General features: G+C 36.4%; 7 protein-coding genes across 7 annotated transcripts; 4 read left to right on the top strand and 3 right to left on the bottom strand.

Annotated features, from left to right (window-relative positions):
* The first annotated feature begins 18,202 nt into the window (after window positions 1-18,202).
* LOC140888511 (uncharacterized) lies at window positions 18,203-21,641 on the top strand. Its single transcript, XM_073296201.1, has 3 exons — window positions 18,203-18,376; window positions 18,733-19,064; window positions 21,516-21,641. The coding sequence occupies exons 1-3, from the start codon at window positions 18,211-18,213 to the stop codon at window positions 21,639-21,641; spliced, it is 624 nt and encodes a 207-aa protein (XP_073152302.1). The 5' UTR covers window positions 18,203-18,210.
* A 19,295-nt stretch (window positions 21,642-40,936) lies between these two features.
* LOC140887559 (leucine-rich repeat receptor-like tyrosine-protein kinase PXC3) lies at window positions 40,937-45,215 on the top strand. The gene is made up of 2 exons (XM_073294877.1): window positions 40,937-44,173; window positions 44,491-45,215. The coding sequence occupies exons 1-2, from the start codon at window positions 41,830-41,832 to the stop codon at window positions 44,814-44,816; spliced, it is 2,670 nt and encodes an 889-aa protein (XP_073150978.1). The 5' UTR covers window positions 40,937-41,829; the 3' UTR covers window positions 44,817-45,215.
* A 493-nt stretch (window positions 45,216-45,708) lies between these two features.
* On the bottom strand, window positions 45,709-48,398 carry LOC140889989 (zinc finger AN1 and C2H2 domain-containing stress-associated protein 13-like). Its single transcript, XM_073297734.1, has 2 exons — window positions 48,110-48,398; window positions 45,709-46,712 (listed from the first exon to the last, which is right to left on the bottom strand). Exons 1-2 carry the CDS (start codon window positions 48,206-48,208, stop codon window positions 45,942-45,944), a joined length of 870 nt encoding a protein of 289 aa, XP_073153835.1. The 5' UTR covers window positions 48,209-48,398; the 3' UTR covers window positions 45,709-45,941.
* A 1,052-nt stretch (window positions 48,399-49,450) lies between these two features.
* LOC140888510 (uncharacterized) lies at window positions 49,451-50,201 on the bottom strand. The gene is made up of 3 exons (XM_073296200.1): window positions 50,160-50,201; window positions 49,966-50,047; window positions 49,451-49,824 (listed from the first exon to the last, which is right to left on the bottom strand). Exons 1-3 carry the CDS (start codon window positions 50,199-50,201, stop codon window positions 49,451-49,453), a joined length of 498 nt encoding a protein of 165 aa, XP_073152301.1.
* Window positions 50,202-50,827: 626 nt separating this feature from the next.
* On the top strand, window positions 50,828-51,418 carry LOC140886118 (uncharacterized). The gene has a single exon (XM_073292623.1). The coding sequence runs from the start codon at window positions 51,034-51,036 to the stop codon at window positions 51,346-51,348; it is 315 nt and encodes a 104-aa protein (XP_073148724.1). The 5' UTR covers window positions 50,828-51,033; the 3' UTR covers window positions 51,349-51,418.
* Window positions 51,419-55,811: 4,393 nt separating this feature from the next.
* Window positions 55,812-57,012, top strand: LOC140892999 (senescence-specific cysteine protease SAG39-like). Its single transcript, XM_073302066.1, has 2 exons — window positions 55,812-56,214; window positions 56,420-57,012. Exons 1-2 carry the CDS (start codon window positions 55,812-55,814, stop codon window positions 57,010-57,012), a joined length of 996 nt encoding a protein of 331 aa, XP_073158167.1.
* Window positions 57,013-62,865: 5,853 nt separating this feature from the next.
* Window positions 62,866-66,584, bottom strand: LOC140892032 (calcium-dependent protein kinase 32-like). Its single transcript, XM_073300762.1, has 8 exons — window positions 65,588-66,584; window positions 64,882-65,005; window positions 64,650-64,793; window positions 64,241-64,393; window positions 64,025-64,140; window positions 63,769-63,936; window positions 63,305-63,541; window positions 62,866-63,215 (listed from the first exon to the last, which is right to left on the bottom strand). Exons 1-8 carry the CDS (start codon window positions 66,092-66,094, stop codon window positions 63,075-63,077), a joined length of 1,590 nt encoding a protein of 529 aa, XP_073156863.1. The 5' UTR covers window positions 66,095-66,584; the 3' UTR covers window positions 62,866-63,074.
* Between the last annotated feature and the right edge of the window lie 5,505 nt (window positions 66,585-72,089).

The following is a 72,089-nucleotide window of genomic DNA, read 5'->3' as shown; positions in this document are numbered from 1 at the left end:
AAATCCACGCTACCGGTCTGTAAGTTTTAAATGTTTATAGTATGATTTAATTTCTATAATTTAAGTTAGCCTTAATTTTAAACACTTAGTTATGCAAGGCGATTTACGTAAATAAATATGTGGTGGTGCAGAATGCCTCCCAGACAGGTGAATCGACGTGGGAGACCTCCACATCCACCTCCACCTCCACCGCCACCTCAGCAGCACCCCATGACAGCACTGGAGCAGGCCAGTGCCACGATGATGGCGGGTATTACTGCCTTGCTGGAGCAGCAGGCTGCCCGTCCCAGACTGTCCCACGAGGAGGACGTCGCAGAGAGGTTCCAGAAGAAGGGGCATAAGGAGTTTGTGGGGACCACCGATCCGTTAGTGGCGGAGGGATGGATTCGCTCTCTTGAGTCCATCTTCGATTATATGAGGATCACAGACACCGACAGGGTGAGCTGTGCGACGTACATGATGCGAGGCGATGCAGCCCTTTGGTGGGAGGGTGCAGTTAGAGGGGTCCATCTACCTACACTGACGTGGGCCGAGTTCAGGCGTATCTTCTACGCCAAGTACTTCACCGAGGATGTGCGCAGTCGCATGATCCGTGAGTTCATGAGTCTCCGTCAGGGGGACAGGTCGGTTGTGGAGTATGTGAGCCAGTTTGAGAGGGGCTGTCATTTTGTGCCCATGATTGCTGATAGTCCGCAGGAGAAGCTGCGACAGTTTGTGGAGGGCCTGAAGGCTGAGATCAGGCATGATGTGCGGATGGCAGACGTCTTTACATATGAGTCTGCAGTCAGCAGGGCCTTGCGTTCCGAGGAGGGACGGAGGGAGATACAGAGAGAGCAGCAGGGTAAGAGGCAGTTTGTGCAGACAGGGTATCAGCGACCATCTTCGCAGCCACCTGCGAAGAAACAGTCTACAGGGCCATCTAAGGGCCCGAATCAGCAGAGGCCTCAGGGGAAGCCACAGCAGCAGACTAGGGGCGGGGCCCCTAATCCAGGGAGATATCCAGTGTGTTCGAAGTGTCAGAAGATGCATTCCGGGCAGTGTCTTATGGGAGCAGGAGTCTGCTATCATTGCAAGGAGCCAGGGCATCAGATTGCCAACTGCCCGCAGAGGCAGAACGTCAGTGGGAGAGTTTATGTGATGCAGGCTGAGGAGGCAGACCCAGATACCTCCTTGATCACCGGTATACCTAACCCCTAGAATTCTTTTTCAATTCTTTGCTTTTGTTTAATTGCGATTATAACTGAATGTCTGTTACATGAGTTTAATTATCAGCATGCTAGAATAAGAATTTTGTTTCTTTGTGATTAGAATTAAGGATTTTAGTGTTTTAACCTTGGGAGCATAGTGGTATGAATTGTTGGGAATCTTCTGCGTGCAGGGAGAATTCTAGTTGGAGGCAACTCCACGTTTGCGTTGCTAGATTCAGGAGCCACGCATTCGTTTATCTCCCGAGATTTTATCAGACGGATAGGCATTTCACCGGAGGTTGTAGACAGTGGTTACGATGTTACCATGCCATCCGGACAGATTATCACTACCACTAGTGTCATCAGGGATCTGGCATTGGAGTTGCAGGGACACTCCATTCGAGCAGATCTAGTGGTTCTTCCATTGACTGGGTTTGACTTGATTTTGGGTATGGACTGGCTATCAGTTAATGGAGCTTCGATTGATTTCCGACGTAGGACAGTGTCAGTGAAGCCAGCAGGAGGGGAGATGTTTACTTTCGTTGCATCTCAGTCTAGCAGTATTCCTCAGATGATATCACTTGTTCGTGCGAGGAAACTGTTGCGCAATGGATGTCAGGGTTTTCTTGCTAGTGTGGTCACTACCTCAGATGTTTCTAGCAGATCTTTATCAGATATAGAGGTGGTACGTGACTATCCAGATGTTTTTCCTGACGATGTTGCAGGAGTTCCACCAGTGAGAGAGGTAGAGTTCAGTATTGAGTTGTTGCCAGATACTGTGCCTATCTCTAAGGCACCATATCGACTTGCTCCTACAGAGATGAGAGAGTTGAAGGAGCAGATTCAGGAGCTGTTGGAGAAGGGCTTTGTTCGTCCTAGCTTTTCTCCATGGGGAGCTCCAGTGTTGTTTGTGAAGAAGAAGGACGGCAGCATGAGATTGTGCATTGACTACCGAGAGCTCAACAGAGTCACAGTGAAGAATAAGTATCCGCTACCGAGGATAGAGGATTTACTCGATCAGTTACAGGGAGCTTCGGTATTCTCCAAGATCGATCTGCGATCTGGTTACCATCAGCTGAGAGTCAGAGATTCAGACGTGTCTAAGACTGCCTTTAGGACACGATATGGGCACTATGAGTTCTTGGTGATGCCCTTCGGGTTGACCAATGCTCCAGCAGTTTTTATGGATCTCATGCATCGTGTCTTCCAGCCGTATCTAGATCAGTTTGTCATTGTATTCATTGATGACATATTGATCTACTCGAGGAGCATTGAGGAGCATACACAACATTTGCATACAGCCTTGCAGACTTTGAGGGAGCATCGACTGTTTGCAAAGTTCAGTAAGTGTGAGTTTTGGTTGGAGCAGGTGGCGTTTCTAGGCCACATTATTTCTAGGGAGGGGATTGCAGTGGATCAGTCCAAGGTGCAGGCAGTGAGGGATTGGGGGATTCCAAAGAATGCTTCGGAGATTCGTAGCTTCTTGGGTTTAGCAGGATACTATAGGAAGTTCATCAAGGGTTTTTCCTCTATTGCAGTACCCTTGACTTCCTTGACCAAGAAGAACGCGAAGTATAGTTGGAGTCCAGATTGTCAGAGGAGCTTTGATCAGCTGAAGGATGCACTTACTTCAGCACCGGTGTTAGCTATGACAGTGCCACATGAGGAGTTAGTGGTGTACACCGACGCGTCCAAGCTTGGGTTGGGCGCAGTACTTATGCAGAGTGGCAGAGTTATCGCATATGCGTCGCGACAGTTGAAGATTCATGAGCAGAACTATCCGACGCATGATTTGGAGCTTGCAGCAGTGGTATTTGCGTTGAAAATCTGGAGGCACTATCTTTACGGCGAGAAGTGCAAGATTTTCACAGACCACAAGAGCCTCAAGTACTTCTTCACCCAGAAGGAGTTGAACATGAGGCAGCGCAGATGGCTTGAGCTTGTTAAGGACTATGACTGTGACATTAGCTACCATCCGGGTAAGGCTAATGTAGTAGCAGATGCTTTGAGTCGGAAGTCGTCAGTGGTATCATGTTTGACTGTACAGTTACCACTACAGACCGAGATTCAGAGGTTTGGGTTGGAGTGCTATCCGAGCGGCCATGCACCGAGCTTGTCAGTGTTGACGGTGCAGCCAGTTTTGAGAGATCGGATTAGAGAGGGACAGTCCACTGATGAGGAGCTACAGCGATGGAGACAGAGAGATGAGGCCAGAGGTAATCTCTTGTATACAGTGGAGGATGGCATCGTTCAGTACCGTGGGAGGATGTGGGTACCGAACGTTGACCAGTTGAGAGCCGAGATTCTAGCAGAGGCTCATGCATCTCCGTACTCCATTCACCCCGGAAGTACGAAGATGTACCGAGATTTGCAGTTATTGTATTGGTGGCCTGGGATGAAGAGTGACATCGGGAGAGTGGTGTCAGAGTGCTTGACTTGTCAGCAAGTCAAAGCAGAGCATCAGCGTCCAGCAGGACTTCTTAGACCTCTCCCTATTCCGGAATGGAAATGGGAGAATATTACGATGGACTTTGTGGTTGGCTTGCCGAGGAGTGCCAGAGGTTGCACAGCGATTTGGGTGATTGTGGATAGACTCACCAAGTCAGCTCATTTCTTGCCGGTGAGGACTAACTATACTTTGACACAGTATGCGGAGCTTTACATTAGAGAGATTGTTAGACTGCATGGCATACCAGTGTCTATTGTGTCAGACAGAGATCCGAGATTCACATCTGCGTTTTGGAAGAGTCTGCACACAGCTTTGGGGACTAGGCTTCTGTTCAGTACAGCATTTCATCCCCAGACAGATGGTCAGTCTGAGAGAGTGATCCAGGTTCTCGAGGATCTTTTGAGAGCTTGTGTCATCGATTTTCGAGGATCTTGGGAGACTAGACTGCCATTAGTGGAGTTTACCTATAACAACAGCTTTCAGTCGTCTATAGGTATGGCTCCATATGCAGCACTTTATGGGAGGAGATGCAGATCTCCAGTGCATTGGGATGAGGTTGGTGAGAGGATTTTGTTGGGTCCAGAGATTGTGCAGCAGACAGCTGACATCGTGACGCAGATTCGAGATAGGATGAGGACTGCGCAGAGTCGGCAGAAGAGTTATGCAGATGCCAGACGACGCGATTTGGAGTTCGCAGTAGGTGATCACGTATTCTTGAAGGTGTCACCTATGAAGGGAGTAGCGCGTTTTGGACGGAGAGGCAAGCTTAATCCGAGATATATAGGGCCATTCGAGATCTTGGAGCGAGTTGGCACGTTGGCCTATCGTTTAGCTCTACCTCCAGGGCTAGCGGCAGTGCACAACGTTTTCCATGTATCCATGCTTCGGAGATATGTCTCCAACCCGTCGCATGTGTTGGATTTCGAGCCCTTACAGTTGCCACCAGACCTTGAGTACGAGGAGAGACCAGTGCGGATCTTGGCTAGGGAGGAGCGGAGGCTTAGGACGCGGGTCATACCGATGGTCAGAGTCCAGTGGCTGAATCACTCGGAGGAGGAAGCTACTTGGGAGACCGAGGAGGATATGAGGACTCGCTACCCGGAGTTGTTCGGGTAAGTACTTTAATTTCGAGGACGAAATTCAATTTAAGGGGGGGAGAATTGTAACACCCGATATTTTTAATTACATAAATTCGCCTGCATAATTAGGATATTTAATTATTTAAATTTATGAATTATGGGTTAAATAATTATGTGAATTATTTATGCATGATTTAATTTATTTTAAGCATTAAACCCATAATGAGGGATTTTTATGATTTTTAGTATTTTTATTATTTGATCGCGTAGACGGGACCGTGGACGGACGAGATGACAACTTTCTAGCCAAATTATTTTATGAGCCTTCTTGGAGCCTTAAAATATTATTTTGAGTTTTATTATCTCAAAATTTTAAGTATTTAATTTTATTTAATTTTAGGGGTCATTTTTATCCAAAATTAGTCAAAATATTGACTTTTTAGTATTTTTAAAATTCCCCTAAATTATTATTTCGAGATTTTATTTAGGTGATCAGATTTTTAAATGTTTATTTAAGAGTTAAGTTGTATTTTAACTATTTTTAAAACCTTTTTATTAAATTATTTAACCTATATTCTAATTAACCTAAAATTATATCCCAAACCCTATTCTAGCCGATCACTTCTTCTTCCCTAGCATCAGCCGTCACCTCCATCTTCTTCTTCACTGAACCAACCTCCAAGAACACCATAGCCATTAGTTCGAAGGTTCCAAGAAAGCCAAGGCATCCCGTCGTCGCCCCGTCGTCCCGGAAACGTCCTACGCGTGTGCTAATCGTCTTCTACGGTATTAAGGCATGTTTCTTCCCACTTTTCAAACCTATATCAGCGTATGTATGCGTGTGGGTGTGTAACATCAGAATTTTTATCATTAGACAGCAACTTTTCGAATTTTCTTCACTATTGTTCTCGGTTTTTGTCATGTATGGTTCATGCTCACGTTTTTGTCATCCATGGCTTGAAGGGGGCTGCTGGCTAGGTCCTATGGGGTCCCTAGGATGTCTAGATGGGTCGGCCATGGCTGGGTTGGGGCTAGGAACCATCGGCCGATCGGGTTTTTCAGAAAGGAAAGTGAGGTGCGCAGGCTAGGGTTTTGGTGGAAGAGGGCTCGGTGTAGGCTAAGGGGGCAGCATGGGGTTCGGGCCAGGGTGTGGTTCGAACCGGCAGGACCCTGGGGAGGTCCTGCCGGCGGGGCTCCGGCCACGGTGGCCGGAGCTGGGCTGCAGCAGGCCGTGAAGGCCTGCTGCTCGTGCGGCCGAGACAAGGGGGGGGAAGGATGGTTAGGGTTTCGGGTTCTAGGGTTGCAAGGTGGTTCCGGGTCGGGTCAGATGGTCCGGGTCGGGTCTAAAATAATATGGGTTAAGTTAAGTGGGTCCGGGTCCGGGTTATTTTAAATGGGCTCGGGTATTTTTATTTTTAAGTTTTTAAGTTAATTAGGAATTTAAATGGACTAATTAAATTCCCAAAATTTAATTAGTACCATTTAATTTATTTGGGTTCCATTAAATTATTTTGGGTTATTTTATTTATTTTTGGGCTTTTAATAATTTTTAATTAAGTTTTTAAGTTGGCCAGCAGCTGAATCAAACCATGAGAAATTGCATGTGTCCTGAGTTTATATTTAATTATTTTTATGCATGAAAAGTTATTTGAATATATATATGATATTAGAAAATAAATTAAATATAAATGAAGGACACACAATTTATTTAAGTACATGCATTCATGAAATCAATTTTTATGCTATGATTGAAACTCTATGGTTGAGCAAATAAAATATTTTAGGTGGAAATTGAAGTAGTGTGGCCATTTATGTATGGGCAGTTTCTGCCATTTATGTATGGGCAGTTTTCTGCCATTTATGTATGGGTGGTTCGCCACCAGCCTCGTACGATGGTTTCTTAGACTGATCAGTCGCACTATGGGTCACACTTACGGATAGGACCATTCGATGTTAAGAAAATAAATGCTCAACAACTCAAGTATGTATGTTATGTATTATGTATTTATGTTTATTTAAGTAAGTTATGTTATGTAATTTTTAAGCATGCTCATTCATGTATACGTATGTATTAGTATTAAATTGTTTTAAATTATTTTGAACCCTTGTTAGTATGCATGTTGGGCCTCTAGGCTCACTACACTGATATGGTGCAGGTGAGTACGTAGAGGAGCAGGTTACTCCTACCGGTGGTGAGGATGTATGAGCAGCGCTGCAGTAGCCCCGTGACCGTGACAGCTTCTGAGTCACCGTGCTGATGTCTTATGATACATTTTATTATTTTATTTGAGTTGAGGTGTTTGAAATATTTTATTAAATGTTTTAGTGCATGCACATATTTTAATTATTTTATTTATGCAGTATATTTTTAATTCTAGGGTTGACTCAGATGTTTAATCATTTTAAAGAATGCATTTTATTTAAGTATTTAAATTGTTTATTTTTTTTAATCATGAGTTTATTTTGTGTATTTTATTCTGTGCATATATGTATGGGCATATACGTACATATAATTATTTAGTAAAAAAAAAAAAAAAATTTCCGCATATTTATTTATTAGAGAGTTAGGGTCTTTACACCCACGACCCGACCGGTACCCTAAACCCTAGAACCCGAACTCCTTACACTCCCTCGGCTGCGGCCGTGAGCAGCAGCCATTCCATGGCTGCTGCCGGCCGGCTCCGGCCGCTCCTGGCCGGAGCGCCGCCGCCCGGACGTAGCCCACGTCCGGGCGGACCTAACCTGTCCGAACCCCGGCCCTCATGCAGCCTAACCCAGGAATCCCTTCGGCCCTTCCCTTCGAACCCTACTCTGCGCCCCCCCTTCGACCGAACTGCTGCAATTTCCTCCCTGGGCTCGTTTGGCTCGAGCCATTCGAGCCACACGAGTCCAGGCCGTCCCCCACACCTCCTAGGCCCTGACCAGCAGACATACCTCCATGGTTAACCCATAAACGTGGCCATGATTAAGAGAAACAAGGAAACATGCGCATACATCCAACACCTTTAACGTTTTTCTGAAAATCTTTAAACAATTCTTGATACATAACACTACACACACGCATATACACTGGTACGACACAAAAAGTAGAAAAAAGGTCATGCCTTTCACCGTAGACGACGAGAAACACGAGCGTGGGACGGTTCCGGGACGACGGGACGAAAATAAGGAACTTCGGAGCTTCGAGGACATTGGCTATGGCTTTTCTGGAACTGCTGGGTGGAGAGGATGAAGAACAATGAGTGGGGGTGGCGGCTGATGCTAGGAGTGACGTGAGGTTTGGGTGGGGTTGGGTAGATTTAGGTTTTAATATTTAAGAAAATGGGTTTTTAGGTTAATAAATAAAATAATATAAAATTTAAACATTCTAAAAAAAATTTAAATCGGAAACTTAAATTAAAATTTATAAAATCCCGAAATTAAGAATTAGGGGAATTTTAACGATAATTAAAAATCATTATTTTGGCTAATTTTTGGATAAAAATGACCCCTAAAATTAAATAAAATTAAATACTTAAAATTTTGAGATAATAAAACTCAAAATAATATTTTAAGGCTCTAAAAAGGCTCATAAAATAATTTGGGTGGAAAGTTGTCATCTCGTCCGTCCACGGTCCCGTCTACGCGATCAAATAATTAAAATACTAAAAATCATAAAAATCACTAATTATGGGTTAAATGCTAAAAAAAAATAAATTAAATCATGCACAATTAATTCACCTAATTATTTAACCCATAAATCATAAATTTAAATGAATAATTTCCTAATTATGCATGCGGATCCACGTATTTAAAAATACCGGGTGTTACAATTCTCCCCCCCTTAAATTGAATTTCGTCCTCGAAATTAAAGTACTTACCCGAACAACTCTGGGTAGCGAGTCCTCATGTTTGCCTCGGTCTCCCATGTAGCTTCCTCCTCTGAGTGATTCAGCCACTGGACTCTGACCATCGGTATGACCCGCGTCCTAAGCCTCCGCTCCTCTCTAGCCAAGATCCGCACTGGTCTCTCCTCGTACACAAGATCTGGTGGCAACTGTAAGGGCTCGAAATCTAACACATGCGACGGGTTGGAGACATATCTCCGAAGCATGGATACATGGAAGACGTTGTGCACTGCCGCTAGCCCTGGAGGTAGAGCTAAACGATAGGCCAACGTGCCAACTCTCTCCAAGATCTCGAATGGCCCTATATATCTCGGATTAAGCTTGCCTCTCCGTCCAAAACGCACTACTCCCTTCATCGGTGACACCTTCAGGAATACGTGATCACCTACCGCAAACTCCAAATCTCGTCGTCTGGCATCTGCATAACTCTTCTGCCGACTCTGAGCAGTCCTCATCCGATCTCGAATCTGAGTCACTATGTCAGCTGTCTGCTGCACAATCTCAGGACCCAGCAAAATCCGCTCACCAACCTCATCCCAATGCACAGGAGATCTGCATCTCCTCCCATACAATGCTGCATAAGGAGCCATACCTATAGACGACTGAAAACTGTTGTTATAGGTAAACTCCACTAATGGCAGTCTAGTCTCCCAAGAGCCCCGAAAATCAATGACACAAGCTCTCAGAAGATCCTCGAGAACCTGGATCACTCTCTCAGACTGACCATCTGTCTGGGGATGAAATGCTGTACTGAACAAAAGCCTCGTCCCCATAGCTGTATGCAGACTCTTCCAAAATGCAGATGTGAATCTCGGATCTCTGTCTGACACAATAGACACTGGTATGCCATGCAGTCTAACGATCTCTCTTATGTAAAGCTCTGCATACTGTGTCAAAGTATAAGTAGTCCTCACCGGCAAGAAATGAGCTGACTTGGTGAGTCTATCCACAATCACCCAAATCGCTGTACAACCTGTGGCACTCCTCGGAAAGCCAACCACAAAGTCCATCGTAATATTCTCCCATTTCCATTCCGGAATAGGGAGAGGTCTAAGAAGTCCTGCTGGACGCTGATGCTCTGCCTTGACTTGCTGACAAGTCAAGCACTCTGACACCACTCTCCCGATGTCACTCTTCATCTCGGGCCACCAATACAATAGCTGCAAGTCTTTGTACATCTTCGTACTTCCGGGGTGAATGGAGTACGGAGATGCGTGAGCCTCTGTCAAAATCTCAGCTCGCAGCTGATCGACGTTCGGTACCCACATCCTTCCACGGTACTGAACGATGCCATCCTCCACTGTATACAAGAGATTACCTCTAGCCTCATCTCTCTGTCTCCATCGCTGTAACTCTTCATCAGTGGACTGCCCCTCTCTAATCCGATCTCGTAGAACTGGCTGCACCGTCAACACGGACAAGCTCGGTGCATGACCACTCGGATAACACTCCAAGCCAAATCTCTGAATCTCGGTCTGTAGTGGTAACTGTACAGTCAAACATGATACCACTGACGACTTCCGACTCAAAGCATCTGCCACTACATTAGCTTTACCCGGATGGTAGCTAATGTCACAGTCATAGTCCTTCACCAACTCCAACCATCTGCGCTGTCTCATGTTCAACTCCTTCTGTGTGAAGAAATATTTGAGACTCTTGTGGTCTGTGAAAATCTTGCACTTCTCGCCATACAGATAGTGCCTCCAGATTTTCAAAGCGAAGACCACTGCTGCCAACTCCAAGTCATGTGTCGGGTAGTTCTGCTCATGAATCTTCAGCTGCCTCGACGCATAGCAATAACCTTACCACACTGCATAAGCACTGCGCCTAAACCAAGTTTAGACGCGTCGGTGTACACCACTAACTCCTCGTGTGGTACTGTCATCGCTAACACTGGTGCTGTAGTGAGTGCTGCCTTCAACTGATCGAAGCTCCTCTGACAGTCTGAACTCCATATAAACTTCGCATTCTTCTTGGTCAAGGAAGTCAAGGGCACTGCAATAGAGGAAAAACTCTTGATGAACTTCCTGTAGTATCCGGCCAAACCCAAGAAACTGCGAATCTCTGAAGCATTCTTCGGAATGCCCCAATTCTGCACTGCCTCCACCTTAGACTGATCGACTGCAACTCCATCTCTCGAAATAATGTGGCCAAGAAATGCCACCTGCTCAAGCCAAAACTCGCACTTGCTGAACTTGGCATACAATCGATGCTCCCTCAAAGTCTGCAAGGCGGTCTGAAGATGCTGTCTATGCTCCTCGATGCTCCTAGAATAGATCAAAATATCATCAATAAAGACTATGATGAACTGATCTAGATATGGCTGAAAGACTCGGTTCATGAGATCCATGAAAACCGCTGGAGCATTGGTCAACCCAAATGGCATCACCAAGAACTCGTAATGCCCATATTGTGTCCGGAAAGCAGTCTTGGACACATCTGTATCTCTAACCCGCAACTGATGGTAACCAGATCGCAGATCGATCTTGGAGAACACTGAAGCTCCCTGCAACTGGTCAAACAAGTCCTCTATCCTCGGCAGTGGATACTTGTTCTTCACTGTGACTCTGTTAAGCTCTCGGTAATCGATGCACAGTCTCATACTGTCATCCTTCTTCTTCACAAACAACACCGGAGCTCCCCAAGGGGAAAAGCTAGGTCGAACAAAGCCTTTCTCTAACAACTCCTGAATCTGCTCCTTCAACTCTTTCATCTCGGTAGGAGCAAGCCTGTACGGTGCCTTAGAGATAGGCACGGTGTCTGGCACTAAGTCGATACTGAACTCCACCTCTCTCACTGGTGGAATTCCGGCAACATCCTCCGGAAAAACATCCGGAAAGTCACGAACCACCTCTAACTCTGATAATGATCTGCTAGATGGCTCTGAAGTCGTGACAATACTCGCTAGAAACCCCTGGCAACCCCGTCTCAACAACTTCCTCGCCTGAATATAGGATATCACCTGAGGAATGTCACTGCTCTGAGATGCATGAAAAGTGAACGGGTCGCCCCCTGTAGGTCTCACTGACACTGATCTCCGACGAAAATCAATCGAAGCTCCATTGACTGTCAACCAGTCCATACCCAAAATAAGATCAAATCCACTCAAAGGCAATACTACTACATCTGCTCGAATGGAGTGTCCCTGCAGCTCTAACTCCAGTCCTCGAATAACCTTCGAGGTAGCAATAATCTGCCCTGACGGCATAGTAACATCATACCCACTGTCGCTACTCTCAGGTGTGATGCCTACCCGCCTGATAAACTCCAGGGAGATAAACGAATGCGTAGCTCCTGAATCTAGCAACGCAAACGTGGAGTTGCCTCCAACTAGAATTCTCCCTGCACGCAGAAAATTCCCAACAGTTTCATACCACTACTAAATTTTCCCCAACGAGTTCCTACAAATTCTGAATTCTAATCACAAGTAAAACATGCTTCCTATTCTAACATGCAGTTAAATAATCCAAATAACAAGAATCCCAAATTAAAGACTAAATTTTTAACCAAAGGAAAATTATTAAAATTACTAGGGATAGGATATACCGGTGATCAAGGAGGTGTCTGGATCTACCTCTTCAGCCTGCATCACGAACACCCTACCAGCGGTGTTCTTCTTCCTGGGGCAGTTAACCATCTGATGCCCCGGCTCTCTACAGTGGAAGCAAACTCCTGCTCCCAATAGGCAAGGTCCCGAATGCATCTTCTGGCACTTTGGGCAAGTGGGATAAGCTATGGCATTAGGGGCCCCGCCCCTCTGCTGCTGCTGCGGCCTCTGCTGCTGTGGCCTCTGCTGTGGATTCGGGCCCTTAGCCGGCCCTGTATACTGCTTCTTCGCAGGAGGCTGCGAAGATGGACGCTGGTATGCAGCCTGAAACTGTCTCTTCCCCTGCTGCTCCCTCTGGATCTCTCTCCGACCCTCCTCGGAACGCAAGGCTCTACTCACTGCAGACTCGTATGTAAAGACGTCTGCCATACGCACATCATGCCTGATCTCAGCCTTCAGGCCCTCCACAAACTGTCGCATCTTCTCCTGCGGACTGTCAGCAATCATGGGCACAAAGTGACAGCCCCTCTCAAACTGGCTCACATACTCCACAACAGACCTGTCCCCCTGACGGAGACTCATGAACTCACGGATCATGCGGCTGCGCACATCCTCAGTAAAGTACTTGGCGTAGAAGATACGCCTAAACTCCGTCCACGTCAGTGTGGGCAAGTGAACTCCCCTAGCTGCACCCTCCCACCATAGGGCTGCATCCCCTCTCATCATGTATGTCGCACAGTTCACCCTGTCGGTGTCTGTGATCCCCATGTAATCAAAGATGGACTCAAGAGAGCGAATCCATCCCTCAGCCACCAAAGGATCGGTGGTTCCAATAAACTCCTTAGGCCCCTTCTTCTGGAACCTTTCAGCCACGTCCTCCTCATGGGATAGTCTGGGACGTGCAGCCTGCTGCTCCAACAGAGCAGTAATCCCCGCCATCATCGTAGCACTGGCCTGCTCCAGTGCTGTCATAGGGTTCTGCGGAGGTGGCGGTGGAGGTGGAGGTCTCCCACGTCTGTTAACTGGTCTGGGAGGCATTCTGCACCACCACATATTTATTTACGTAAATCGCCATGCATAACTAAGTGTTTAAAAATTAATGCTAACTTAAATTCTTAAAATTAAATCATACTATAAACACTTAAAACTTACAGACCGGTAGCGTGGATTTCTGAGCTCGCATAGCAGTAAGGACCCCTCCGAGGACCGTGCTCTGATACCAACTGAAACGACCCTAACTCTATAATTAATAAATAAATATGCGGAATTTTTTTTTTTTTTTTATACTTACTAAATAAAATATGTACATATATGCCCATACATATATGCACAGAATAAAAAGTTTTAAAATAAATAAATAAATAAATAAATAAACAATTAAACACTTAAATAAAAATGCATTCTTTAAAATAAAATAAATATCTGAGTCCAATATTTAATTAAAAATACTGCATAAATAAAATGATTAAAATTTGCATGCACTAACAATATTCCATAAAAATATTCAAAATTCCCAACCACTGAAAAATAATATAAAATGTAGCATGCTGACATAAATAAACATGCACGTGACTCAGACATCTATCACGGTCACGGGGTCACTGCATGTCCGCTCATACATCCTCGCCTCCGGTGGGTACAACATCCTCCTCAACGTACTCACCTGCACCATACCAGTGTAGTGAGCCTAGAGGTCCAACATGCTAACATAACAAGGGTTTAAAATAATTTAAAACAATTAAATACTAATACATACATATACATGAATGAGCATGCTTAAAAATTACATAACATAACTTAACTTAAATAAACTTAAATAACATAATACATAACATTGTTGAGCAATTAATTTTCTAACATCGCATGGTTGTATCCGTAGTGTAACCTTAAATCATACATTAAATACTGATCAGCGTGGAAACCAACGTACGTGGCCGGTGACGAATCACCTCTTAAATTGGCAGTAAACTGCCCTTCAATCATATGGGGACGAATCCCCCTTAAATTGTCACACTACTTCAACTTCCAACATAAAATATTTTCTTGCTCAACCTTAAACATTAAATCATGTATAAAATATTATTTCATGAATGCATGTACTTGAATAAAATATGTGTCCTTCATATATATTTAATTTAATTTTCTTACTAACATATAAATATTAAAATAACTCAATGCATAAAAATAATTAAATATATAATCAGGACACATGCAATTTTCTCATGGGTTGTCCTGAACTGCTGGCCCTAACACTCAAGCCCAATAAAAATTTCACTAAGCCCAATAACACTTAAACTGGCCCAATGGGCCCAAAAACCCAAAGACGGGCCCAATAAATTTTTATGGCCCCAAAGCCCATAAAATTAATGGACTAACTTAATTAAAATTTTAAAAGTCCAAATAAAATTATTTGGGAGTCCAAAAAAATTTTATTTTAATTTAATTGACTCAAAAATCCACTAATTCATAAAATATTTTAAAAATAAAAAGACTCGAGCCCGGCCCACCTAACCCGGACCCGGACCCACTTAACCCGACCCACTAACCTACTGACCCGACCCGAGCCCCCACGACCCGACCCGGTACCCTAAACCCTAGAACCCGAACTCCTTACACTCCCTCGGCTGCGGCCGTGAGCAGCAGCCATTCCATGGCTGCTGCCGGCCGGCTCCGGCCGCTCCTGGCCGGAGCGCCGCCGCCCGGACGTAGCCCACGTCCGGGCGGACCTAACCTGTCCGAACCCCGGCCCTCATGCAGCCTAACCCAGGAATCCCTTCGGCCCTTCCCTTCGAACCCTACTCTGCGCCCCCCCTTCGACCGAACTGCTGCAATTTCCTCCCTGGGCTCGTTTGGCTCGAGCCATTCGAGCCACACGAGTCCAGGCCGTCCCCCACACCTCCTAGGCCCTGACCAGCAGACATACCTCCATGGTTAACCCATAAACGTGGCCATGATTAAGAGAAACAAGAAAACATGCGCATACATCCAACACCTTTAACGTTTTTCTGAAAATCTTTAAACAATTCTTGATACATAACACTACACACACGCATATACACTGGTACGACACAAAAAGTAGAAAAAAGGTCATGCCTTTCACCGTAGACGACGAGAAACACGAGCGTGGGACGGTTCCGGAACGACGGGACGAAAATAAGGAACTTCGGAGCTTCGAGGACCTTGGCTATGGCTTTTCTGGAACTGCTGGGTGGAGAGGATGAAGAACAAGGAGTGGGGGTGGCGGCTGATGCTAGGAGTGACGTGAGGTTTGGGTGGGGTTGGGTAGATTTAGGTTTTAATATTTAAGAAAATGGGTTTTTAGGTTAATAAATAAAATAATATAAAATTTAAACATTCTAAAAAAAATTAACACAAGAAAACATAGGCCACACGATCATCAATAAATCACAAAAACTAAACTCAACCGATTTTTATAAACATTCCAACTCCCCATCCATATCAACAACCAACTCCGAACGACCTCAACATTTAAACTAATCGGAATAAAATCAAAATTCACTGCAATATTAACAAAAACATGTTCTTAAGGTGGAGTTTACGAGTTGGTAATCATTAGATCAATAATTAGAAGTTTAATTCCTTCTACTGACACTTTCTCGGACGGATCTATCAAACAACGCTTGCGCAATGCAAAATATGCAATGAACTGAGTTTACCCAATGCATTCTGAATGTAGCGATTACGGATTCCAAGTACATAAAAAAAATTCCAACAAAAAGATACTAAAAAAATATACTTGAAATAATAGATCAATAATCAGTCGTATCTGTGTTTCATTCAACGTTTGATTTGGAATATATCATATTATATATGAATAGGTCTCCTTTGCACGGATCTGCATTCAAGAGACAGATCGTCTCAACTCATATCTGTAATAAAAAATAATAGTTTTAAAATAAAAAAATAATATTATTCAATTTATTATCTCAATGTCATAAATTTTTTTGGTCGTCATAATCTTAAGCAGTGTCAAAAAACAGTAATCGTCATTCATCGAACATATATGGTTTCATATCATATCGTCGTTAGTAGTTACAATATTTGATGTGTTTTGTAAACCATTAGTAGCGTACACGCAACTGGCAAGTTATGTTGCATTCCAATTATATGGTGATTCTTTCTTTCTTTATTTTTTTTGGTAAAATAAAATATATGATCATAATTTACCATATAATAGGGTAACATGTGGAAAGTTGACGGTCGCCGTCATCAGGCGTCGATTGAAAACCTGGACAGGCCGCAACTTTAACGGCGAAGCGCCGTCAAGAGCCGTTGAGTCATTGGGAAACGTGGCTATAGATCAATGGTGGTTGGTGTGCGTAGGGTCTACCTGTCACTAAATGGTGGGACGCGTACTACCCTTATCGTGGACTCAATCAATGCCCCTTCTATCATTTTTCCATATATATATATATATATATATAAAATAATAATAATAATAATAATAATAATAATATGTGAATCATAATAATAATATGTGAATCATAATAATAATAATAATAATAATAATAATAATAATAATAATAATAAGGGAGTTGATATTTACACTTCATTTGTGTTATCTACACTCATGTGTAAAATATGTGTCCAATTTACTCACAAGTGGAGTGCAAATAACACAAAATGGAGTGTAAATATCAATTTCCTAATAATAATAATAATAATAACAACAAAAACAACCATATTGATTTGCAATTTTTACCTAAAATACCACCTTCAAATACTATTTTAGTATTTTTCATGATATATATTTTTTGTACTTTCTGAATTATCATACGAGACATATTTTGTTTAGCTAATTCTGTATACGTATACTACTAACGAATTAAAAGAATTTCTCCGATATGATGATTATTATTTTTTGTTGTTTTTCTTTGAGTTGATGTTTGTTATAATTGAGTTTAAATCCAATATTTCGTTATAAGATTAAGGTTTTAGTGTATGTGTTGTGATTCGTCGATCGACATTAATATAATTATGAAATTTAATTATATATATTATCCAAATAAACTTTATTTATCGTTATCTTTTACATTACTACTTGTCTTTGAAAGTGTGATATAAAACATTGAATTTTAATAATCAGAAAGGCTACCTATGTGTTGCATCATTAATTACTAAGAAATAATAGTCAAAATTATTAATCATTAATTAATAATTAGCATCCTTGAGGTGTTCTCTTTAGATATCTTGATAAACGGTCCTCGTTCTAGCAATGATATAAAACATTATTTTTTTGACACACACGTAGTACATGTACTTTTTTTATATGACATAATCTTCGCTAATATTTTTACGAGCGTGAAGTGTTTTTTTAAAAAAATAAAAATAACAGTACATTTGATATTTAAAAATACCAATGCGTGTGCATGCAGGACCAAAGAAGACTAGTTAGGTTCTTCTTCCGAGTCCATTTACGAAATCAGAGCAAAAGAGACGTACGTGAAACTTATCACATGAATATATATATTTATAGTAAAAATTAAAATATATATGTTTCATAATTTCTTAAATATTGAATACCCATTAATACTTCACAGTAAGTATATATATATACCACCACCGACTGACTATTGCACCATTTGTTTATGCTATCTTGAAATCTTGGACCCAACATCTGTACTATACATATATATTACGTGTTATACAAGGATGGTGCATACATTTTCCTCTCAATTACTCTATGCCATAGCCAAGAAATGTCGTGTCCCAAACTCATTCATCAAATTAAAAAAATATAGGTCTACGTTTCATCCAATCAAACAATTATAATATTATTCTACACACAAATAAAATAATTTGGCCTAAACATTCTCCATCAAATATCTTCCATTTCCACCCCTTCACACATGACTTATAAATACCCTACTTCGTGTGTATATATAGGCATGCAACATTGCATGAAGAGATCGATCGATACTCTTCAAAACTTACATTAACTTTTCTCACATAAACAAATTTATCGATATTTAATTTCTCTTCCATCCCTTGTAAAAGTTTTTTTTAAAAAAAGAAAAAAAAAAAGGCCAATAAATTGTGTATGCGCATTATGAAAGTGCAAACAGGTAAAAGAGATGAGCAATATGATGCGTATGGGTTAATGGACTACTTGAGCTCGTCTGGCTCACAATCTTGGTGGAGTTATGGCAGCAACCATGGCACCGTCGACGTTTTCAGCCCCGACCGATCGAACGCATGCTCGACGAGTAAGTCGCAGCTTTCGTCGAAAATTAGTTTATCTTGCAATTGGAAAGACATGTATCCCGTGACATGACCCCTTTAAGGTAGTGTTTGGGCCGGATCGGAGAGTTAGGAAACACTCGACAACTTTTCTTCAACAAAAATTTACAAAATTTCAAAATTTTGTTAAGAAAAAGTTGAGAATTGTTTTCTAAAAGCTCTAAGAAATAATATCTTAGAAGAATAAAATTTAGTTCATGCATAATTAATTTCTCTAAGAAGAAAAGTCACAAACATACCAATTTCTTTTTAATTATCACAAGAAATACATATGATATACTAATTGATAAACCCTGGGATCCATGCAATTCTTGGATCACAGGGGAAAGAATCTTATTGTCCGCGTGCAGGGAAAAAGAAAATGTCGACGCCATGGTACCGGCTCGCGCAATCGGCGAGAATTTAATGCAAGAAACGTCGACACCACGAAATCATGTTAACTACGGCGGCGGCGGCCACCCGAAAGGTGTGCCCGGTGGTTTGTTTACGACGAATTCGGATACGTTCGGGTCGGGTTATACGTCTTGCTCTTATTCATTTTCTCACGAGGAGCCTGTTTACGTGAATGCGAAACAGTATCACGGGATTCTGAGGCGAAGACGGCTGCGTGCAAAGGCTGCCCTGGAAAATAAAATGGCCACTTCTGTTAGAAAGGTAATCGTCTTATTTTCTTTTATAATTATTTGTCGCAATTAATTAAAATCAATACACCACATATATATCTATGTATCTATAAAATATGATGGGGAGAATTGCTTTTGGTTCTGTATGTTTGTCACTTTGCGATTTCAGTCCTTTATATTTTCAGATTTCAGTTTTAATCCGCTATCTTTATTTTTTTGGCAATTTTAGTCATTTTTCCAACGTGGCGCTGACGTGTCACCAATTCAGTGCTGATGTGGAGCTGACGTGTGCAGTGCCACGTAAGCATTTTCGAATAAAAATGACTGAAATTGCCAAAAATCGAAACATGCAGGACTAAAACTGAAATATGAAAACATAGAGAACCAAAATCGCAAAATGACAAACATACATGACCAAATTTGCAGTTTTTTAATAAGTGTAATCTATTTTTCATAATTAGAAGATTAGTTTCTTATTATTAGGAATGTCAACCAATTATCGATCCCGAAAATTCGATAATCTAGCACTGTGAATTAAACTTGCCAGCTGAAAATTCATGTGGGGTTCCTTTTTTCTTGGAAAATTGATTATTCTAGTCCATTTCAATATCAGAATTTTAAAAATGGCCTTCTTTATTACACATTTTGCATTATTTCTAATATAATTAATAAATCCTAAAATACCCTTTTATTGATAATTTTTAATTTCTTTAAAACTTTTATGCCTTCTTCATTTACTATGTTGAGTTTTCTGAGACCACACATATTCTTTTTTCGTGATTCATCTGTATAATTACATAATATTTCTCTTTAAGAGATGATTTTAGCATTCTTTCAATTTTATTTAATTTATAATATATTAATTTTTTTTTAATAATACTTACGTATATAAATAAACATATTTTAATAAAATTATGAATTGGTAGTTTGAATTATGGTTTGTACGAAATCACCAAGGTTTACCATATATAGCCCGTATATCTATGCGTATACAATAATCTAAATATGAAATTAACCATTATTTGTGAAAAAAATAAGTGGAAAAAAATGAAATTCATACAGAAAAAGGGATTGATGTGCTTCAAGGCTCCTTATTTATGGGATGAGAGCAGAACGATGCTCTGTACCCTTCCTCCTTACTACGATCGACAATGGAATTGATGAGAGGATAAAATACTTTGAGATGCAGAAAGTGATTGTGATTTGTGAATAGGGTTTAAAATGATATCTTTGTAATTTGATATAATAAAAAGACTATTTTGGTTAAGTAACTTAATTGAAGGCTAAAATTGATTATAGTAATATGGTGAATGTTATTTAAGAAAATCTCCCTTTTTTCTTTTCTTTTTTTTTTGCCCCCTTTTATTAGGGCAACCAGTTTCAGTCATATTAATTAATTGGTTGATATATAATAAATTATATAGATATATATTTAAAAAAATCTTGTAGTTTTTGACAAATTTTTGCATACTATAAAAATTAACAACGAAGAACTTAATATCCTATTGTTTTTCTTCTCCATGTTTAGAGTTTCTATCATTTTAAATTAGTTGTTATTTTAATTTTGAAGTAATAAAAGAAAATATAAAGTAAATTAAGCTTATTCAAACCAATCGAGATATTATATAACCATTTTTATTATTATTTAAAATTAATATATATACAAGATAAAAATAATTCGGTTTAATTTAAGGTAACTATATAATTTGGAAATTGCATTTGAGATTTTGAGTGTGCCATTGAAATTTCCCAATCATGCACCCCTCTATTTAGCAAATAGTACTTGTTAACAAATTAAAGCTCCCATGAATAGTACGATCAGTTGTTAAGAGTACGTAGGTGCATGAATGTTTAGTTAGCCAATATATAGTCATGGTATCAAATATCAACACTTTTTTTAGGCGAGTTTGTCGAACAAGGTTTGATTTATGTTGTTCAATCGACTAACCTAGTTTTCATATTATGTTCATATTAAATTATTAGTAAGATACTTATAATTTATATGAACGGTGCGGAGCATGTTTAGTAGCTCCAAACTTCCTAAATTTTTGTGGACCGAAGCTCTTAAGACAGCTGTGTATATATTAAACCGTGTTCCAACAAAGGTTGTTCCAAAAATGCCATTTGAATTGTTTAAAGGTTGGAAACCGAGTTTGCAACATATACGCGTTTGGGGTTGTCCTTCTGAAGTACATGTATATCTACTTGCTTCATCACAAAAACGAAGCTTTGGATGCCTTTAAGGTTTTCAAGGCCGAAGTGGAGAAGCAAGTGGAAAACATATTAAGATTGTGAAGACTGATAGAGGCGGAGAATATTATGGTAGATATACGCAAATTATTGAATCAATTGTTTTCTAACTAATTATTCATATTTTTAGCTCAAATTAAATTAATCGAAATTGTCGATGATCATAAAATACATATCTCATTGATCAGTAGTTCATATTTTTCTAATAAAAAATTTGTGCATGTGTTTGCAGCCATATCTTCATGAATCTCGGCATCTGCATGCCATGAAAAGAGCTCGAGGGTGCGGGGGTCGATTCATTAACACCAAGATGAACTATGAATCTCCAGATGACGATCATAAACCCAAAGGCAACTAATATAATATATACTTCCTGCTAGCTAGCTTTCTTCGCCTCGGAATAATAATGTAAATGTGCCATATTGAGGCCGCCGGCGCCGGCGTCGATTCGATTCGAGAACTTAATGATCTGCAACTGTGCCACGTATATATAACTAGGTAAAACTAAGCTAGCTAGGGGTTGAAGAAAAGAGAAAAGTAGAGATAGTGAAAATGGTGTTTACATGGAAGTACTTATAAAAATATATAAATAGAATTTGAAAAGTGAGTATGAGGACTTCATAGTTTCCCATTTGGAATTTGGATAAGGATTGCATGAATGAGATCGAGACTCTTAATCAACGTTCTACTTAATTATACAATCGCGTGAAATCCCATTTGTTTTTGAATTGTTGTTTTTTATTAATTATAGATAATTAATAAAATGAAATAGTATAAAATAATTAGATTTTTTTTATAAATTTAAAAAGTTTTTCCCAAAAAATCGGATGAGATTTTGCATTTAGGTTAGAATTACATTTTAATTTCAAAGTTGAGTTGATTTTGTTTCGAACCGGCTAGTAGTAGATCTTTATAATAATAGTTTATACGCTTCTTGAAAATAAATCATACTAGACAATAAAATTATCTATTAACTAAATATTTTTACATTTATAAATTCAGTAAATGAAGCCATTGATTAATTATTTGTAATTTTTTTTTAGCAATGTAAGTATTGAAAAATGGGATTTTAGTCATTTAATTAATTTGACGCAATTTCAAGAAAAGAATCCTACTAGGATTATAATAATCCAAAACCAAAACCAAAACCAAAACAAGATCATATATAATACCACAAGTTATTAATTACACACACCCAAACACGTACGGCCTAATCGATGAATTCTATCGGCCGGCTTCCGATTCCGGCCTTTGGATGAAGAAATAATACAATTAATTTCAACAAATAACACCAACGACGCACCATCGTTTGGATCTTTATATCAAGATTTTGTCTGTGAAGCCAACTTCTATGCACATAATCCTCGATAGCTCATATAGCCATAGGTACGTAAATTATTTAAGGGAAAAACTCCTATGAGACGGTTTCAAGGCTCATTTTTTTGAGACGAGTCTCTTATATAGGTTATCCATTAAAAAGTATTACATTTTATGCTAAAAGTATTACTTATTATTATAAATATGAATAGGGTTGACCCGTTTCATAAATGAGACCGTCTCACATGAGTGTTATTCATTATTTAATAGAGTTCTTTTTGTATCAAACTCCCCGTCAAATATTTTATCTCTATCAAAAATTTAATAGGCATCAGATCTTAACTTTTTTTAATAATAGTTGCACGTTTTATCCTTGGATTTTTACAATATTTGTACATTTAACTTTCGCCAAAGCAGGTTATTGAATACACATTGTTACTACGTCTAAGTAACCGTTTTTTTTTTTGACAATATTACGAAAATCTATTAGTAAATTTTTGATAATTTTCATATTTATTAAAATACATCACTTGTATTTGTGAAGAAAAATTGTGAACTATGGACGATGCATATGAATATATATAAAAATTATTACAATAATAGAAGAACATTTTCGAACTATAAGTCTAATATTGACGACAAAAAAAGGGCTAGTTAGAACAACAAAAATAAATGTTTAAAAACTCGTCATGAAAATAATAAAATGGGCAACTCTTATAAAATGTTAAGAGCTTTCTCTGTATATACATATAAATAATTATTTGAGGCAAAATGAAACAACATGCATGTTTGGCGCCCCGGCACCATTACGTGCCCTAACTCTGTATATTGTATGGATAGATACATATATATGCACAACAACAAAAGATGACCAAGAGCTTCTAAGTGGGTGTCCAAGTTGATGGAGTATGTGAACTTTTGACCAGAGGTTAGAAGTTCGATTCCTCCGACCAACACTTTTTTGGACTAGCATGTCACACGGGGCTTGCCTAGTATAATTTACTTGACTAACATAGTTTGCAGGCTATTGCGTTAGTTCAGGGGTTTACTCAGTGTGCACCAAAGATAGCGGCCGCGGTTTCCCACGTCACAAAAAAAAAAAAAAAAAAACAAAGATGACTAGGGGTGGAATCGGGTCGGGACCCGTCCCGTAACCCCCTTACTCGATTCCCGTCCCGATATGAATTGGGATATTTTTTTTTCCCGATCCCGTACCCGAGATGTGTCGGGATCCGAATGTTCGGGATCCCATCGTTCGGGAGAGGGTAATCCCGAATAATATTTTTTTAAAAAAAAATTCTATGAAAATATTTTTTTGAAAAATTTTTTTGAAAAAAATCAAACAATTTCTTAATACATTACAAATAAATTAAAATTTCTTTATATATAACCATTAAAAAACTAAAACATTTTTTTAATACATTACAAATAAACTAAAACAACTACTTGATTAATAAAAAAATATATAATTATTCATAATAATAATAAAAAAAAAATTATAGAGCAAATTGGTGATAAATCCCCAAACCTAAACTTGACTTTACCCTAGCTCCCTACCCATAAGATTCTTTGCAATAGCTCCCTAGGACCACCAAACTTGAATATTTAAATTTTTTAATTTTTGTACTGGATTTATGCTTTTTTATGCTCAAAATCTAAAGACTTTATGCTAAAATCTGTAGATTTCGTGCTTAAGCATGGTACAAAGAATTTGTGTCAAAATTGGTATCAGAGCTTTAGGTTAATTATTTAGACGTAATATTATTCGTTAATTCATGCTTTTCTTTATTGAGGAGAAGATTTTTACAAAATATGACTTCAAACGAAGGTTTGAATCAAGAGGATTTTATTTATATGAAATCCTATAAACAAGTTAATCTGTTCACAATAGATTACTTACGACAGGTTGTGATTAATACTCTCAATTTTGAAGAGATAAAGACAGATGATTTCTAACTCTAAATTTTTAGAGATTACCCCAGATTCCTCTAAACTCTCCGGAGATCTTAGAGAAATTCAAAAAACGGTACAATATTACAGCAATCAGCTGTATGAAATACCTCGTCAAATTGAAGAAATCCTTAAGAAACAAGAAGAAATTCGTGTGACTCTAAAGGATCTTCAAAATAAAATCATAAATCTAGAACACACTTCTGGTCCTAGAAAAGGTAATACAGGAGGAAGGTTACCACTCTCGTTTGGTACCGAACCTTTGTTACATCAGAAAGGTAAAACCAAAATGGTTCAAAAACCTTTAACTGATGATGAAAGGATGATTAATCTTATAAAATCAGTATCAGAGAAAACCACTATCTGATGACTACTTTAGAAAGATTAAACCTCGAGGATCTACAAGATCTTGCGGATTCTTTTGCAAATCAAAATAGTAGATCTAAAAATGAATTCTCCTGAGGGTGAACAACCCATAGGGAATCCCCCAAGATATGTGGTTAAAACAGAAGAACCACATAGTGAGTTTCAGGTTGAAGAAAATTCACATCCAGCAGGAACCAGATCAAGAAGGAGTAAAATCCTACTCCATCAAACTCCTTACGGAAAAACTGTTTTAGATCCAATACATTCTTACGGGGTTATGTTAAACCTTGATGTTTTGGACTTCAAAAACAGAGAAGATCTTATAGATGATTGGACGTCAGCTATGAGAATTGCAGCAGGAACATTAGATCTCAATAAAGAAGGATTCATTAAACTTCTAGAAATGAGTCTAATGGGATCAGTCAAGATTGCATGGGAAATGACTATGCCAGATATGAAGGAATCAATCTTAGCAGGAGAATCCCTCAGCGAGATTGGAGAAAGAATGGCCACCCTATTTAAAGCTCAATTCATAGGGATAGACTATTTCAATAATCAAGATACAGAGAAAAAGAGAAGATATACTCAAGCTCTGTATAGCCTCGAGTTACATGATATCTGTTTAGTTGATGAATACATTATGTTATTCACTAAATACAGATGGAATTCAGGAGTCGAGGAAAATGTAGCTATTCAGCTATTTTTCGCAAAAATGCCAAGTCCCTGGAGAGAAATGCTGATTAAAGAATACGTTTCAGGTCATCTTGATACATTGGCAAGACGCGCGTCCTTTTTGAAAAGAAAATTGGCAGAATGGTGTCATATGGCAGCATTACAGAAGAACTACAAGAAAATAAGGGGTATAGACAAACGTACACCTTTATGTTGTAGAGAAAATGATCTTCCAACGATCATTGGAAACAGATCACAGGGATTTAAAAGGAAGAAATTCAGAAATAATCCCTATAATAAAAGAATGAGAAGTTCTTGGAAACCAAGAACATTTTGGTCCAAACAAAAGGCCAGATCTTATAGATCAGGAAGAAGAAGTAGACCTACAAAAACATTCCCAGTAACAAGCTCATCACAAAGCAGGGGAAGAACACCATCAAGAAGAACTTTCAGAAGAACTCATACAAGAGCAAGTGAAAGTTTCAAGGATTGCAACTGCTGGACATGTGGAGCAAGAGGACATATATCTACGAATTGTCCAAAAAATGAGAAAAAAAGGAGTCAAACTCTTTGAAGCAACACCAGATATGGATGATGCGGTTTTCTTTCAAGATCTAGTCCAAGTATATCAATTTGAGGATATCCCCTCAGATGAAAGCATATACGAAGAAGAGATATTATTTAGTCAAGAAGTTTCTGAGGATGAATCAGAATCAGAATCAGAGTAAAGAGGAGGTGTTTCGACATGAAACACATGAAAGTTTGGCTGGGTTCTTTAGTCAAACCACGATATCTCATAATATGGTCCAAAGGATTATGAGAGAAAATCCAACATTACAGAAGTACCAAGGGTTTTCGGCAGGACAAGTTGAAAGAGTCTTAGGAAACCTAGGGCTAAGACAAAGAAGACATAATTTGATTTATAAGGTATCAAGAAGGGAAATAACGATTCCTATGGAATTAACAAGTAATCAAATTGAGATGCAGTTAATTCCCTTTGAAGAAATTCGAGAGAAATTACAGAAATTAAAAGCAGAAGTAGCAAAGACAATGTCTTGGATTCATATTGGAGAAATCCAGATTATGATCAAAGCTACTTTTAAAGAAGGAATAGATTCATCCATAGACATCGTAGTATGCGATAAAAGGATGAGGAATATACAAGATGCGGTTCTAGGAACTATCTCGGGAAATTTGTGCGCAGGAAAAATTGTGGGAGTTATTTATCCAAGAATAGCCTACAATTTAGCTGATAGAGATTTTAGTCGAGCCTTGACGTTACATCAAAACTTAAAGGAAAAAAGACTAATGAAGGAAGGTAATAGACCATATTCTATTACATATCAAATTTCATATGCTCTTTCTAATACTCATCATTCTGAATTATTTATTAGAAATGAGTTCATTGAAATTCCAGATATATTTGGGAAAGTTGCTCATGCAATATACCCGGAAAGAATTGAGTTTCCTTTAATTCAGGAAACATACATTCAAATTCAAGACAAATCTGTTCTATACAGAGGTCTTAAAATAGAACCCTGAAGGTTATCGTTCCAAGGAGACCGAATGACAAGTAGGAGATGGGACAAATCTCCTATTCAAGAAATTCCATCAGAATAAAAGGAGTTTTCTATAATAGGAAAACTTAGATCTCCAGAAGGATGGAAAGAAGTGAAAATAGTATTCGAAATTACAAGCCATCGGAATCAGTTTCTTTGTAACTCGATTTACTATTTGGAACAACAAGAAAAAGGAACTTACCAAGGAGTGATAAATATTGGAGAATTGGAAGTTCAAATCTGTGGAATTCCAGGAAAAGAAATGGATCAGCTCATTCTTGGCCTAGAATTTTTGGAGAACCATAAACCATGGAAACGCCTTGAAAAAGGAATAGAGTTCATGGCAAAAGAGAAGACTTGGAGGATTCAATAAAAATTCTGCAAGATGAAAAACCAAGAGAATTGGATAAGGGACAATCCCTTAATCAGATTCAAAAACTCTGTTTATAAACAGAGGAAGAAGAAACTGTTGAAATTAGTAAGTCATGAACATGATTTACTAGAACGCATTGAAGAGGTAGAAAGGATTAACCATACTCTACCTTCTGAAGCTTTAGAAAGACTAAAGGTGAATAGTCTTAATCGGATTACTGAGTTGCAACACAGTCTGTTAAAAATGACAGGGCCATTTAGTAATCCCTTTAAAAAATGACAACAAGTCCTTTCTCCATATACATTCCGATTGGAGTGTTGTATGAACAATATAAGGCTGAATACTTTGCAGCTTATATTGATTCAGGAGCAAGAATTTGTACAGCAAAAAGAGGAGTTTTCCCTGAAGAATGTGAAGAAAAATTGCCAAAAATTGCTGGACGAGATTTCTCTCGAAGAATTTTAATTCTTTGCAAAGGAATAAAACAAGAAGAGATCCTTATGAGAGGAGCAGGTCAGACACCTTGGTACAAGGTAAAGACACCACCAATTTATTTCCATGATACAGGAGCTGATATCCTGTTAGAAAATAACTTCTTACAAATGTTTAAGAAGTACACACAAGACAATGAGTCAAGAAGACTTATGTTCACTACAATTTGTGATCATAAAATTATCATTCAAAGACTCAAGGTTGCTTTTTATCGACAATTGTCGATAATATTTCGCAGCCAGCGTGGTGATAAAGGACAACTTTTTCACCCAAAAATGAAAGATCCAAGAAGGTTTGGAGAAATCATGTTGAAAATAACAACAGAACAAGAACTCCAAACGGATGATATGGAGCTTCTCAAGGTAACTCTAAATCACAGAGATATAGAGTTAGAGAATAAGGTATCCCTTGAAGATGTCAAAAAGAGGCTCAAGGAAAGTTACAACGAGCATCCTTTGGCATGATGGGATAAAAATCAACTCAAAGTCAGCCTTACTCTAAAGGAAGGCAAAGAGTATGAATTCGTCAGATATAAGCCTATCTCGATGAACATAACAGATCAAAGGGATATGAGAATAATTATCAAGGAACATTTGGACCTTGGTCTAATCAAAGAAGGAGTTTCACCATATAGCAGCCCAGGATTTCTGGTCAGAAATCATGGTGAAATAAAAAGAGGGAAACCCAGGTTAGTTATCAACTACCAAGGTATTAATAAAATCTTGGAGTTTGATGGGTACTTCATACCAAGTAGAGAACACCTAATTAGTTGTGTACGAAATGCTAAAGTATTCTCAAAATTTGATTGTAAGTCTGGATTTTACCAGATTCGAATGGAAGAAAGAAGTAAAAAATTCACAGCCTTCTCTACTCCACAAGGACATTATATTTGGGAAGTTATGCCTATGGAATTGGCTAATGCACCCCAGATATTTCAAAGAAAGATGGATAACTTTTTTAAAGATTATTTCAACTTTATGTTTGTTTATATTGATGATATTCTTATAGCATCAAAAAATATAGACGAACACGTTAAACACTTAGAGATTTTCTCTAAAATTTGTAAACAAGAAGGACTGGTGTTATCTGAAAAGAAAGTAGTCATAGCAACAAGAAAAATTGAGTTCCTCGGTATTGAGATTGATGAAACTGGAATAATTCTACAACCCCATATTGTGGAAAAGGTAAAGAATTTTCCAGATAAACTCAAAGATATAAAACAACTCCAGAGTTTTCTTGGAGTAGTTAATTTTGCAGGGATGTTCATTAACAATCTAGCAATGTACAGAAAGGTGTTCAGTCCTTTGTTAAAAAAGGATGCTAGGTTTATATGGACCGATGACCATACTAAAGGGGTAAACCAATTAAAAGAGATATGTAAGAATCTTCCAAAAATGGCTATACCCGTAGATGAAGATGATCTGGTATTATTTACGGATGCCAGCGACGATTGGTGGGCGGCAGTCCTTACCAAAATCACTCCAGATGGGGAAATACCATGCAGATACTATAGCGGTCTTTTTTCAGAATCTAAGGCCATTAGATGGCATATCAACGAGAAGGAATTTTATGCGGTTAAAAGGGCTTTTGAAAAATGACCATTATTTTTACTTGCTAAAAAATTCACTCTGAAGGTTGATAACACCCAGGTAAAAGCTTTCCTAAAGAATAAGATTGAATCTAAACCTGAGAAAGCTAGGTTATTAAGATGGCAAGCATTATGTCAAAATTATATTTTTGATATTTTTATTATTAAATCTCATGAAAATATTCTTGCAGATTTTTTAACAAGAGATGGAAGACAGTGACGTGGATTCCATCCTGAAAATGTAGAGGCATCTCAGGGAACACCTTGGGTTGCTTCAAAACGAGTTCAACCAGTTAGCCATTAATGCTGAAATGGCCGGCAGGTTACAAAAAGTTGATCGGATCAAAGTATCTAATCGAATTACAGGATGTATGCAAGCTCAAACACAACTATGGGCTGCTATTCAAGGGCCAATTGTGAAGGCTATAGAGAAACCATTGGTTTCTCATAAACAAGATATACTAAAACCATTGGTTTTACAAGAACAAGAAATACAACCACCAGTTGTGAAACAAGATGTTGAGAAATCTAAAACTCAAAAAACAAGCGCTAATCTATCATCAGCCTTTGATGATCTGGATGAAGCAACAATTGATGAGGATAACTCATCAAGTCAACCCTCCGCCTCTGGGATAAAAGAGGGAGAGATCAATCTTAGGCCCAACACTGACAAGGGCAAATCTAAGATTGATACTAATCCATCTATTATTTCTCTATTCCAGGTTTATCAACAGAAGTGGGAGAAATTGAATACAAGGAATGAAATCAACCCGAACACTTGCAGGGTTGATGTTGCAGGAATATATCCAAGGGTTTGGCTAAAAAACAATGTCAATCCTAAAGATGTAAAACTCTGGTATGAATTTGGGGCTTTGGCCTCAGTTTATACAATGTCACCAAGCTTTCTGGAGATATCACAGTTATCAAAATGGATTCAGGAAGCAGTCCAAGAAACATGGGCAAATAATGATCATTTGTCCAGAGGAGATGTGCTTGAGTTATATTTTTTCAGTGCAGCTCCAGAACCAACAGTGAAAGGATCACACGAACCCTTTCATTTTATCAAGCTGAGGAAACCTGATATAAACAGTCATAAATTTATCAAGGATCCTAAAACTGAAGAAATACCCTTGGTGTCCACTTTCGGAGAAAATGAGATCTCAACCAGAAGGGCAAGGGGTATTTGGGTCTGTCTTACTGAGATGGACAAAGTCAAGTTTTCATTCAAATTTTATCAGAATTCTGTGAACGGATCGTTCCTGTTGAACACAATGACAGGAAAAACTACAGCATTTGCGGAAGAACTCTTCGAAAAGAAGAGAAATCTTTTGTGGAACAACAAGATGCCGGGGAGTAAAGAAACTCGCCGAAAATTTTGTAACATGGCTCATATTGGACGATGGTCAGAGAATATCTGCCCAGAATGCCCAAATCTGAAGGAGCCAGAATTTGAAAAAACCTTTAGACCCCGAACGGATCGAAAGGATTTTTCCGAGACAAGCAAAGGTGGACAAGGACCATCAAAGATGCGTTTTCAAAGGGGTCTACTTCAAAAGCAAAAGATGCCCCGACAACAATAAAGCAGGCATGTGAGGAGAATAAAGCCAAAAGAAAGTGGCAGGCATGTGATTCCTCCACTAGTAAAAGATGCCATCAATAATGGCATAAAAAATTCAAGACAGCTGCCTCCTCCACTAGTAAAAGATATCATCAATAATGGCATAAAGAAATACAAGACAGCTGTAAGATTCCCTGAAGTTTCTCGGTGAAACGAGTGGAACTACAGCTATAAATACAGGCATTTAAGGAAGCTGAAGACATCGATAATTCCCTTCAGTTTTCTTACAAATAAATTGTTGTAATATTTCTCTTTCTATTGTATTAAGTTTTCTTTATGTATTTCAAGAATAATGCTACTATGAGTAGCTAAACAAGTTGTCTTCTCCTCTTCAAAGGAGTTGATTTATGTAATAATATTATGTCTGAATAATTTCTTTAAAGCCTCTTGTTCTTTCATGCTCATATTTTATAATTAAATTTATATACCATACGCCTTAAGGTAGAAAACGAATTAAGGTTGTGTTGGGTGTCGTTGAAGGAGCTTGTGCAGAAACCATCTGTTGCGACTGCGTGGTTGGAGTGTGAGGAGAACTTCGTAAAACTCGGCAGGTATGACCCGACGACATTATGGTCAAATAGGTATTTGAATTTAATTTATCTTATGGAAGCATGTTGGACCCTAATCTAGAGTATATCGGCTGGAAACCTTGCATAACCAATAATCTTGCATGGCCGGGACTGGTTTGATAGGTATAACAAAGCCACGTACAAAGGATTAGTTTTAATTAATTGTTAATTCAAAAATATTCAAAAATGGGGACCATTAGGGAGTGGAAACAAAGAAAAGGGTGGGTAGGGAGTTAAGTTAAAGAGAAGTTTGGTAATGGGGAGTTTTAAATAATTTGCCCAAAATTATAACTCAATGTTAATATTAAAAAATATAAATATAAAAAAAATTATATGGTATATAATTATAAAAAATTAATATTAAAACATAAAATTAAAAAAAAATTAATTAAAAAAATATTATTAAAAAATATTATTTTTATATTCGAGTCGGGTCGGAAATCCCGTCGGGAAGGGTTGCCTATCCCGATCCCGATCCCGATCCTGACATTGATCGGGTCGGGAAAAATCACGAACACTCGGGTCGGAAAAAGTTCGGAACGAAAAAAATTCGGGACGGAAACGAGTTGGGAATCGGGACGGATCGGAATTTTTTAAAAATTTGCCACCCCTAAAGATGACCAAGAACTGTACTTTATAACCAAAAGGAATGGCAACGTACGGATCGATACGCCCCTAGCCCGTTGGCTGACGACGGGTTTTGGAAGATCGCCGGAATGAGTAAATACTGGGCGAGTACAAATTAAAAGAGGATTGGCTAGCTAGCATGGAGCCTGTAACGTGTAATATATTGTATTGTATTTTTTTAAAAAAAGAAAATAACTAATAAGTAATAAAAATTTAATGTTTTTGCAGTGGAAACATTGGGTGATAAATAAATTAAATTGTACAAGAGTCGAGGGAGGGGGCATATTCCCATGAAACTTGATATAAATAAATTAGACTTTATAATTTAAATGTTTTTATCTTTATGTAAAATTGTACATTTGAATTATTTTATTTGGTTTTTTTTTTTGACGAGATTTTTATTTGGTTTATTGATTGGTGGTATATGTGAGATTTTGTTTTGATTTTTTTTAATTTTATTAAATAGCCATCTAATCTAAGGGAAGTTTAAGGATAACGTAATTCCACGTGGCTATCCAATAAAATCCAGCTTATCGTTTGGGTTAGGGAAGTTAGTCCACTCAAATGTGGGCCTTTTTTACCGGTCCATTAATTTTATATACTTGTACATTTGGCCCACTACTATTTTTTTTTAATGTTATTTATATTGCATTGGGGGAAAGAAGAACAAGAAAGAAAGTGGCATAAAAAAATAATAAATTAGAAATAAGATTAGCCAATAATTTTTGTTGTTATCCACGAGTTCCTCAACAATGACATTTCTTCCCACCCTTTTTCTATTTGATATGCTAAAGTGTTGCATTTAACTTCTTTTTTTAAAAAAAAAAAAAAAGTAAAAACTGAAACAAGGCTAGATTTTAGAGAATTTTGATCACTCAATATATGGTGCAAGAATTCATATATAATATTACTTTAAAAATCAACTCTAAAATCGAAATAATTTTTTAAAAATTTGAGTAAGGCTATTCTATTTTCATGTTACTCAACATTAAATTATGAAAAAAAGTAGACTTTTTCTTGAATAAAATTGTGAGAAAGTAGATTTTATAATGCATATTTAATTTCCCCTCTCTTTAATTACCTTTTGTATGAGCATAGATGGGGTGGGGGACTAGATGGGTAGACAAGAGAGAGACAATGCATGATACAAGGGTCATGATGCATGTCCAATAAAGGGGGAGCCCAATCTCAATCACTTGAGATTCCACATATAAATCCCCTTTGCTTTTCCTCTCTCTCCTTTTTCTTTTCTTCTTAGGCAAAAAATAATAATATTTAAGTACCTTTTTTTTTTGGTTCCTTTTTTCTTTATGGGCCATGTAGATTAATTCACCTAAAGTGGCCACCCACACCATCACCCATTCACATGATATGAGTACCAAAAAGATGGTGGAGTCAAGTCATCTGAAATTTGCTTGAAAAAAAATATGTTCTCTTCTTCAGCAATATTTTAACAATTTTTGAATTAAATAGTGTCACCATTTCATATGATGTCGTAATCATGGGAAAATTCCCCATTTTTCAAGTGTTTTAGATTGTGCCATCTACATGCTAGCAAGTGTGTTTTCATCATTAACACTCTACAATCAATAGATAAGTAGAGAGTTGGGTATGAAATCCGAGGCAACATTTAGAATTTTTTTCGTTAATCCAAATATATTTTTGTATTATATATTAAATCCTCGAATTAATCTTCGACGATTTTTCGATCTATTCTAGTCGTCCTAAGTACAGACAACAACAGGGGATTATATTGGTGCCTGCAACCTTTACTCATTTGGGATGTTGGAGATGGACCATAAAGGACATGGAGTATGTTTAATCATTTCTGTCTTATGAAACTTCTTGCTATATAATATCTACTAAAAACTTGTATTATTATTATTATTGTTGTTGTTGTTATTATTATTTTTGAACCAGATAATCCGCTAATACAATTAATTTTGTTATCAATTATAATATGTTTGATTTTCTTTTGTACACCTCAGAAATATTATACACGCTTATATTAATGTATAAAATTGAAAATATTTATACGAATAAAATTCTAAACACCTCATATAGGTAATAAAGTGCAGCAAAAGGAAGCAACAAGAGGGGTGATGAAATGATTAGATCTTTTGATTTTGGAAAGTGATGCCAATCATAACAATGCACAAAGTGCAGCCTGTATTTCCCAGTTTCCTTTCAATTAAATAATATACAAATTAAAACCCCACAATTCAAAAATAAATAAATAAATAAATAAATAAATAAATAAATAAATAAATAAATAAATAAATAAATAATAATAATAATAATAATAATAATAATAATAATAATAATAATAAAGGCAACATATGCAAATTAATTAATTAATTAAATCCCCGATTCCTCCAAAAATCAAGCCTTAATCTCCTCTTAATGCCTACGTACTCTGGAGTAAGCTCATGATTATGTTCAAAAGCGATCTTAAAACCAGGAAGAAGTTCGGCCTAGTTTTGCTTTATATTTATAATTTAAAGTTGTGTACGTATTTATATATCAATGGATTCTAGTCGTTAAGCAGAACTTTCGGTCATTCTAGCATAATTAATTTTTTGGTTTGGTAAAAAAATCCAAGCATCATATTTTACCAAAATATAATCTACAATAACGCTTGTAACTTAAATCTTTTAAATGATATATAGGTAGCACAAATGTCACATGTGATTAATTTGGATTTTGTACCATACACGGTATCAATATTAAATCATGTGAATCTCATATTATATGCACCATAGATAATTATTTTTCGTCAAGTGTCCGTCATTCTAATAGAAAGAACAATTATTTTTGCTTAACAGTTCAAGTCCATCGTTTCGGTTGCTCTTTAGTTCAATAACTTATATACTCTTTTTGTCTTATATATTTATATTTATATGCGCGCGTTCACACATATTAAAAATATTATTGAAAAAACATGTTTTACAGATAGAATTTTCAATTTACCCTTGTTTAATGAGTTATTTGTAGGGGTGGGAATTCGGGTACGAGTATCCAAAACCCGACCCGATCGGGTATATATCGGATCGGGTAGGGTATTTGGTTTTAAATGTCGGGTTCGAATATTACCAGAACCCGATTCTATTGTGAGCGGGTCGGGTCGGGTAGAAAAAATCCTACCCGAAACCCGATCGGGTACCCGACCTAATATAATATGTATAGCACGTAAATTATTAATATAAACAATTTAATAATATTATAGTATAAATTACCTTAGTTAGCACCGTAACTACTAAATACAATGTTGCATAATATTGATAACTTTTAAGAATATAATATAATATATTCACTTAGTTATATTAACTTGGATATATTATAGGAAAATATATTTTTTTTTAAAGGATAGTATAGGAAAATATTCACTTGTTTGAAATTGACGAAATTTAGACCATGTGTAAAGGTTATTTTTTTTTATTAGCGTAATCTGTTAAATAAAATATATATAATATTTTTTAATTTCTACATCCATATTTTGTTTTTTTAAAAAGGAATAAGTCGGGTACCCGACATTGGGTACCCGTTGTTATTCGGGTACCCGACAATCGGGTACCCGACTATATCGGGTTATGATCGGGTATTTTTTTTCCTACTCGATATGTCGGGTACCTGACCGTTAACTACCCGAACCCGACAAAACCCGACCCGTGCCCACCCCTAATTATTTGGCATGAGATAAAATTTGTTGGAAGTAAGTAATATATTTAGTGAATATGGATAGATTGGCAAAATAATTGAGCAAATAATACTGGATATACTATATATTTGTTGTGGATAAAAAAAAATGGTCTTTCTATTTGAAATAGATGTATAAATTTATATTGATTCTTAAAAATTTTACTCAAGAATGTGAATTCATCTCTTTCAAAAAAAAAATGTGAATTCATTTTTTGAATGAAGTTCAATAAATATCGAAACCTTGAAAAATAATTGGTCATGATATGCTAACATAAGGAGGCATGATGCCTATAAAATATATAGATCACACACGATCAAATTAAAAATATATTTTAAAAGAGATACTATCGTTATGCTAAATTCTAATCAGTAATGAGTACGTTATCATATTCATAATATCCAACTCACGCTCCCATTTACATCTATATCTAAATTATTTGTACCAATCATAAAATTAACCTTGCAAAAAAATTGGTCTTTATACTATATATACATATCTATACATTATCATAGTATAATATATTTGAATATAAGTGTAGGCCCTTGCGTTGCATAGGGATACTCCAATCCATATCTACTGTCATATCTCCAAATTGAAACATCAATGGGAAATTATTTAATTCGAATTACCTAATGTTCCCTCAGCAGCAAAATTTGGTTCTCCAATCAAGCACAAAATTATACAAGTGGACTCATCTTTTATTCTTTACATTTTCTCGTGCTTCCAACAAAAAACAAGAGTGTGAAAATCTAAAAAATATACATATACATCTTTTAGTACTAAAATTGACTTTTTAATTGGATCATAAACCAATTAAATCATTTACAATTACATAAATTTGATATTTTATAGATAATTTATATACCAAAATAATTTTTACTCAAAATTCTATCAGAGAAACCATAGTAGGGGTGTGGTTCATCACCCGCATGGGAGATTTGCATCTTTAACTTGAATGAAAAAATTAAACCCACACTTAAATTAATATTTTCAAAATTTTGACTTGAATCTGCCTCTAAATTTTAAATTTTTTTTTTGTAGGAACGTGAGTTAAAAAATTGTTTGCGTATAAATTATTTCGGACATAAAAAATTTTAAAAATTATTTAAAATTTTACCACATTAAAAATTTATAAGGGTATTTTTTTTATCATATGATGATCAGTTGATGGTCGAAATTCGTGAGAATATATATTGTGAAAATGCTTGAGTGGGCGTAATGATGCGAATATCAACATCGTAAGTGAAATAAATTATGATGAATTAGTTAAACGTTAAGTCATGGAAACAGGCAATTAAAGGGACAATATGTGTTTGGGAAACCAGACACTCAGAAATAATTTGCAACAACGACAACAAATGGACATTACATGGCCCCAATTGTTGCAATATGTCCTAGCATGCTCATTTCTTGCAAATTTCAACAAACTTAGGTAAAAAGTGAAATCCATTTCACTTTCTTGATGCATATCGAACAGTCGAACACAGTTGAGTAAATTAAGTTGTTTTCTACGTAAATTTTTTTCACAACAAATTAATATAAGGTGGCCCATCTTTTTCTTTTTCTTTTAAAAAAAAACAAACTGATATATTAATTAGCATCAAAGGTTATAAACTGAATTACCGACGAAGTCGGAATAACACGACCGACTAGATCAATTAAAGAACCGGTACTCTTAGCTGTGAGCAGCCTGATTCGCTGATCTTTTAACAAAAACAAAAGAAATCAATTGAATTTCCTGAGCTAGGACCTTACAATCTTCAATAACCAATCCAACTGGCGAAGAATCCGGAGCCGTAGACTTTAAGGATTCTATAACAGAATTGACTCAATTCTATGCTAAAGACAATTTACACTTCTTCTTTTAAATAGTATCTACTTCTCACATAAAAATGAGAATGAGATGATCTTGTAGTTCTTGGTTTGTCAAGATTCATTGTTAAAAGTTCTATTTCCATTTTTCATTGAAACCAAACTTGTGCTCGAGAGAAAGTTGTTCATGCATTAATATAGAGGAGTTGTGGTAGTCCCTCTTAGGGGTGTAAACGAGTCGAGCTACTCGTGAATAGCTCGGTCAAAACTTGACGCAGAAGAGTCCTGACAAATGATGATTCAGACGAGATTCGGCGTTTTTGAACCACGAAACGCTCGGCTTCCATTTGGGTTGTAAGTGTAGCCAACCTTCTATTAAAGATAGGGCAGAAAGAAATAGTAGAAAAAGAGCTCCAGTTAGACCAAGCTCGAGCTCGAGCTCGATTTGACCAAACTCGAGCTCGAGCTCGAGAACATACAATCGCTCGAGCTCGAGCTCGAGCTCAAAATATATGTGTTCGAGTAGCTCACGAGCTACTCGATAACACATATAAATATAAAATATAATATAAATATAATGTATATAATATTTTATTTATTTATTTATTCATATAATTTTTTATTTATATATATTTATATATAATTATATATAATTTTCGAGCTCGAGTAGCTTGAGCACGAAATTAACTACTCGCTCGAGATCGAAATCGAGTAGTTAAATATCATGACTTGAGCTCGAGCTCGAATAGTGTGCTACTCGACTCGGCTCGACTCGATTACACCCCTGACTCCCTCTGATTGGACGTACAGTATTTCATATCTCACGAGTGAATCGAAAGCTGGATCTATCTCTCCCGAATCCTTCGTCTATCTTCCAAAGGAGAGGTTTTGTTTCAACCTTAGTTCGAACGGAGGAGTATATCATGCTAATGTGTCTGTTTCGTTTGGATTTACGGATTTGATTCGAGAAAATATTTGAGGATTTACGAGTGAATCGAAAGCTTAGATTCGAACAAATCCATTAATCAAAGCACAACCGTGAATTTATGTGTGTATATCTCAAGCTGGTTGTAGCAAGTGGTGTGTTGAAATTAGAAAGCAACAGTATAAGTTAACTAGCTTTCATATGCCTCGGATTTTTAATTATGTCATGAGGGAAACATATAGTATGGTCCACATTGATGGAATCCTAAGTTATATACAGCTCCGAGAGAAATAAAATAGCATTACGAGATTATACACAGTACATAATATAATTTTTTTTAATGCAAATATCTCAGAATTACATCATTATTTTTTAATTTATAGTCACTTCATAAAATTTTAATAAAAATAGAAAGTAATTATTAAATAATTGAAGCTCGATAAATTTTCAACACTTAATGTGATTCATATTGAACCACATGAGTCACTGTATGTAATCCAGCTCAAGTCAACATTACTGTTCTTGATTGGCTTCTTTTCTTTCATTTTACGCAACAAATGCATCCCACATTGTGTTTAAATAGTTCTAGCATATTTTTCTCGTGTAAACATATTTTTTATTAATAAAATTTCTCGTTTGCTTATTTAATTTAATTTTAAGTTCTTTTGCATGATTCAATATCGAGTTGTTTTCATAACACCTTATAGATAATAATAATTAGTATATCGATGCACGCATTACGTGTTTTTGTAATATTTTTTTAAATAATTTGATTATATTCAACGAAGAGTAATATCATCGTTGTAAAAATTACCGAAAGACTAACTTCAATTTAAAATGTCTAAATTAAAAAAAAAAAAAAAAACAAAAGAAACAAAAGTGAAATATCTATACCGTATAAGAGAAATTTTAATAAAAATAAAATAAAATAATGTCCTTTTTAGTATTGTGTCTAATAGACACATTCTTTATATATAGTATATATTGCGTCAATTGACAAATTCTTTTCATATATATTCTAATATATATATATATAATATAGAAGAGTTCTTTTATTGTGCCCAACTCTATATACCCAACTCCATGCCCACCATGTACAATATGTGATAAGTCAACTCATCAATTGTGTTGGTCAACTCACATATTGTACATGGTGGGCATGGAGTTGGGCATATGAGTTGGGCACCATAAAAGAACTCTAATATAGAATAATATATTGAAACCATAGAAGTTTTTTTATATATAAAAGGAAAAAAAATTTAAAAAATAATCTATTATAAGGTAGAGTTCAACCTAGCATATGAGTATCATGTCAATGATAGATCTAATGTCTCATGATTTGCCACGCCAACAATATATCATTAATTACGCCATGTGTAAAAATACGAATCATTAAATGCATGATTTGATAATTACCCTTAGTGCAGAAGAGTTTAAATCACGAGATACAATGTCATAAGCTAAGCAGGTAGTACACTCGAACTCAAATATAGATTTAAGTTAATAAGAATGATCTTCCTAGAAAATCTATTAATGACCAATATACTGATATGCGATAAGTCGATAACGATTAGAGTAAAAAAGAACTCGAATTTCCAAAGCGATTGCTCACATCGAATCTAGATTCTCAATAAGATGGTTAATTGCTCGAAGTGCTCGAAAAAAGTTCGAAAAGATACAAACATTGGAGAAACCTTAGACTTAATATGTAAATCTAATATAAAAATTCAAAATCTATCTACCACCCAAAAAAAAAAAAAATCAATTCTAGACACTATTTGGAAATAGTAATATTTTCAATACATTTCAAAATTTAATCAAAGTTGAGAGTCAGTTATCTGATAGAACTCCCGTAATATTTCGAGCCAGATTAAAAGAAATTTCATCGAATAGATTATAATCAATTCAATTGAATTAATCAAAATAATAATATATCACAATTATATTTATTTTCAATAAACACAAATAAAAAATAAAGAATATAATTAACATTTAATATTTTCGGAAATCAATAATTAATAAATTAACTGGAATTCCTAGCTAACTTGTAGTACAGCGAAGTATAATTGAGGCACGCTTGCAACAGTCTGAGGCAGAAACAGTGTCATTGATTCAAGACTGCTCATTTCTCGTGAAGCTTTCACTATGCACAAACATGGCGTCTCACCATTCTCTCTCTCTCTCTCTCTCATTCACAGAGTGACAGAGCGCAGAAAACATCTGATTCTGAGCATTTCTGAAAGCTGTTATTACCTATAAACATTGTACAATCTCTCTTCCACAACCTGCGTTCTTCTGTAGTCCTAGGAAAGTTCCTTTCCTTCTTTTCCTACCTGCAAGCTTTTGCTCAGCTTTGTTATTGTTCTTTTTTTTCGGGTTTTAGCGTGTTGGGATTGATTTTTTATTTTTTTGAGGGTAGTCAGTCGATTGAGTTTTGATAACGAGTTCTTGAAATTACTCTCTGCCCTTTGCCAATCTTGCTTGCCCTCGTGTCTGTTGTGTGTGCTTTCACGTAATATGTGATGTTCCTGCAGAAAAGATTACTGCTTTTTTGGTAGATTTTGGGCTGAATTGGTATGTTTGGTTTTGTTGGTTTTGATCGAGATATCATAAAAAGTACATTTTTACTACTCGAGTTGTGGGGAAGGAAAGGTCATTGCTTTCTATTTCCCTTCATTTTCAAGATTTTTGAGATGGGCCATTTAGGAAAGGTGAAATGTGATGGTGGGGTAGTCTATTTCAAGGCTTTTGTTGTTTCGCTTTACTAAAAATATGTAATGGCAGAGCCTTCATGTTGTTTGCTCTGTTACCTATTTGTGGATTCACAGCGTAAATAGAAATATAGAAGCTCATGTTTTTGATGAAATTCACTATAATTTGATGTTTTCACGACCCTTTTTGGCTTTGTGAGGATAAGAAAACATCTTTAGTTCCATCTCTTTTCTTTTTCTTTTCCCCAAATTGCGAGCAACACAAAAATGCAATTCTTTAGTTTGTTGAGCATTTTGCTTTTTGGGTTCCTCTCATCTTCTCAACTTGGTTTTACTCAAGTGCTCGATGATGAAGAAACACTACTAGAAATCGGGAAAGAGATTAGATTATCTGGTTGGAACGTAAATAACTCAGATTATTGCTCGTGGCCTGGCATTTTTTGCAGCTCCAACAATTCATTTGTTGAGAGGCTTGATCTTTCTAATCATGGACTTCAAGGTAATGTGACTCTCATTTCTAAGCTCAAAGCACTAAAGTGGCTTGATCTTTCATACAACAATTTCCAAGGCATCATTCCATCTGCTTTTGGGTATTTATCTGAGCTTGAGTTTCTTGATTTATCATTCAATAAGTTTGGAGGTTCAATACCTCTAGAGTTGGGTATGCTTAGAAATCTCAGGGAATTAAACCTTTCTAATAACTTGCTCATGGGTGTGATACCTGATGAGCTCGAGGGTTTAGAGAAGCTGCAGGATTTACAGCTGTTTTCAAACAGATTGAATGGTTCTATCCCATTGTGGGTGGGTAATCTTACCAATTTGAGAATCTTTGCTGCTTACGAAAATGAGTTGAGTGGTGTGATTCTTGATAAGTTAGGTTCGGTCTCTGAACTTCAGTTGCTGAATCTTCATTCAAACCAGCTTGAGGGGTCGATTCCTGATAGCATTTTTGCAATGGAAAAGCTTATAACATTGGTTCTGACTCAGAATAGATTGAATGGGAGTATTCCTGAATCGATCGGGAAGTGCAAAGACCTTTCAAGTATTCGGATTGGGAATAACAACTTGACTGGAGGCATTCCTAAAGAAATTGGAAATATCAGTGGCCTCACATATTTTGAAGCAGACAATAACAATCTTTCTGGAGAAATTGTGACCGAATTTTCTAGATGCTTGAACCTGTCCCTCCTTAATCTAGCCTCAAATGGGTTCACTGGATCCATCCCACCTGAGTTTGGTGAACTTGGTTATCTCCAGGAGTTGATTGTTTCCGGGAACAGTTTGTATGGAGACATTCCAACTTCAATTCTTCGGGGCAAGAATCTGAACAAGCTCGACTTGAGCAATAATAGATTCAATGGCACCATACCGGAGAGTATCTGCACTACTTCAAGATTACAGTTCCTGCTTTTGGGTCAGAATTCAATAAGTGGAGAGATTCCACATGAGATTGGGAACTGTACAAAACTGCTTGAATTACATCTGGGTGGTAACAGTCTCACTGGAAGTATTCCACCCGAGATTGGTCATATCAAGAACTTGCAGATTGCTTTAAATTTGAGTTCCAACCATCTCCATGGCCAATTGCCTGAAGAACTTGGAAGACTAGACAAGCTAGTTTCGTTAGATGTATCTGATAATCAACTGAGTGGAAGCATTCCAGCCGCATTAAAAGGCATGTTAAGTTTGATAGAGGTTAATTTTTCAAACAATCAGTTCAGCGGTCAGATACCTTCCTTTGTTCCCTTTCAAAAAAGCCTGAATTCAAGCTTTCTCGGAAATAATGGGCTCTGTGGTGAGCCCTTGAGCATTTCTTGTGAAGGTTTGAACGATCAGGCTCATGATGCTTACCACCACAAGGTGTCTTACAGAATAGTATTGGTTGTCATTGGTTCGGGTTTGGCTGTTTTCGCATCGGTGACAGTAGTTGTCTTGCTGTTTATGATGCGGGAGAGGCAAGAAAAAGTTGCGAAAGACTCAGGAACTGATGAAATTGAACCAAGTACTACACCAGTAATTATACTTGGAAATGTGTTTGTTGAGAACCTCAAGCAAGCTGTAGACTTTGAAGCAGTTGCCAAAGCAATTACGAAAGATACAAATAAGCTCTGTATTGGTACATTTAGCACTGTATACAAAGCCGATATGCCATCTGGTATGATACTATCCGTTAGAAAACTAAAATCAATGGATAGAACCATAGTTCATCATCGGAGCAAGATGATCAGAGAAGTTGAAAAGATGAGTAAACTCTGCCACGAAAATTTGATGAGGCCTATTGGGTTTGTGGTATTTGAAGAAGATGTTCTTTTATTACATCAGTACTTTCCGAATGGAACGTTGGCTCAGTTTCTTCATGAGATTTCGAAGAAACCGGAATACAAACCTGATTGGTCTGCTAGACTTGCTATTGCCATAGGAGTGGCTGAAGGGCTGGCATTTCTCCATCATGTGGCCATTATCCACCTTGATATATCTTCGGGAAACATAGTTCTGGATCATAATTTTAATCCATTAGTCGGCGAAGTTGAAATATCTAAGCTCCTTGACCCATCTAGAGGGACAGCAAGTATCAGTGCTGTTGCTGGTTCATTTGGATATATTCCCCCAGGTATCCCTTCTGTTTTGAATCTGAGTAGATCCAACATTTCAACCGCCTGTCATGATCTTAAATTGATTCCATGAGAAATTTTCGAGCAGTTAATAAGTTTGTGAACTCCTCACCCTTAGAAGGGTGGTTTTTGGATTTGGGTCTTCATTTAAATTTATGTGTTCAATTCCCTGCTAGAATGCTCTCTTATTCTATTTCGAATTCCAAAATAAAATATTTTTAACCATAGAACACAAATATACTTTGCCAACATCATTTTAATAACATGCTTTTAACCTTATTTAACTTGCCTACATTCTTTTTAACTTGTTCAACAGAATATGCATATACCATGCAAGTTACAGCGCCCGGTAACGTTTATAGCTATGGAGTTGTCCTGCTTGAGATCCTCACAACACGACTTCCTGTGGAAGAGGCTTTCGGTGAAGGGGTTGATCTGGTGAAGTGGGTTCATACTGCTCCCATTCGAGGGGAGACCCCAGAGCAGATCCTGGACTCTCGGCTGAGCACCGTGTCATTCGGTTGGAGGAAAGAAATGCTGGCTGCTCTAAAAGTAGCTTTACTCTGCACAGATAGCACACCAGCAAAACGGCCCAAGATGAAGAAGGTCGTCGAAATGCTTAATGAAATCTCTCAAAACTAGGCCAAGTGGATTTTTCTACCGATCATACTACACTGCATTGTATCTAGGCTACACCAGTTGACTGAGGAAACACATTTGCACAAGCCCGCGACTTTCGTGTAATATTGGGAAATCCTCCGGGGTTGGCTGCATCTCGGATCCCCGGTGGTATGTAGAAGTTGATAATAAACCAAAGTTGCAATCTTTATTCATAGAAATTATGGAAGAGATGATAAGATGCTTGCAAAGAGAGCGGGTTCTCTCTTAGAGTTGTGATTGGCCCCTAATGAGGTGAATAAGAATTTATTTGTTTCTCATATGTATGATATGAATTAAAATGGTATATTTTTGTATTATTTTAATTATAGGTAATCTTAAATGTGTTGACAAATTGGTGAACCATGAAAAAATGTAACTGTAATTGTCTAGACTCCAATCTAGTGGTGGTAAAACACTTGCTATGAGCTCAAGTGGATAGTATTTATTTTGGTGCATATTTTAAAGTAATGCCAAAAATCGTCCCAATTCACCCCATGCAAATAACATTCAAAAGATTAAGTTTTAAAATAGTTTGATAAATTATATTTTCCACTCAACTTCAGTACCTCAAAGATATATTACTTGGAAAACCATTAATTTGTACTTTCAATTAAGATATATAATTTTTAAACTGTATGTATAAATTATAATTTTATTATGATGTAATTTCTTTCATTTAATGATTTAATACGTACATTTATTCTTATTCTTTCTAAAAAATAATTTCATTGAAGTAATTCTTGTATAAAAGTTTCAAATTTTCACGTACAAAGTGTGATCAATGATAATTTGTTTTCCTAATTTACAAACAAATATCTTCTCATTTCGTCACAGGTAATAATCAAAATGCATGATGTTCCCCACTTGCTTAACCTGTCATGAAAAGATCAGCAACACTTTTCCCTTGCACATCTTAGTAAATAATAATAATGATACATGTTTCTTTAAAACAAGAAAAAAATAATCACCGGCCATTGGTAACAGCCATGCTCAAGCCACTCTCAAAAAAAAAAAAAAACAGCCATGCTCAAGCCTACAAACAAAAAATTTAATGGAATAACACTAGCATCAAATGAGCACAGTTGTCAAGTTTTGGCTCACAGTTGATCACGATTTTGAGACACCTCCATGTTCTCTCTCGACATGCTCCACAAGGGTTACAGGATCGCGAAATCCTTTACTACATTTGGGACAGACATCGAGTGTCGCCTTCATGACCCCATTCCTTTCATGAACTTTTTCTACATGATTTACCAGAGCTCCAACATTAGGGAATCTTAAATTGCACCGTGGACACACTTCAACTTGCCCACTCACACTTCCATGTTGACTTGTACTGCCATTGCTACTCTGGACTGCTCCGTCCTTACTCAATGCTTGATTGAATTCATTGCTCAATCTAGCTATTCCAGCTTCAGCTGTGGATCTAACTGAAGAAGCTGCCTTGAGGAAACTTGTGGTCCAATTTGATGAAGAAGTGACCGGAGCTCGTGTGGGGTCCTGTTTTTGGCTTCTATTCAGAAATCCCATAAACTGAAACGAGGGTTCGGGTTTCTTGGGTCCAGGACACTTGTGGTCTGGTCCAAACCTATGTTTCAAACAATGGTCGAGTGCACAATCTCTACATTTGATTGAGTTAGAGAATGTTAGAATATCTCTGCAGCCTGGTACTGGGCATTTCCTTTTCTTGGTAGTGTTTTCATAGTTTGATGGGTCACACTCAATGTTTACATGTGATTCCCAAGTAATATTAGGATCTTCATTGTGGATCAAACGAACTCCTTTTGCACAGAGTGGGCAGATGACAACAGTAACATCATGCTTGTTAGCTTTGGGACATTGGTGTCGGCTATAGCTCCGATGTTCAAGACAGAACACCTGCGAAGATTTTGCCGTGGAATTTAGAAGATTGACAAGAACTGATTTTATGACAGTCATTGGTGGATGAAATGAGGAATACGGGCACAATTAACATTAGCAATGACTATAGACAGTATAGTAAAGTCCCAGCTACCATAAATGAAACCAGAATATGCAATGGTAGATAAGTCAAATAGATGATCAGGGATAGAAATGAATGTAAGCTATAGCTCCTCAACAAATTTCATCGGGCAGAGTACATTGGCAAGAAATTCCCGTGTGACTGGAAATATCAGAACAGAACACATAGCATCAATATCACTATCAGGCTTTCTACAAATAGAAAAGTTCAACAGACCACAGAATCAACAGACTTCTTGAAGTATAAAATATGTAGTAGAATCCACAGCTTCCAAATAAAAGAAATTTAAGAAATATGAATAGCTAAACAATCATCAGTTTTAATTTAAAAAGACAAAAGGAAAAGCAAATTTGATTCCAGAATCTTCTCCACTCCAAGTTATCATTGATATTGTAGAAGGTGTTAGATATATCCAATCTGTCTCATCATTAAAAAGAATCACGAGCCAACTCTTAAAAATGTATGGAAAAAAACGCACGGACCAAAGTAGGACTGCTGTAACAGGAACAATGACCCCCTGTTTCATTGGACTTTTCACATGGAAGTTTTTTTTTATATATAAAAATAAGAAGCTTGATCGTAATCGGTGGTCGCAAATGTTAAGTTCTCCAGATAGCTCTTTAAACAAACTTCAATTATCGTGGCAGTAAAACCACCCAAACAAATAAGTGTAAGTATACATCATTCATCACCATATGCAAATACAGTTTCACAATCTTGTATTCGAGGTCCCTAAATGCAACCATTTCTAGATGGATTTGAAAATAAATAGCTCATGCCAATCAATTACCTCAAATTATTAAGATCGATCCCTTAATATCAAGTCAAACTTCACAGCAATAATTCAGAACCTTCCACACATGCCACGAGTCTGCAATCCTTATGCTCTAAAGTCTAAAAAAACACTTTTACACAGTCTACCCATAAAAAATTTCCCATTCCCAATTCCCAATTCCCAAAAAGTTTTCGAATTAAAGGCGAGTATCGGATCTCATCGGAGTCAACTACAAAAAGAAAAAAAAAAAAAACCACCCGATAATTCCGTTTAAAAATGGACAATCTTTTTTTCTAAAAGCTGATGATGAAACAACAAAGAAGCATAACGTAAAAAAAAAATTTCCAGGTCCTATAAATTATAATTCATCAAACCCAACAATACCACATTGCATACACATAAATCTACGGTTTCCATCTGTATCACCAAAAAAAAAAATCTGATTCCATCAAAACCACGAGTAAATACATTCACATGCATACAAGATCATAAACATACCCGATTGCAGCAATCACATGTGAAAGGAAGGAAATCAATCTGGTGGCAGTCGTCAACGCTGCAGTGTTTCCCTAGATTTGGGAATGCCGGAGTCCCCATGATTCAAACACAGAATCTTGCTGCGGCGAAAAAAAGAGAAATTGATATGACAAATCAATTGAAATACGTGTATAAATCTTGAAATTCGTAGCGTGTTCCCTGGATTCGTGCCGGCAACGGCGAAATTGGGGTTAGATTTTTCTACCCCAATTCCACGTTTAGACAAAGAAAATGCAGGGAAAAAGACAACGCGGAATTTCAAACTTTGACGCCAAATAAATAAAATGAAATAATAAGTTACGGATCTATAAATAAATAAATAAATAAAAGGTACCCTTGAGTTCCACAAAAATAATAACATTTCAAATTAAATTATTTATAATTTTTAGAAAAATAATATTCAAATAAAATAATAAAATTTCTTTTAAAATTTTCATAAAATAGAACCTCACACATACATATATTAAGTAATATATATTAATTATATATCATACTTTAATTTTTTTTGCAAAATAACTCTATATCCAAACCAATACTAGAATGGACCTTGCGCACACTTTACTTTAACCAATGGAATAATTATATACGATATCTTTTGTTAGTGTGTGCACCCTTATTATGTGCTTATATATACTTTGAATAATTATATAAAAATATGATTTATTTTTGCATTAATTATTTTACTTCATTAAAAAAAATTTGAGATAAAGATAGAATTATAATTTTTAAATATAGATATAAATAATGAAAATTTTAAAATAAAATATATTTTATGAAAGTTAAAAAAACAAATTCATCAATAAACTGATATAACAAGGTTTTTTTAAAGGTATTTTAGATATTTGTAAAAAAATTTACTTAAAAATTAAGTAAACACACAATCACTTTTCAAATTTTGCATGTGATTTCAGAAGAGTATTTTCGACCGTTTCACATATTTATATCAATAAGATAAGATAAGATAAATTGATCTAATCTATATGTGCAATAAAAAATAATATTTTGATATAAAAATTAATATTTTTCAAAATTTAAATTGAGATATCTGTTTTATAAAATTAATTCGTGAGTGGTAGAATTTATCTCTTACATGTTATATGGTTTTTTCAGTTGCATGAACAATATTTGGTGCGCCTTTTCTTAAATATGTTATCGAAATGTTTTAATAAATAAAAGATGTAAAACCTATAAGTTACTATAACATTTTTTTTGAAGCAAACACAATCAAATTATTATATTAAAATGATTAAGACGATTACAAACGAGTGAGAGAAAGGCCAACACAGATGTTGGTGCCTCATCTCATGAACTAGGGTTAGGACAACAATGTGCATTCCTAGCAACAACATGGGCAATTTCATTAGCTTTTCTTGGCACAAATCGTACTATAAACTCAGGATATGCATGCATGATTATCTTACATTGAGAGACAATAGAAGCGAATTCAGATAAATCATTTACTGAAGATCCCAACGCATCAACCACAATTTTCAAGTCCGATTCAAATATTACCTTCTGAAACCCCAAATTGTGCACCCAAGAGAGAGCTTCGAGGATGCTCATAGTTTCACCTTCAGAAACCTGTAACCTTCCATGAAAAACAGAAGACCGACATCCTATAAATACTCCTGAAGCATCTCGCAGTACCATACCAAACTCAGTAACCCCTGTACCTTCTGGAAAGGTCGCATCAATATTACATTTAACACATTAAAGATTTTTTTAGACACTATATTAAGATTTATATATATATATAATGTATATATAATTTCTCAAATATTGTTGTTTAATTTTATTTTTATTTTTACTCTTTTCACCTGAAATATGTAGTGTCTTTATCTCCCCTAGAAAATTATAATGATAATACATAGCTGAAGCACTGTCACTTTCGTCCTCACGCTGCAGCACTTACATGTCATTGAAATGTCACCATATTTAATTAACTTGATATATATTTCATTTTTTTCACTCAGGTGTCCTTATTTTCCCATCAGCATACGGACAAACAAACCACTATATGATCTTCAGTTTTCACACCAATTGAAGGACTCATTTGTAAATCTATTTTAATTTTTTTTAATATAGTGATAAAGCGTCACACGCTCGATTTAATTATATGTGTTTGGTTTTCATTTCACGAGTTGCATGTTAGAGATAAATATTGCTTATGACCATTTTTTCTTCCATGAAGCTATTGAAATGTGATATATATTATGAACTATATATTTATTTAGATTTAAATCATCTTAAATAGCACTATCGCCACAAAAATATTGCTTTCGGTAGTAACAGTAAGAAAAGTATCTACAAAAATAAATAATTTTATGCATGTAAAAGTATGATAATTAAAGTGAAAGAAAAAAAAAAGATATTTAGCTATCATCAAATTATTACAGCATTCAACCTTTGAAAGGGGGGAAAAAAAGTGAGATTCATGGGACAACGGTCATATTTTCAGTTTATTATTATATTTACAAATAATCAAAATAATTCATCAGCTTAAATATTTACATGTACTAAATATAAACAGTTATCAATAATTTCATTATTACATTTTTATATGCCTATATTCTTGAAATTAAATTAAAATAAAACTCAGCCCCCACCTTTTTATTTCTCCAACAAAGTCCAATACCATCATTTTGTTTGCTCCAAAGCTCATTTGAACACACTCTTTTGCTCACTACTTTCTCCTGCTCCTCTCTCTCACACTAACACATATTTTTCACACATCAAAAATCCCAAAATCTTTGAATCTCATTCTGTAATCATGTTCATCCCATAATCCCGAAAATCTTTGGCCATCTGCATGTTCAATCTCTACTTGTTCCAGCTCAGTGATCTGCATATATATATATTCTTTAAAAAATATTAGATCGATATATATGGCTCTGGTGAACCAGCTGCCGCCGCTTGTAGGGCCGCCGCCGGTGCTGGTGGAGGTGGAGCCGAGCCACTCCGCCCACCACTCCATCGAGACACTGGTGGTGGTGCTGGCGGTAATCACTATACTCGGAGTCGTTGCGGGGATCCTGGCTCGGCTCTGCGGAGGCCGCCATTTGGGGGGTGAACATGACGTGGAAGGATGGGTGGAGAGGAAGTGCCGCAGCTGCATCGACGGCGGTGTAACAACCGCCGCGCCGCCGCCGCCCAAGGAGGAACAACCGAAGCCTGCGGCAGCTGAAGAAGCGAAGAAGTGAAGAGCATTAATACATTATTATGTATTAATATTAAGACTATATATTATACAGGTCTTTGTAATTATGGCTGAGAGTTACGTTGGGCCAATTGAGAAATCTTGAAGTAGCACAAGTTTTTTATTTTAAGTTTTTTTTTTTGAGGGTTTGAGAAGTTTAATTTTCGGTGCGTGGTTCATCTGATATCTAGATTTAAGTTTGAAATAGTATTTAATAATAATTTTGTCTTCCAACTCAATTTCTTTTAAATTTATATTAGTAAAATGACAGTCAAATAAATAGATTGAAGAGTTCTAGTCAAGTTGTTAAATATTAAAAAAAAATACATAAAAATAAAAGTACAAGCAAATGATCTTAGCATGATATTTAAAACCATAATCTTTTTACCCCAACTCCCAATGGTACCATGCGAAGGAAAACTTGTCACGTGTTTTAAATTTGGTCATGTATTTTGTTCTTAATTTTGGTTTTCACTTGATTTTTTTTTTCTGTCGTAATTAAGTAAATTTATCAAATATTATTTATTTGGTATCAATTTTTTTTTTCGTGAATCTCATGTGACGAGAAGAAACAATTTATGTTACATAAATTAAAATTCATCTACGCGAAAAATAAAGGAAAAACAATATAGCGAAATGTCGTTCAATATTTCAAAATGAGAAGAAAAAAATATGTTATTTCATTTTATTTTTGTTTAGATATATAGATTTCAAAATATGTAATATGAGGTAGTATCGTAGCCAAATTTTTTTTGTGAATTTCGTGCGAAAAAAATGACGAAAACAAATAAAATTCAAATTATAGATGGAAACCAAAATTTAACAAATTCTCAGACTTAAACCTAAAACAAACTAATTTACAAGACTAAATTGCAATTTTCCCAAACATGAAATAGATCAAATTAAATTAGTAATTTGTAAAAATACAAATTTAATTGTGAAAAGGGTTGAGTCATTTGTTTATTTAATTTTTGTCTTTAAATCCCAAGGAATCAATTCATATACAAATAAAAGGTTTCCAATCCAACCGTTGCTTCTAATTTAAAAGTTGTCTTTCGGCTGCCAAACAATAATTGATGAATATATTCCTTTCAAATCAAACCTACCCCAAGAATGGGAGGAAGACTTCCGGGTCGGGTGAGAGAGAATGTTAATGTTACATGACGATCATGAGAAGAAATTTATATAAACCAACACAGTACCAATGGATGCAATCGAGGCGAGTGACGTTCGATTAGAGCTCGTCTCCAACGCACCATACTCGAGCTAGACAGATAAGGTAGTGTTTGCAACTTCTAAAAATAAGTGATTGTGAAGATTTTGTTAACAAATTTGTTTAGAGAATCTCCATAATCACTTATTTTTAAAAGTTGCAAACACTATATAAAAAACTTTTAGCACTTTAGCTCAATTTCAAATAATTTTGGAATAACTAAAACTTTAAAATTACTATTGAGAATGAAGCTTGAACTTTGTTGTAGATAGTGTCCAAGTTTCTCGGGCTCGGGCTGGATTTGGTGAATGTAATACTATTTTTTTTAGGGGTGGGTCGATGCTTGTGGCCATCACGTGGCCACACATACATTTTATGTGGTATCCACATGAAATTGGCCATACAATGGCCTTGATCTTAGAGATGGGGTATTACCCCATCTATAGGAAAGAATTATTTCTTTTTTGGGTAGTGTTTGAGCGAATTTTTAAATAAGCATTTCTCAGTTTTTTTTAACAAAATTTTGAAAATTTTTTTTAAGAAAAAATTTAAAAAAGTGTTTACTAAAAGATTTCCCAAACACTATCTCAGTCGTTCTACTTTTTTCCAAAGTTAAGCCAATAATGGCTAGATCTCTAAATTAAAAATGATAAGTTAAAAAAAAAAAAAAAGAGTATTTATTTTCTGCATTGCACAGAAACTTATCTACAGACTACAAGTGTTGATAGAAGATATCACACTCTTCTAGAAGAGAGCAGGTTGTGTTTCCTCACTCATAAAAATAAGTGCTGATTTAGTAGAAACATTTTGATTTTTTTTATAAATCAAATACTTAGAAATTTTTTTTTATTCGAATCCATCTGGCTTTATTAATCAAAGCTTCAAGAAAGCACAATCTGATAACATTTTCTAAACATGGGAAACTTGCAACCTAGGGGTAGAAGAAAATCACCGTTAAATGTAAGGTTGATTTGACGGTACAAATTTCAAATTCGTAATAATGAATTCATTGATTTGTTTGGATATATAAATACTTTCTAGTTGTTTTTCGAATCCACAAAACTATGATAAAGATGATTTCACGAGTTCATTTATAAGACCGATATGATCTGTTTGATTTTATCTATAAAAATGTATTATTTTTTATTATAAATATGAGTTGTAGTGTGATGAATTTCAAATTTATCCAAACACGAAGTTAATTCAAATCTTCCTTTCCTCCCCGCAAACTATACCCCCTTTCCCATTCTCCTTTGGCTGGGTCCCTACAATGGCTTGGGGCTGACTCCTATCTAACCAGGGAAATTCGACCCTACAGTTGTGGCATTGCCCCAACTGCAGGGGAAGGGGGGTCGAAGCTCCCATCTAACCACACATTAAAGATTTTCAATTAACTCAAATGTGCATATATGTATGTCACATACTTGATCAACCAGATATCTCAAACACTATCTTAATTAAACATCGGAAAGGTGAAGACTAACAACATTTTCTACCTCCCGTAAGTTCGTTATGCACAACGCCCACCTCCGCTCGATGGATAATCGTTTACTACCAACGGAGAATTGCTTATCATCTTAAACTCAGGCGATTAGATTTACACTAATTGAAAAAAAAGGAAAGAAAAAGAAAATGAGATCAAAATAATTTTTTTAAGGAAAAAGAAAACACACATAGGCAGCAGATCACAAAATGATAATATTTGCTTGTTTGGGGAGTATTGGGTCAATGATCTTACACAAATATGATTTTTCAGAAAAAAAGAAAGCCATTTCTTTAAATTCAAATTTAACCATAGTCATCCACCAAAAGCATGCTTTTTTGTCCAAATCCGAGCCATGGAGATCTACCAAGATCGAAGACTTGCCTCCAACATGCCAAAAAGTCTTGTTGCCTCAAATATCAACACCTGAGATTGGGTCCAGAGAAGCCTTTTATCACGGACCACAAGCCTTTTACATGGACAAGATTGGAGCTTTTATTAGGCAAAAATCAAAACCAGCATTTCCAAAACACCTGCAATCTTTCTCATATCTTCAACAAGAGGATAAAAACTAACTATTTCAAGATACTTCTGAAAAAAAATCAATGCAGATTCATGCCAAAAGAAACGAACTTTTTGAAGGGTACCTCATCCAAAATTCCAAATCAATGCAGTATTTTGCAACTTGAATAGATAGACACTCATTTTAAGAGAAGTGAAAACGTAAATACAATCCAGCATAATACAGCTGTGAGCCACTGAAGTTCAGACAGAGCATCGAAATCGTCAAGATTTGAGATTTCGACGGAAATTGGGGATGAGGGATACGATCAATCGGAAAAAAACCCTAATTTCGAAAACCCGATCAGCCATCCGCCGGTGGGTCTCCGGCGAGCCACCTAGCAACAGGCGGTTCAGTTCTCATACGGTTACGATTTCACGCCCACCGAGGGAGAATCACAAGCCTGACAAATATGACCCAATTCCATCTTTTATGCGTGGTTTGGACTGTTTAGCTAGTCCTTTGGCACATTCTTCCCACATCAAAGGAAGAATATTTTGAGGCATTCGCCGTCGTTCGTCGTCGTCGCTACTTCGAATTTGTTAGGCTTATAATTCTCCTTCGGTGGACTTGAAAAAAAATGCAAGATAATAATATCATAGATGGTCAAATTTGTGACATGTGTAAGATATATATAGTCATATCAAAAAATTACGAACCCAGATCCTCTGCTGTGCACCACACAAATGAGTTGTATGATCTAACCGTAGTGTTGTGCACATAAAAATTACTTCTAGTCACTTTATATTCTAATATAAAATGAATTATATATTCAAGCTCAAACTCAAAACAGGATTATTTTTTTAAAAAAAATTAATTTAATTATTGTATTTAAAATAAGCTTTATTTATTTGAATTACTCAATGCAAACTTTTTAATCACCACTCAAATTATGCCACGAAATTAGTGGAGCAAAAACAAGGTGTAGTGTAATGGACAAATTATATGTCAATGTGTACTATGTTTGATGGACCAACGTCTACGGTGCCTACGTTAATTAGTCATAATTAAATGCCCACCTTAATCTCCCCGGCAAACTGGAAATAACTTAATTCGATATTTGTACTAATTAGCTCCTATAAATACATGACTTCATCAAGGCTAAAATGCAACAAACACATTGTGTTCTTTAATATTTTGAATTTAAACCAAAAAATGTCCATCACATCAGCAGTACTAAACATGAAATCTAGTTATACCATTGTTCTTATGTTGGCAATCTTGGGAATTTTCGTGGCTCGAACCACCTCGCGCCAAGTACCAACGTTGTCCATGTTAGAGAGACACGAGCAATGGATGCTAGAATACGGCAGGGTTTATGACAATGTCGAAGAAAGGGCGATTCGCTTCAAGATATTCAAGGATAATGTGGAGTTCATCGAAAGGTTCAACGAAGGCGGAGATAGGCCTTACAAGCTTGGCATCAATGCATTCTCTGATCAAACTAATGAAGAGTTTAGGGCTGCTAGGAATGGACTTAAACCGGTTTCTTCGAACAAGAAATCGCCTAAAACAAGGTCGTTTAAGTACGAAAATGTGACTGTTGTCCCACCTAGCTTGGACTGGAGAAAGAAAGGGGCCGTTACACCAGTCAAGGATCAAGGCCAATGCGGTAAGACATTCAAGTAATGTTTGATATTGCTTGAAAAAAATGATTTGAAATTTTGTGAAAGAAAGTCTCAAAGACAATAAGCAATCTCAAACACTATACTTTCCTAGCTAGTTAGTGGCTATGATCTGGTTGATTAAGTGTGTGACATACATACATATATATATATACACATTCGAGTTAATCGAAAATCTTTAAACTACTACAGGAAGTTGCTGGGCATTTTCAGCAATAGCAGCAACAGAAGGGATCAACAAGCTCTCAACAAGAAAACTGATCTCACTCTCCGAGCAAGAAATAGTAGACTGCGACAGAACAAGCAATGACCAAGGCTGCGAGGGCGGATACATGGAAGACGCCTTCGAGTTCATCACGAAGAACAAAGGGGTGGCCTCCGAATCCACGTACCCTTACTCAGCCGCAGATGGAACCTGCAGCAAGAACAAAGAAGCGTCCCATGCAGCCAAGATTTCGGGGTACGAAAAGGTGCCCACAAACAGCGAGTCGGCTCTTGTCAAGGCCGTGGCACATCAGCCGGTATCCGTGTCCATCGACGCCAGCGGGATGTCGTTTCAGTTCTATTCAAGTGGGGTTTTTACAGGGGACTGTGGGACCGATCTCGATCACGGTGTGACCGCGGTTGGATACGGAAAGACAGAGGATGGCACCAAGTATTGGCTGGTGAAGAATTCTTGGGGGACTAGTTGGGGTATGGAGGGGTATATTATGATGGAGAAGGATATCAGTGCTAAAGAAGGGCTTTGTGGGATTGCTATGGATTCCTCGTACCCGACTGCTTGATTGATCATTCGAATGGATGGGAAATTTACAATGTGTTGTATTATATTGTGTATATTGGTCATGTTTATATTTTGTCTATTAATGTTGCCTCTTTAATCGAGTCATGTATACGTGCTGAATTTGGGTTTTTATAAGTTTTTGCAGTTTGAGAACTTTATCCAACATGGTTATTGATGTCTCTTTCATTAGCAATCCAACACTAGAAATATAATTGAGTTTGTTGTCTCCCAATTTGGGTCCAATGGCAAAAAACATATGGGTCTATACAGCACTTCACATAAAAATATTTTTTAATCCAATGATAATAATTGGATTTAAGATTTAAGTTACTACCTTCATGTTAAGTTGAACTAAACCTACAATTTGATTTATTGTCTGCAGGTTTACATAATCACAAAAACTCTTACGAAACGATCTCATCGGTCAATTTGATGAAACTTGTAGTGACTCGAACCGTGATCACCTACTAATCAGAAGCTTAAGCATGCATTTAACTTAATTAAGAAATGATCAGAAATAACAGCGGAAAATCATAAAAGATATACAGCCCCAAGATAATTAAATCTTAAATACAACCAAATCGAATAAATACCAGTTAAAATCTTAATCTAAAACTCTTCTGAAAACTCCTGCTACCAAGTCATGGTCACCGACCAACTAGCTACCAAGCCCTGGTCATCGACCAACTACATCTCTCGCTCCTGATCCACCTGCAAACCTGCCCCGTCGAATGGGGTGTCCGAGATAAAAACAGGGACGTGAGCGCTAACGCCCAGTACGTAAAGTATTGAATATACAGGTCTATATGATGCATGCAACATGAACTATGAATGCTCTGGGTAAACTGAGATCATATCTGGAAAATCATGCTCAGTACACAGGCGCCTCCAATATGTGCACGCTGCTCCAAAGATCCAGTGGGTGCCATACATACTGAACACCCGATCTTGGACTATCACCATCTTGGGTAAAACCGCACATGCTGCCCCGTCGGTCCAGTGGGTGTCACACGGTACCCGATCGTATAATAACAACAACCCTAGGGCTGAGCGACCCTAGAACAACTGGCTATCTCAAAAGGATCACTGTCTCAACATGGTATACAAATGCCGCATACAAATCATGAACAGTAAATCATGCATATCATGACAGATAATAATGCAACACATAATTATGCAACGCATAAACATGTATATTCAGCTGGCTATCTCAGTCTGTACTTACGTACCTTAGTTCTAATAGGCAAGTTATACCAGCACTATGCCCAAACCTACAGTCCGCACTACAATGCAAAGTACTCATGCATTATAATTTTATTCTAAAAGTCTTAACTAGACTATAGCATACTTCCTATTTACTATAAGGAGCTAGAGCTATACCTGCGTCCGTCGTCAGCCCGCTGATGACGACTGCCCCAGAACTTGGGCACCGCTCCGCCGCAACCCCGGAGCACCTGGCCAACCTCCGGACCAAGCCTAGGAAGGCTGAAAACACCCCAAAACCCCTAGAATACACTAAAGACCGAGAGAGAAAACTTGAATTGGTGTGAAAATACAGAATTTCGGAGGCCCTATTTATAGGCGGAGTTTGGACGGTCCGAACTACCAGTTGTCCGAGCCTTTTAGACACCTGGACCCTGCGGAGTTCGGACGGTCCGAACTCGGGTTCGGACGGCCCGAACTAGTCCATATGCTCCGAACTGTTTTGGTCCTTCCGAAGTCATTTTTGGACCCCCGGGACCTACCCCACCATTTTTGGACATTTCGGATCTGATATTCCACTTATTTTAACCAAATAAGGACTCTTTAAACATGTTTTGACACTTTTAAAATTATATGTCATCTTCTAACATGTTTAAAATCACTTAATCTTCTAAAATGGAACCGGACTACTAAATTCTCCCCCACTTAAGATAATTTCGTCATCGAAATACATCTTAAGTGCCGATATGGACTTGAATAAGAACAACGAGTTCTTTATTCTCTCATATCATTTTACAAGACCTCACTGAATCCAAGTAATCACTAGTAACATCATGGTCTCCAGACTGGGGTAACTTTCCAATAACCTGTCTGAAGTACAAAAGACTTTCAGAGCAATAATGGAAACCACCCAAATAAGTCTTACAATCGCTTAATAAGAAACCCAAATCATCATGCTGATCATGTCCCTGATCTCTATCTGCAACTCTGATAAGGCCAGACAATACTGATCGAATTTCCTGGTTCTCCCCCAGTACCACCAGCGAAAACTATCCATCCAGAATGTACACTTGTCAAAGAATCCTTTTCAAGACTATTCTGTTAACGAAAACAAAAATTTGTATCTCTGATAAAGTCAGACGATAGCGTTCAAATCTCTTGGCACTAATCCAGTACCAATATCAAATTCATAAAAACATTCCTTTTGATAATTATACCCCTTCCTATAAATATGAAAAATATTAAGACTCAGGTAGCCTCCCCCAATAGCCTATCTGGAATAAACTTCCCAAGAAACATCGGCGTAGGTCGCGCTTCCTATCCCGTTTTGAACAACCCTGCACAGTCCTCAGCACCTGGTATAATCTATCACTGAATCTATGATGAAAATCCATCATCAATAACCAATGACCCTAACACTGAGTCATCTCAGACACTATGTTAAACCACTGACTTTCTGAATCGTTTTAGGAAAAAGCCTAGAACTGATCACCAGCACAACTCTAACCCCTGGTTATGCAAATATCTATGCATACTAAAACGCCTACGATCATCATGGCGATGGTGATGACGACCCGACGATGCTCTGGATCGTCCTGATCGCCCCAGCGTCCACCCACGCTACTATGCCTACTTTCATCACCAAGTCCCGTCATCTATACGATGATCAAAAGGTTAAACCCAATTCCAACAATCTAGATCCCAAGATTACTATGCATGCTCTGATACCATAAATGTAGTGACCCGAACCGTGATCACCTACTAATCAGAAGCTTAAGCCTGCATTTAACTTAATTAAAAAATGATCAGAAATAACAACGGAAAATCATAAAAGATATACAGTCCCAAGATAATTAAATCTTAAATACAACCAAATCGAATAAATACCAGTTAAAATATTAATCTAAAACTCTTCTGAAAACTCCTGCTACCAAGCTATGGTCACCGACCAACTAGCTACCAAGCCCTGGTCACCGACCAACTACATCTCTCGCTCCTGATCCACCTGCAAACATGCCCCATTGAATGGGGTGTCCGAGATAAAAGCAGGAACGTGAGCGCTAACGCCCAATACGTAAAGTATTGAATATACAGGTCTATATGATGCATGCAACATGAACTATGAATGCTCTGGGTAAACTGAGATCATATCTGGAAAATCATGCTCAGTACACATACGCCTCCAATATGCGCACGCTGCTCCAAAGATCCAGTGGGTGTCACACATACTGAACCCGATCTTGGACTATCACCGTCTTGGGTAAAACCACACATGTTGCTCCGTCGATCCAGTGCAGTGGCGGACCTACATGGTCCCGAAAGGGTGCGATCGCCCCCCCTGAAATTATAAAAATTTTTAGTACTATATACATAATATATATTTTAAATATAAATTTAATTTTGCGACCGCTCCTTTGAAATTTTTTTTAAAAACTTAGTTCTATATATAATATATATTTTAGAATGTTGATTTAATTTTATATTGATTAGAATGATATTTGATGAATAAGATAAGAATAAATTTATTTTAAACTATAATAGATTTGACAATATGCTTTGTATTGACTCATATTTATTTTTGAAAAATGAAATGTCTTTTATGCTTGAATGTGACATGAGAAATTTGATTCAGTTTACTCAATTTTATCCACCTGATTTTTTTTTTGATGTATTTAATGCATCTTGAGTATCAACTTCATAACTTTATTTTTGACATGCGAAGTAACAATCGGTTCTATAAGGCTGTGGGGATTAGCGAGCTTGCTAAAATGATGTTCCAATCGAATAAAGATCGATTATATCATTTGGGATATTTACTTTTAAAGTTAACATTGTTATTACTTGTTGCAACTGCTACCGTAGAGAGAGTGTTTTTAACAATAAAAATAATCAAAATATCACCTCGTAATCGGTTGAGAGATGATGTGTTAGATGATGGTTTGATACCATATATTGAGCGTGATATGTTTGATACAGTTGATATTGAAATTATTATTCAACATTTTCAAACTATGAAATTTCGGAGTGTATTGTAAAATCATATGAAGTTAATATATGACTTTTTATTATACACTTTGTGGTGTAATATTTTTTTAATTTATTGAATTCGCCCCTCCTGGTTGATTATCCTGGGTACGCCACTGGTCCAGTGGGTGTCACACGGTACCCGATCGTATAATAACAACAACCCTAGAACAACTGGCTATCTCAAGAGGATCACAGGCTCAACACGGTATACAAATGCCGCATACAAATCATGAACAATAAATCATGCATATCATGACAGATAATAATGCAACACATAATTATGCAACACATAAACATGTATATTCAGCTGACTATCTCAGTCTGTACTTACGTACCTTAGTTCTACTAGGCAAGTTATACCAGCACTATGTCCAAGCCTACAGTCCGCACTACAATGCAAAGTACTCATGCATTATAATCTTATTCTAAAAGCCTTAACTAGACTATAGCATACTCCCTATTTACTATAAGGAGCTAGAGCTATACCTGCGTCCGTCGTCAGCCCGCTGATGACGACTACCCCAGAACTTGGGCACCGCTCCGCCGCAACCCCGGAGACCTGACCAACCTCCGGACCAAGCCTAGGAAGGCTGGAAACACCCCAAAACCCCTAGAATACACTAAAGACCGAGAGAGAAAACTTGAATTGGTGTGAAAATTCTGAATTTCGGAGGCCCTATTTATAGGCGGAGTTCGGACGGTCCGAACTGCAACTTGTCCGAGCCTTTTAGACACCTGGACCCTGCGGAGTTCGGACGGTCCGAACTGGTTCGGAGGGCCCGAACTGGTCTGTATGCTCCGAACTGTTTTGGTCCTTCCGAAGTCATTTTTGGACCCCCGGGACATACCCCACCATTTTCGGACGTTTCGGATCTGATTTTCCACTTATTTTAACCAAATAAGGACTTTTTAAACATGTTTTGACACTTTTAAAATTTTATGTCATCTTCTAACATGTTTAAAATCACTTAATCTTGTAAAATGGAACCGGGCTACTACAATACTGATCTCCTATTAATTTGACCAGAGTCATGAAAAAATATGATTTTTCATTGTAGATATATATGGGTCGGGTCGATACAAGAAATCTCTTACATAATTTAGAAGCATAATTTATGCATGTATTTCGTCAATGGTGGGGACGAATATGAATCCTTATCCGTGAGACTGATCAATTCTGCTCATATTTATAATTAAAAAAAAATACTATTTTTGACCTAAAAATTAATATATCGACTCAAATACTCAATTAGAAGATCCGTCCTACAACATTTACCCGAGTTTTTGTGTTTTTCTTATTACGATAATTTTATCTCTCCAAAATTGCTCCTATACTAGGTGTGCATCCAGCATTGAAGCATTAAAAAAACTGAGCTAAAAGTTTTTAGTTCTCTCCAATTAGATACAAAAAATGTAGGTTGATAGATATTTGTTCGAGATGTAAAAAACCATTGGTTCGATTCTCATTCTCATTTCATTTCATTTCATTTCATTCACTTTGTTCTATTCCACCGTTCCAGACATGACCTTAGTTTCTACATGGCACGTAATATATCAAAAGTTTCAGACAAAATCAAATATGGAATTGATTCAGTTGTGTAATAATCTATGCATTGAAGATCTATTGAATACATTAAACCAATTTCTTTTACTAATGTTGTTTACAGCAATCTTCGTTTGGATGGACAATATGCATGCGAAATAATAACCAAACTTGATAGTGGCTGTATATTTACAACCATAGATTAACCAAAAAAAGGGTGAAAAGGAAAGAAAAAACAAACAAACAAAGGATGATGGAAAAGCAAAATGTGCCACTCTGTACGGGGGACATCACATTCGTATTGATCCGCTCTTGATCAAGTTCAAGTTCAGACTATTGTATCGCTCTCTCGAATACTGTCTCGATGCCTTTCTCCAATCTGTTCCCGCCTTCATCATCGCAGCAAACTCCTCGTAACTTATGCGCCCGTCCTGCAAACAATAGTACAGAAACAAATTCAAGCAATGTACCAAAGAATGTGTTTGAGATAGTCAGAAATTTGAGATAGAAGGCGACTGACCTTGTCCGTGTCTACGTCTTGCATAATGGCAATAATGACCTCTTCACTGGTCGCCTCTGTCTCCGCCTCTTCGGCAAAGGCATCTCTTAGCTCTTCCATCTCTATGTATCCACTTTTGTCAGTATCAAAGAACTCGAATGCCTTGTGTATATGTTCGTCGTTTCCCATCTTTCTTAGGTGAACAGATATTGCAACAAACTCTCCACAGTTGAGATATCCATCTTTATCCACATCACCCTGTTCCAGCAGGAATTTTTTTTAAAAATAGACTAAAATTAATCTACTAGTTAATACAAAGCAGAATTTCACGTGACGAGACGTGTAGCATTCAAAAATCTTGTACTTTGCGAATGAAGTGTTCTGTAAAATAAAAAATGGCATCATCTGTTTCGGTGATACCCCTTTCGAGCACTTCGAAAGATTTAGGCCTAGAGTGAAGTCTTATAATCAGATGTGACACTTACAGCTTCCATTAGAATGTGAAGATCGCTATCCGGGATGTGATGACCGAGCTTGTGTAGCCCCACTCTTAACTCATCAATGTCAATCTTCCCTTTGTTGTCTGTATCCATCAATTGAAATCCTTCTACTATGCCTGCCACTTCTTCCACAGATAAATGCTCAGCAATCACCTGAAATTCAAGAAGTCGATTTAGCAAAAATCTCAACTGGCTAACGACACCATCGTTTATTTGCTACTAGAAGCAAGAGCTGTTTTACCCGTAGAGCTCTTTTCTTGAGCTTGTTCATCATTGAAAACTGCTTCAGCCTAGCTCTAACAGTTTCACCCAAAGAAACATTTGGAGCACTCTTTGCATTCTGCAACCAAGGATGATCTGCAATCGAAGAAGCTACAACTATCAATGATTTGAAACAAGCAATCAAGCATGGTACTGATCAACATGTTGTGTCGTTGATAAATGGGCTAAAAGTTACCTAGAACTTCCTCGGCTGTAAGACGTCTCTTGGGGTCAGGGTTGAGCATTTTCTTTACCAGGTCTTTTGCTTTATCAGAAACCTTAGGCCAGGGGTCTCTTTTGAAGCTCACGACAGAACGAATAATCGCTTGGGCAATGCCTTGTTCAGTTTCTGCAGTATAACAACATTTTGTGCCAGAGGGAATGTCAAAACCGAGGGGCCAATTTCGATACTTTCAAGCAAATAAGAGAAACTTCCTACGTCTGCACACACAAGTTAACCGACCTTTGCACCCCTAGCTACCACGCGATACGCAAAATATGATTGATTCAACCATTTTTTACTAGTTTGATCACCCTCCTTCTATAAAGTTGACATTAAAGTCTAGTTGCATAAATTTGAAATATAGATGCATATGGAAACTAACCAGCCCAAAACGGTGGAAATCCACAGAGCAAGATATAGAGAATAACGCCAGCACTCCAAATGTCTATTTCCGGACCATAGTCTTTCTTCAGCACCTCTGGAGCCATGTAAAACGGACTTCCGACTATTTCATCAAATCTCTCGCCTGCAGAATAACCAAAATGTTAGCTCATGCAATCCAACACATTTTTTAACGCAACTCAAGGAAACTAAAAAATGTGAAAGGAAAGTACCAGGCTTGAAGATAACTGATAGCCCAAAATCAATGACCTTTAAAGGTGCTGTTTCCTTCATATTTGCAAACAAGAAGTTTTCAGGTTTAAGATCACGGTGCATGACCCCGTGCTTGTGGCAATTCTGCAAAAAGAACCACTTAATCAGACAACACTCGAGGGTGGACGAAATGCAGTTTCTTTGCAAGTAACCACAGCAATAGACAGAACAAAAAATGGAAGAAAGAAAATAAAGGATGCACAGAACCAATTTTATCTTCCATAGTTCTCCTATTAATGCATTTTTGCGTCAACATACAAGTTACAACAGGTGTAAAACATAATTATTGAATTGCCATCAGTTATCACTCAAGATGTCACCACTCCAAAGTGTCAATATCCAACATACACTCGCAAAAACTCGCTATCGCAGGCCTTCTTCAACACGAAGTTCAGATGTTCTAGACTGATAACATATTCATGGATATGTATCAGGCACCACAAGAATGTACTAAATTGGACAATTTTTTAGTGTTCCTTTGACGACATGATTTCACCCCAACCATATATATATATTTATTTATTTTAGTTTCATTTCTGGCTGTGTATAATGGCACAAACAAGAAATACACAGGACATTAAAAATCACTAGTTAGAAAATGCATATTAGAACTCATGCCACAGTAATCATCAAGCAACACAAAACATCAAGAAATCGAAACTTCACCTGAATAACTTCAACAATCGTTCGAGTCACAGCAGCAGCTGCCCTCTCAGTATAATGTCCTCTAGAAACAATTCTGTCAAACAGCTCACCACCCTCACACAACTCCATAACTAAGTGCACTGCACTATCATCTTCATATGTATCCTTCAAACTCACAATATTTGGAAGCTTGGGCAAATGCTTCATGATCTGAACCTCCCTCTTCACATCCTCAATATCTATTCTAGTCCTCAGCTTCTTCTTCGATATCGACTTACAAGCAAACACGTCCCCGGTAGATTTTTCAGTGCATAAATACGTAACCCCGAATTCACCTCTACCGAGTTCACGCCCCAGCTCGTAAAAGTCCTCGATGTTATGCCCGGTTGGATTGGTCAATACATAGGATTTGTATCCACCATAAGGCACATGCTTGCCACCATGAATAGCGAAACGATTTGGCGTACCCTTTCCCTGTCCCACAATCTCCTCGTCGGAAGTTTTCGGGACAACACAGCAATTTCCCATTTTGATGAAAGCAAGAAAAATCAAACGATTTAATCAAACACAGGGTATCAATCAATCAAACTCTGAACTTTCTCTGATCGAAAGAATAAAGATTCAATTTTTATCAGCATAAGCTCCAAACTCTCCCACCTCAAGAATTCCCACCATTTTAAAGCCGATAAAGCTTATAACTTGCACCAAAAGATAGCACTCAACTAAAGATCAAAACCCAAACTTGAAGATCAAAACACAATAAATAAGTAAAACAAAGAATCGGGTTTTCTCCAAATTCAACCAGCTTCAAAACCCGCCTAACAAGTTTCAGATATTTCAAGATTCGATGTTCCAGATAAAAAGGGGTGTCAAAACCAAGAAAATATATATACCCAGCAGTTCCAAACAGCCTAATTTAAGCTTTTTCAAGAAACATGCGCTGAGCTAGAAGGAAGAATTTTGCTATGGCTACACAATGTGAAGGGGAAGGGGATTTAAGGGAAGATGGGGAAAAATGTCGAGAATTGGAATATATCACATTGTGGAGGGAGAGATACCGTCATTTCTTGGTGACTTCCCTCCTCCTAGTGTAAGTTTCAAATTATACCAAATAATAATATTTTTTTGGGACACTTTTTCTTCTCTCAACTAATTCGATTTGACTAATGTGCGAATACATTTATTTTCATTCTCTCGCAAAAAGATCAAATAATTATTTTCAATACTTTGTGTGGTTTCGAAGAGGTCCAAAAAAAGGAATGCGCATTAGAGATTGAAAAAGAATTGGTCTTCTCAAGACTTTGAGGTAATTGAAGAAGAAAAAAACAAAATAATATTTGGATAGCGCCATGTTTAAAGTTCTATAATTGGCGATGGTTAATTTTGTTCAATATTTACTTTGAGAAAATAGACAAAAATGATAATAATTGAGAAGCTAAATCCTTAGACAATATTCGTGGCAATGTGTCTCACAACAAACAAGATTAGCTTCCAAGTCTTTCTACGCTTTTTAAGCACCTAAATTTTATTTACTACGAGACATTAATTAACGCATAAAAATATTAAATATTTATGATATTAAATCTATAAATATGAAGTTTTTTAAGCTGCACATGTCGTTTTGTAAAAAAAAATTTGTCTACACTTTCAAATATACATGTGTAGCTATGGTATTATTAAAAATGTTATATTTTAATATATGGTGCGATTAATTAAATATATATATATATATATTTTCTTAAAGGATTGTGAATGGGAAGTCTTGTGTCCCTTTCACACGGGAACTTTCGAACGAGCCCTCTTCTTTTGGGGAAAAAAAAATCAAAAATAAAAACAAAAACAAACAAAAAAGAAAGAAAGAAAGAAAAAGAAATAAAATGAAAATAATAATCTAAGTGGTATAATTTTTAAATTTTATTTTTTTGGGCATGTGAAAGTTGAACTCCGCGTGTGACCAAAGAGGTGGCTTCTTTATTAGAAGTCTAATTTGGATGGAGTTTATATTCTAAAGCCGACGGGTCAAATTCGGCGCTCTCATTATCCATTGAGAAGTAATCATATGACCACATCCAAGTCAACTCACCCTCTCCTTTTTCCTTTTTTTTTTTTTATAAAATAAAAATTTATTCGTAAAACTAATATTTTTTGAAACCCTTTGTATAAATAAATAACGAGTGACATGAGATTCAATTTTCATTAAAATTATGTCATAATCTAAAATTTATATATATGAAAATAAAATAAAATAAAATTTTTGTATGTTACTTGTGAAATTACTCTCCTTCCACCACCCGCGAGATACACTATACTGCATGAAATTGAATATGAAATATAGTAAAATAAAAATTGTTTTTTTAAAAAAAAACTATCGAATTAATGTTTATTAAAAATGTTAGTGTTCCCATGTTCTAGGAGCAGAAGTTAAATAGTATGGAAGAAGTGATCAAGTCCACAACGTAGAATAATTCAATGCCATTGCTGTCAAATAATTTATAGGAAACCAGTGGATATTAATGGTTTTTTTTACTACGTGCTCTCCAATATTCACTAATTGATAGCACCACTCTCTAGAAACTGTGAGAGATTCTTTTCGCCTAAGCTAAAATTTTAATTTGAAATTTATAGGTTGAATAAGTATTGAAAATTTCAAGAAAATGTCAATATCTATACTATGTAATAATGTATCAACGTTCTTATAATAACTATTTTAATCATTTAATGGATGGAAATTAAATTGTATATATATTATTTTAATTCATTCAGTAAAAGTTTTAATAATAACCTATTTTTAGTAAATTCTAGAAATAATTGAATGATTTTTTAATCACAAATAAGTGTTGAATAATTTCGTAAATTTAAAAAAGGATTTAATGATGAACTCCAAGGCACGTTTTAAACGCTATCTTATGTTTTTAAGATCTCTCTCAGGATACAATGGAGATAATAATCTAATTCAAGACATTTGAATCTGATGATGCACCTCTATTTATAGAGAATGAATAGACGTATCTGAACGAGTGTGACTCTTAGTCAAAAAATGTATCCGTTCATGAACCAAAGCATCCACTCGCGAACAGTCGTGATGTTTCCGAAGAGCTTTCGGGGGCGTTGCCCTCGAGCCCCCCCGCAACCTGACCGGGCAGGTCGATCCCCGTAATTTTCGCAGCGGAAATCTTTATTCGTCATCGGCAACAAAATTTTTGAAAATATTCTGAAAAAATATTCTAACAATAAGGACTCAAAGATGTAAGAAAAAATAGCTGTTTACTTTGTGTGCCTATATATGTCACTAGTCAACTAATGAAATATTAAAGAAACATGCGTACGCAAAAGCTTCAAAATAAAACAACACGCTCTCGTGCGCACAGAATAGGGGAATTATTTGTTTTCCGGATTTTAGAATGTTATCTAGTTAATCAATTAAACAGTACCATTCCTCTTTTTTTAAAAAAATAAAAAAATTAACAGTACCATTCCTTCTTCATAATGTTGTAAAGCCTAATTGACAACTCTCTCATGATCGAAATGGCTTTAATTTCCTCTGTTGTTCAAGTAACACTTTGTGGGACGTATTCATTTTCTTGAAAAGTTTTTCTTCAAGGTGATTGGGAACGATGGGAATGTGTATCTTGATTTACTTTAGTCTGATTTTGTCCAAGTGTGAGTTCTCTTGCATCGTGATTAATCATTAGTTTCATGTATGAGGTAAATTTAACGTGATGACGATGATTTCGAACTCCAGATCTTTTTTCACATTTTGTGTGAACCTATATATGATCGTTATTTTTAATGTGTACTGAATAAACTTTTGGGCTAATGCAACTTTCCGTCAACTATTCAAGCTCATATCTGCTTTGAAGTTAAGCTTCTCTTATCTTTGGTGTTTTTTTGCCTTAGAGATTCATTTGTGGTTCTGTACGGGGTAACATATGAAAATGGTCACTAACTAATTGTTTTATTCTTGAAAAATACATTGGAATGAATTTGTTCAAGAATTATTTTGCATTGTGTGGTCCTGGAGTCCACCAATTTCATCCTAATTTAATTGAGTACATGTTAATAATGTATTGGGCTGGCTAATTTGGATAAATACAATGATTATTTTGTATGACTATATTTTTCGCATCTGAAAATTCTTACACAAACCAATATAATGATATCACACACGCTCTCGCTCTTGATGATATATAATGACTCAACGTAGTAATCCTGATTATAATCATGGATAAATTAACACTTCGATTTTAGGGTTAGGATTGTTGGTTGAGATTGAAATTGAAAACGAAAAAAAAAAATTAAAAAAATAAATCTCATAGAAAAACACTAGCTGAGAGGTTGCTATAAATAGTACTTCAACTAGGGTTTCCAAATGAAAATCGATTTTAAGGGAATGTAGAAGATAATGGAAATAAAAAAAAAACAAACAAAAATGGAGGAATGAACCCATAGCGCGCGGGTAACAGTGGTGTTCTGCAAACCCTTACATTTGGGCCCATATTCTGGTCCATCTTTTTGCAGCCCAAGTTTGTCATCAACATTTGGACCTCAAAGCACGAGCCTAATTTGAGAGCGATGGCCCTTTTCACTTCTGATTATATTTCTCGTGCTTTTTTCGTAACAAAATGAGATTTTCTGGGGTTCGTTGGGCCCCGTGTAATGATCAAAGTTGCTCAGGCGCGTATCAACAAAAATTCGTGTTTCCTCAATCCCAGGAGTATCACATATAATTGGGCATGGTAGATCTGATAGGATTATGCTACATGTATACAGAGGGCATGGTCGTAATTTAATGAAATATATAAGGATAATATGAAAAACAAAAATATCAAAATAAGATATTTTCAAAAAAAATAGAGGTGACCCTAATTTTCTAAAAACAACTTATAAGCTTTCAAACAGCTTATTTCGAGAGCTTATAAACTATTTGATAAAAAATTTACCAAACAAATTTAAAGAGCTCATAAACTCTGAAAAACTTATAAGTTGTTTTCAAAAGTTTATAAGCTCTGCCAAACACCCTCATAGTCCAGTTTCCATATTTAGTGTTTTATTTCCAACTTTTTTAACAATTTACTCATATTAAATTAATATCATTAAGTATATGTACAATTTTTTCAACCTATTAAAATCTTCATTAAGTAAGGCAAAACGAAATTTTTTTAAATAAAATTTACATCTCTAAACTTTTTTCTTAATTTACGTGAAAACACACATATTAATCCTAAATAAGTAGGAGAGAAAGAGTAATATTTATCACTATCCCACTAGTTCTGTCTCATGATCACATCTCCTTTGTTTATATTATATTTCGAGATCTATTTCTGATACAATCTCATTCATTCAATTTGAGATGAAAGCTTATTTCGAGAAGAGGCATGACGAAGTTCACTCCACACAGATGAAGTGTGTCCCATTCAATAGTTATGTATGCTTTTGGAGTAAATATCCCAATGCAAAACAGTCAAATCCAACATATCCATGGTTCATCGTGACTTTCAAACATCAAATAGTTTAAAAATACACAATCCAATGAGATTTAAAAAAAAGATGAAGCACCTTCAACGTAGCTTCACACTCCCATCACATCAAATCTAATTGAGATATAAGAAGACAAAACCCAAGAATTGGTATTTGAATCTTCGTACACGTCCACTTTTTTATTTTAAAACCAATATAAACAATCAAAATGTTGGTTTCATTAAAACATTGTTATCGTGTTGGTTTCCAGCTTTGCCTTCTAGCCGACAATTAAGAAAAATGATATGTACTCATCTTCAATAGGGGTGGAATAGGGTCGGAACCCGTCCCGTAATCCTCCTACCCAATTTTCGTAACGAAAGGAATCGGGAATTTTTTTTTCTCCCGATCCCGTACATGACACATTTCGGGCCCGAATGTTCCGGATTCCGTCGGGTAGGGAGAGAAAATCCCGAATTTGTTTTCATTTTCAAGATTTCGTTCAAAAACCAAAAAGAAAATGTGATTATTGTATAAAAATACTATTTAGAAATTTATATTTCTAAATAAAAAATAAATATTCAACTTAAAACATATAATATTAAAATATTTCGAACAATGTTTCAAGGTTTTGTCAAAATAAGAGCATCATAATATGCATCGAATAATTATTAATAAAATGTTCGGATATAAATTACTATATAAATTTTGATATATAGATTGTCAAATTACATATCTTATTATAATATGTGTTCTAATTATATAATTATATATATGAATTAATTAAATTATTAATTTATTTTTAAAAAAAAATACAAAAAAAATTATTTCGTTATTTTACTATTCGATCATTTCAACAATAAAAAATTATGTAAATTAAATCCACAATTAATTGTTATATGAGTTAAAACACAATAATATTTAGCTCAATATATTAATAAAATATATTATAATATTATTTCAGGACGAGTTGGGGATCCCGTCGAGATAAGGTTTTATTCCCAATCCCTCTCCTTATATTAATCGTGACGAAAAAATCCCGAAAATTCTGGTCGCAAAAAATGTC

This window comes from Henckelia pumila, chromosome 3 (genome assembly GCF_033568475.1).
Source record: "Henckelia pumila isolate YLH828 chromosome 3, ASM3356847v2, whole genome shotgun sequence".
NCBI classification, from domain to species: Eukaryota; Viridiplantae; Streptophyta; class Magnoliopsida; order Lamiales; family Gesneriaceae; genus Henckelia; species Henckelia pumila.
This window is presented reverse-complemented; position numbering and strand designations above follow the sequence as displayed.

Excerpts from the sequence above, each read along its gene's own strand:
- LOC140888511 (XM_073296201.1), top strand. The coding sequence starts at position 18,211 with ATGCGCATTATGAAAGTGCAAACAGGTAAAAGAGATGAGCAATATGAT. Across the intron at positions 18,377-18,732 it reads ATCGAACGCATGCTCGACGA|GGGAAAGAATCTTATTGTCC; the intron begins GTAAGTCGCAGC and ends CTTGGATCACAG. Across the intron at positions 19,065-21,515 it reads TGGCCACTTCTGTTAGAAAG|CCATATCTTCATGAATCTCG; the intron begins GTAATCGTCTTA and ends ATGTGTTTGCAG.
- LOC140887559 (XM_073294877.1), top strand. The coding sequence starts at position 41,830 with ATGCAATTCTTTAGTTTGTTGAGCATTTTGCTTTTTGGGTTCCTCTCA. Across the intron at positions 44,174-44,490 it reads ATTTGGATATATTCCCCCAG|AATATGCATATACCATGCAA; the intron begins GTATCCCTTCTG and ends CTTGTTCAACAG.
- LOC140889989 (XM_073297734.1), bottom strand. The coding sequence starts at position 48,208 with ATGGGGACTCCGGCATTCCCAAATCTAGGGAAACACTGCAGCGTTGAC. Across the intron at positions 46,713-48,109 it reads CATGTGATTGCTGCAATCGG|GTGTTCTGTCTTGAACATCG; the intron begins GTATGTTTATGA and ends AAATCTTCGCAG.
- LOC140888510 (XM_073296200.1), bottom strand. The coding sequence starts at position 50,201 with ATGAGTCCTTCAATTGGTGTGAAAACTGAAGATCATATAGTG. Across the intron at positions 50,048-50,159 it reads AAACTGAAGATCATATAGTG|CGTGAGGACGAAAGTGACAG; the intron begins GTTTGTTTGTCC and ends TAAGTGCTGCAG. Across the intron at positions 49,825-49,965 it reads AAAGACACTACATATTTCAG|AAGGTACAGGGGTTACTGAG; the intron begins GTGAAAAGAGTA and ends CGACCTTTCCAG.
- LOC140886118 (XM_073292623.1), top strand. The coding sequence starts at position 51,034 with ATGGCTCTGGTGAACCAGCTGCCGCCGCTTGTAGGGCCGCCGCCGGTG.
- LOC140892999 (XM_073302066.1), top strand. The coding sequence starts at position 55,812 with ATGTTGGCAATCTTGGGAATTTTCGTGGCTCGAACCACCTCGCGCCAA. Across the intron at positions 56,215-56,419 it reads CAAGGATCAAGGCCAATGCG|GAAGTTGCTGGGCATTTTCA; the intron begins GTAAGACATTCA and ends AAACTACTACAG.
- LOC140892032 (XM_073300762.1), bottom strand. The coding sequence starts at position 66,094 with ATGGGAAATTGCTGTGTTGTCCCGAAAACTTCCGACGAGGAGATTGTG. Across the intron at positions 65,006-65,587 it reads CGATTGTTGAAGTTATTCAG|AATTGCCACAAGCACGGGGT; the intron begins GTGAAGTTTCGA and ends TTCTTTTTGCAG. Across the intron at positions 64,394-64,649 it reads ATTTCCACCGTTTTGGGCTG|AAACTGAACAAGGCATTGCC; the intron begins GTTAGTTTCCAT and ends GTTATACTGCAG.